At 37.5% G+C, this 72089-nt stretch overlaps 1 protein-coding gene across 1 annotated transcript; it reads right to left on the bottom strand.

Moving 5' to 3' along the window:
- Positions 1-31924: 31924 nt before the first annotated feature.
- Positions 31925-37378, bottom strand: PCDH20 (protocadherin 20). Its single transcript, XM_083833502.1, has 2 exons — positions 37033-37378; positions 31925-36040 (listed from the first exon to the last, which is right to left on the bottom strand). Exons 1-2 carry the CDS (start codon positions 37180-37182, stop codon positions 33329-33331), a joined length of 2862 nt encoding a protein of 953 aa, XP_083689628.1. The 5' UTR covers positions 37183-37378; the 3' UTR covers positions 31925-33328.
- Positions 37379-72089: the final 34711 nt, after the last annotated feature.

The following is a 72089-nucleotide window of genomic DNA, read 5'->3' as shown; positions in this document are numbered from 1 at the left end:
TAATAGTTCTCCAACGTCATTTTTATTCTCATTTCTTCCTTCTCTCCAGCCTTTGACATTTTTTTTTTCCCAGATGCACTTCTTTCCTAACTTATCTGCTGAGAGCAGAATTTTTGATTCTTTCTGTCAAATGAAGGAATCTCCCCAAGCATTTTCTTATGATTATTTATAAGTATTGCCATGTGAACTGCAAATCGCTAAAGCATGCATGGGTAATTAATGTCCATTTCATATGAAATACGAAGAGTAAACATCATTAATTTACTATGCAACAAGATTTTAAAAAGCAGGATGCTTATTTAGTATTTTTCCACACAAATAGCACTAATCTAAGCTTCTCACCTCTGCATTTAGTCCTTCTACTATTTTAAAGAATATGTCATTCAATACCACATATGCTGTGGATTATAAAATACATGTAGGGTTAATAATAATAAAACTCTGACATCTTTTTCTACACTTTTAACAATGGATTATTCCCCTGTAAACCTGCTAGGGTTTAGAAAAGCTTGGGTGTCTTTTGAAGCTTTCTGAGGAATCTTCTCCCAACAGACTTACTCTTTTTATTCACATTTAGAAACATATTAAAACATTACAAGTAGAATCAACTTCTGACATTCTTGAGGGATTTGTGGATAGGAACTATCTTTCCTTTCTCCCTGATTATTTCTTTTGGTGCTTCATCAATACAGCAACATTCTTAAAATGGAGAAGCAAACTGATCAGTTATTCAAAATGACAAGTATTTGTGCAAAATAAGAAAGCTGATGCATTTACTTGTTTTCTCTCAGATGTAAAATCCAAAGAGATTTTCTGAAGCCTAGCCAGCTTTTCTAACTCCAGTGAGAGATAAGAAAGTCAATTTTGCACATTTTGAAAACTGCAGATTCTTCATGACTCTTGGACACATTGTATCTCTTCTGTCTACCAGGTTGAGTAGGTATATCCTATCCTTGAAATGTTTGAACTTCAAGCCTTTTTAACATTTTTTTTTTTTAATGTGTGGTAAAGAAATGGCATAAGTCATCAATTGATAAGTCATTGAAAACTTGATTGGGTTTCAGCTAGGCAAGCAGAAGTCTGGATTAACTGTTAACATCTAGATAAGGCCTCTGAAGTTAAAAGATGGTGGAAACAAAATCAAAAACAAACATATTTTTTTTTAAATGGCTTGAAGACAGAGACTGTTTCCTAACAAAAATGAATAAAAATTATTTTTAGTGATAATAGGTACATTTTGAAGGAGTGTCTACTTTTGGCTGTTTCTCAGCTACAGGCAGTAGTTCACCAGAGCTGTACTGTACATTGGGATTCTTACAGCCATAGTTTATAAATGTGTTAACTTGAAACTTTAATTGCAACTCATAACTATTAATGTTAAAAAGTTATTACCATTCAGGGCTTTTGTTAGGTGTGATAACTTCAATCTAGTTTCCATCACAGCTAGACCTGTCTTACTCACTGATGATATCTGAAAAGGGACAAAGTATCGAGTAAATAAATAAACTATCATACATATGCAAATATATGCTCAGTTACCATGCTCTTATTCCAGCTCATTAATGGAGTTACATAGAAGAAGCCGTCAGTGTTATTACTTGCCTATGATATACTGTTCTTGGCAAAAGTGGGGTATGGCGATGTTTACTTTTGGAAAAACCTTATATGATCAGATAAATATTCAGAATATATTGTAAATAATAATAAATGGCTTTGCACTAGATGCCCAGCTATATTTCAGTCTCTGAGTTCTACAGCACTTCAAAAAAACAATCAACCTTTTGAATCCTAGTTTATGAAATCTGCTGAGTTCTTTCAGTGAATTACAGCCTTGTATTCATATGGTAGTCATTTATTATTCCAAACACTGCATTCCTGTATTTCAGGCCATTAAAAAATTACTGAAATAATCTGAAATTTTAGTCATTTTAGTATAAATTATGAGAAAGCAAAAAATATTACTTTTCAGTCATTTACAAAAAAATATGTTGATGAGTATACGTAAATGTATTTTTAATTCTGTAATATGCATTCTTTAAGTATAGATTTCATATCTGTCATTTTCATTGTTTTCAAGTATGTGTAACTCCATCTTTCTTCTGTTTTATTTTTGGTAAATATCTGCTTTGTGGATTCCACTGAACTGTGGAATTCAGTGCTGTTGAGTGTGCCTGGAGCATAAAATAGAGACACTAATGGAAGAAACCTCCCTATATGAAAGCATGGGTGGATAAGAGACTATTTAAAATATTTGCCATTTGCTTCCAAAGTATATCAAAGCAGATAGATTGGGGAAGGTCAGTGGTCATCTGAACAGTAGGCTTTTTGAATAACCTACTGCAGATGATGTTGTAAAGGTCATCAGCCCATCATGGTTGTGATATAAAAGAACCCAACCAAGCTCCACAAAGAGCACTCCCTGCTACACCTCTCCTATTCCAATTTCACACATTTAGCTAGTGAGTTATTTATTTATTTTATTCCTCTGAAACATCTGGTGTAAGGAGCTGTTGGAGGAAGTATCCTGGTTTTGATAGTGCTTTCATCTGTTCTGCTGTGAGTCATCTTATGCTCCACCTGCTCTGTCATACAGAATCACATTTAGAATCTCTTTGAAACACTGCTTTAAAAACATCTAAATGTTAAACAAAATGTGTACGATGAAGGTGTTCTCCCTACATAAAATCAAATCATTAAAAATGTTGTTATGCAAGGTCTAGAAGCTCTTTTCTTAGAACAGACAAGGGTACATTCTGCATTATTTGAGATATCCAATAGAGGTTGCATCTTTTTTTTTTTTTTTTTCCAAGCAAAGCTGTAGCCATTCTGGTTGATATGTGGTGACATATTAACATCCTAACTTTTTTACTTTACTTTTTATTCTAGAGTAAGTAGAAATCAGATGTTAGAAACAGATAAAGAAAAGAATCAGAATGAGGTTTCTCAATTAACTGGCAATTAATTATCAGATTGATGTTTCCATATATTCTGAAAAGTTACTAGATCCACAAGTTGTTCCAAGTCAGTGGATTTCTTGTCAAAGTAAACGTTTACTAAGTTGGAATAAGTATATCAGAATTCAGCTGTAAATGTTTTGATCATTTTTGAAATAGAAGGGCATTCATTGTTGCAGGGTTATATTGAGTCATGCACTGGAATAAAATGTCAGAGCTGTACATGTGTATTTATAGACATTTTTATCCAGGTTGACAGTATTTTTCATGTATCCTGTCTTCCTGTAAATTCTTTCTGGTACTATTAATGTAAATGCCTCTTGCCTCTTGCTAGATATGTTGTCATATGTCTCCATTGTTCATGTTCTAAACAGAGAAGGGAAGGAATGTAAAGAACATAAATCAAATCTGAAACAACAGGCACAGGGAAGAAAAAGTAAGAAAGAATCCTTCACTGTTTCTTATATTCAAATAACAAATTGTCACATTATTTTTCCCCCTCATTAGCTGGGATAAATAACAGTATTTTGTTGCCAATGGGTAAGTAAGACTTTAGTCTCACTTTTCCATGAAGATGAAAAGTAAAAACTCTTCACCATGACCCAGGAGTTGTGTCAGACTGAATAAAGGATGGGATAAATAATGCAAACCACCTAAACTAGGCATTTTTTATTAACCACATTTAAATAATCTTTGATCTTGCTCTCTGACTTCTGCTCTCAGAACAACATGAGAAACTGTCTGGGAGCAAAACTAAAGCCATCTCTCTGAGCAAACAGATTACTTCCTGTGATCATGGAATACATTAGCAAATGTTCTACCACTGTGAAAGCTTGCATGCCCTTCAGTCTCTGAATTGCTACTGGTTATATGAAGAGCAGAGTAAACTGTAGCAGTTATTGTATAAATGCTGGATGGAATGAAACAAAGATACAAATGATTTTGGTAAGAGTTTAGATTTCCTTAATCTAAACTAGTCAGGATATTCTCTTTGGTGGCATGGTTGAATGATTTCCATGTTTTCTCATTAGTATGCATTGACAATGGCTCAGTTTCTTATCTGTTTCTTAGCAGCTGGTTCTGTGGTTCTTACTGTTAGAAGATCTGTGCCATGGATCTGCTTACGAGTTGGGCATTCTCTTAGTTGCATATACAGGAATAATAGTAGCACATGATCCAACTCTTCCATGGCCTGGAAAATCTCATGTTTTCCTTTTTTTTTTTTTTTTTTTTCTTTTTCTGTGGGGGATGCATGTTGATTATCATTTATTTTTATTTTTTTCCTGATGATCTGGAGAATGTAGATCTAACACCATCTTACAGTAGCTGGAGGATGCTTCTTGCCTAGAGTGAGATCTTCTGTGGAACACCTGTTTCTTACTCATCCTTAGCCAGGTACCTTTTTTCAGAGTTTATCATGTTGAAGTGCAGTATAATGAAAATGACTTATGAAAGGTCAAGGTAAATGAAGCTGTCATGATACGAGATATTAGATCCCCACATGGATAGATAGGTAGTTAAGAGATGAGAAAAAAATGACCAGCCTCCAAAATGGAAGATTTTTCCTAGTCCTATTCAACTGATTTATAAATCATCTAGAAAAGGGAGTAGGTGGCAAACTGACAAAAACTAACAATGGTACAAAATCCTTCAGGATATATTTAGTTTTATCAGCTGTGAAATGTCTCTGGGGCATCTACAATATTGAATGACTGGACAATAAAATGGCAGATGAAATTCAGTGTTGACCACTACAAAATAATAAATATGTGGGTAAAAATAATCATTGACTATATATATTTAAACATATATATATATAAACACAAAGCTGAGACCCATTAGCTATTACCATTCAGGAAGAGATCTTGCTGTCTTGGTGAGTAGTTCTTTGAAAATTTTAGCTCAGTGTTCTCTGGAACTCAAAAAGGCATGTTAAAAATTATTATAAAAAGATTAACGAACACAAGAGAAAACAATATTTTACCAGTACCTAAACCCATGATGAGTCCACATCTGTAACTGTGAAAGTCTATTCAAGCTTATTCTTTTACAACTTCAAGATATAGGAAACCTGAAAAGGTACTTCAGCAAGGATGATCAGAGATATGGAAAGCTTCTTTAAAAAGTCAGGGACTGTGTAGCCTGGAGAAGACTGAACAGGGTTTCATGATGATTTTTAAAATCATGAATCATATGAAAGTGGTGAAGAGCACAAGAATTGGAGGCAATTATTATTTCATCAAAAGAAATTAACTGACTGTCTGTGAACAAAGATCAGGAATTACTTTTCCATATAATCAGTAACTACACTGTGGATGTCATTGTCACAAGATGTGGATGTCAAAACCTTGAATGGAGTCCAAAAGAAATATTGGAAAAAAATAATGGAAGAAAGTGTTATTAAACATGAACAGACAAAGACACATCCACTTCAGGAAATCCCCTTTCTTTTGCAGAATCTGACATTGTTAACAGAGATGATAAACCAGGAAAAATAAAATAAATAAAAAAAAATCCATACCTGTCCTATTCTTACGATTTTTCTCTAGGCATCTACTATGTTGCCACTGTGAGTCCAAACAATGGTGCATCTCTTCTTGGCTTAACAAACAGTATTTCATTTCTTATCTCTTGTACTACCTTGCACTTCTCCTCTGACATGACTTTGCAATAATCTGGGATAAATCTTCTCTAGCTCCCTATTTGTGGATACAGTGTCTGTGCCTCATCTTCTCCAGCTCTCAGGTATGCATTTCTAAGTCACAGACAGGTAGCACCTTCTTTTTGCATGGGGAGAAAAGTACTTACAATTCTGAGCTTTCCTAACACAATGACAAACCTAAAAATGCCTTTCAGAGAATCAGATGAAGATATGCCATAATATGTCACTTAAAATGACTATAGTTCTGGGGAAAAAAAAAAAAAAAAAAAGACAGAGGGAAATGCCACAAAATAAAGGCTATAAAATATCATAGAATCATAGAGCGGCTTGGGTTAGAAGCGACCTTTAAGGTCATCTAGTTCCATCCTCCCTGCCATCTGCAGGGACACCTCTCACTAGACCAGGTTGCTCAAAACCACATCCAACCTGGTCTTGAACACCTCCAGGGATGGGATGGGGAATCCACAACTTTTCTGGGCAACCTGTTCCAGTGCCTCACCACTCTCTGAGTGAAGAATTTCCTAGTAACTTCTAACCTTTCTTGTGCTGGGGCCCCCAGACCTGAACGCAGTACTCCACATAGGGTCTCACAAGAAGAGATTAGAGAGGGAGAATCGCCTCCCTCGACCTGGCCACTACTCTGTTGATGCACCCCAGGATGCAGTTGGCTTTCCAAGCTGCAAGCATGCACTGCTGTTTCATGTCAAACTTTTAGTCCAACAGAACCCCACCAGCACCAGTCCCAAAACAAACCCAAGACAAATATGCTAAATAATAGTTCAGGAAGCAAATGTGAATTGTGGTTACCTAGTAATTCAGATCTGAATCAGTTCCCATCTCTGATGTATATCTGTGGCTTTTTCTTTTTTTTTTTTTTAATAATAAAAAAATACATATTTAAAAAAGTACATATTTTCTACTGTGTCTAAACACTTTTCTTTAATGCACTTGGCAGATAAACAGTCAGTGGTAATATTGCTGAGTACAAAGTGGATAAACAGCAGTCTGTAGTCCCCATGACAACAGGAACCACCAGATAGTGTCCAGTCAAACTGCCTAGAGTTATAGTAGAGTTGGTTTTAAGACTGCTGTAACAGCTGAAAAAGGAACCAAGGAAACCCAGGAGGGGAGCTACCATTAAACAGAGTGGACAGTCAGTTCTATCCTTACTCTTTGCTCCAAGACAATTTTATCTAGCAGTAAAATGTATTTAACAGAACACTTGTAAAATATTTTTTTTAGATCTAATAATTATTGTCATGTGCTCATCCCCTAGAAATGCAGACTATAATACTTTGATGCCTGAATGTGTATGCAGAAGAATAGAGTCTGATCTTGACAGGACCTTTCAGATTATTTTACCATAAACTGTATCAGTGAGAGTATGCAACTTTCAGTGTATAAAAATGGTTTAGAAACTGGCAATAATCTGAAAAAATAAAGACTACAGGAAATAGCTTGATATGGATTAGAGTTAACTAACCAGACTCTGAAGATTAGAAGAAAAGGGCAATGAAGAAATCTGTAAAGGAAGGGATTGCATAAACTCAGTTTAGAGCAGAATGAAAATAACAGTGGTAATAAATTCCACCAAGGCTTTAATGTAACATGAAATCTATTTATACGCAAGAGAGATAGAAACCAGACAAGAAACTAAAAGTAGTGCAAAATGCATGGGGATAAGGATTATTTTTTTTCCTACACTAAAGAACATAATAACCCTTATATAATATGCTGCAGATAGCAACACACAGATCTATAATGTTTATTTACTTGAAATTTCTTGACATTTTTATATGAAAGTTACAATACGAGTAAAAATTCTTTTCTGTTCAAAGGAATTTCTCTCCCCTCAACACACACACCACCCTCTTCTCCATCTTTTCACCCTTTCCATCCCTTTTTGCCTCTTTCTTTCCTGTCTTCCTTCTCCCTTCTGCACCTCTTGCCATTATGATAGTTTCCTGCCATTTTCTATTTCTGGTATGTATTTGTTGGTTTTCATTGTGGAAAATATTTTCGTGAACTCTTGTGAATTCTAGTATTTTCTCAACAGAAAAGTAAAGAATTCAATAAACTGCATTTGCCCATTATCTAAACATGCATATTATGAAAGCCTAGAGGGTCACCAGAAAAAACAAACAAACAACAACAACAAAAACTGTTTTTTCAGTTTTAGAATATATTTGCCTAGATAATTTTATTTTGCATTGCAGGATATATTTGAACTACTGCTTGCAAGCTGTTTTTAATAGAGCTGCTAAATATTGTCAGAAAGAACATGTTAAGAATACCACTTAATCAAGAATATAAAGACTTCAAAGTCAGAACATGAGCAAGCAAATTTAGAGAAAGGTGGCCTGAATTATTAAAGAGAAAAGAAGCAAAAGGGAAAGTTAAATTGTATCATAACCAGGTCACTGTGATGATCATTATTTCAACCCCATGTAACACTACCTCTTACCTTATCGGCCTGGTAATTGTTTCTGTTCATGACATAGATAGAACAATAATGCCTATCTAGAAATTTGATCAGTCTAGAAGTGATACTAATTACTTGCTGTCTACACAATTAAATAATTCAATGTAATTTCAGATACTCTAGTTTCCAGAATGGTTTTGTCAGAGGTAAGACAATATTAACTGCTCTTCAAAATCAGGGCAAGAGAAGGAAATATCTGTTCCTCGTTGGAGCAATACTACTAGTCAAAGACGGTTTAATTCTTCACTTAGTGTGTCTTTAAAAACAAACAACAAACCAAACCAAAAAAAAAAAAAAACACTGTTCAATTATAAATGTGTCATATTTACTCTAAAAGTAATGGAGGGTTTTTTTATAAAAAGCCTCCTGAATTTTTACACATCCCACAAATATGCAACAAGTTAAATAAGCATACAGTTTGGTCCTGGCATAATCTGCAAGTGTTAAAAGAAAAGCTGAAGGGCTGTTGAGTGCTAGAATTACACAGTAAAATATAGTAAGTAATGTTTATCAGTCTCAAGTTGTACACTTTATTTTCTGTTAGTCATTACCATTACAAAAGTTGTTGATGTTGGGAGAAACAACAGCACTGTATTAATTTTCATTGCTATCTATAAAAATATAATACGATTATTGGAACTATGCTGATGTAAATTACAATAATTTGATTTGAAAAACACCTTTCTCAGTATGTTATAACTAGTTACATAATTCATTAATTGTGACTTCAGTGTCTTTTTGTGTTAAGGGACAAGATGACACTGTGTGTGATGTAGTATCTTCTGTAACAGCATTGCCTCCCATCTAAATCTAAGGTTTACTTTCACAGAAAAAAAAAATGGAGGTCAGTGTTACCTACATTCACACTATGCTCCTAAAATATCCTTTTAAAGACATAAGAAATGCCATATTAACACTATTAAATTCTTGGTGCAATTATTTTTGAAAATCACATTATAGTTCTACAGAATTGTACAGATGAATATTTTACTGCTCTGAGGCTTATCAGTAAATGAATCATCTCACTACCTTTCTGTGTTTAGTATTAATATGTTGTTCCCTCTGATAGGGAAGTAGGAGATCAGTAATTTACCCAGAACACTGCAAAAAAATCTTAGCAGAGCTAGGATTACAATTAAATTTCTTCATCTTCTGTTTTAAACATTAGGCTATGTTTGTTGCTGTTGTTGTTGTTGTTGTTTGATTTTTTTTGTTTGTTTTTTGTTTTCATTCTCATTTTTCTGAAGATCTAGTTAGGAACCTAAACTTAAAATGAATTTATCTGCATACCATGCCCAGTGTACAACTCAATATCAAGTGTAATGTTTTTAAAATGATAAAAACACAGAGCCATGCATTGCAAACCAGAGGCAAAATTTATTTCAGCAAGCTGTGTTCATGCGCAAAGTGTAATGCTGGCATCAGTGACATCCCAGTGGATTTTTCTTTCACTCTGTTTTTCCTTTTTTTTTTTTTTTATTTTTTTATTTTTTATCTCTCTCTGTGTTAAGCTAGTAAGAAATTTGTGCATATAATAATCTAAATAAGTCTCAGAGCTGGTGAGCAACAGCCAACCAGAAATATTTCAATAAGGTGAATTTGTCCCCTGAAAATGCCATTTTCTTCCAACTATGCCTTTTTGCTGCAATGAATTGGTTTCAATTAAATACTTTTGGAAAGGTTTCCCTGCTCTTGGATAGAATTTCTGGCAGGAAAAAGTGAACAAGTGAAATCCCAGAAGAACAAGTGACCTAGTAGAAAGGATATTTATCTGGGATGTAGAAGACCTGGATTAAATCCCTTAAACCAAGGATTTAATGCTTTCTTACTTCATGTTCCCAACAGCTAGTAATTCCAAGGCTGTAGTCACAGTATCATATATCATTGCCATCTAGGAATTTTGCTGAAATTCCAAATGCTTTAGTGAACTGGAAAAATTACCAAGTTCTCCCTGAGATGAATTGAGGTATTTTTTTTTACAGGATTCAGGGTGTCAGTAGAGAGTATTCTGATGGTTTTAATACTTATGTTAAAACATACATGAACTTTAAAATTAAATCCGATTAAATGAAACCTCTGCCAAAGAACTGATCATGCAGTGTTCATTGCAAATCAAATGCTTGTGTCACAGACTCAAAAAGAACAAGAACAATTCCATTTCATAATGTAAGTACAAGCTGAACTTTGGAATGAAAGCCATATATATGTTCCTGAAATCCTGTGACTTGGGTGAGATATGTTGTTTTCATAAACTGAAGTATATGCAATCAAAATAAAATTTGTTTTGGTTTCAGGTAGCTGCAGTACACTCCATCAATGTAATGAGGTCATGGCTGAACTTAATTAATTTTACATGGATATACTGTTTCCTTTTTAACTTCTGGTTGTACCACTGAGTGCAAATAACACTGATGGATGATGGATGCAAATTTTTGAAATGGGCCAGGCACTAAAGTTCACTTGTAAATTGAACCTTTAAAGAGCAACTTAATTTTTAATTTTCAGACTAGTAGCAAACATTACTAAAATAAAATAAAATAAAATAAAATATAAAGTAAAGTAAACAAAACAAAACTGCCATTAATAACCCTAGGGTAAAACCTGGAAAAGTGAAAAATTTACCTGAATTTCTGAGAAGTTTTGGACCATGTAGTAGACAATATAGTTTATCCTATATAAGATGAGTGTAGTGCGAATGGAAGGCATTCATGGTTCTTAGTCCAGTACAAGGATGTCAACTTTGTACTGATTTAATTAAAGTCAACAGAAACTTTGTTGTTAAAAACATCTTATATGTTATGCTCTTCTCTGTCATTGCATTTGCAGAACATTTAATAAAAAAAAAAAAAGGAATTACATGTTGAAAATTTTAGTCTAGCTTTCCAGATTCTCATTTTCACTTATAAAAGAATTATGATTTTCTTCTCTGCAAATTTCAACATTTTGTGGGAGGTAAATTTTTTTGTTTTGTCTACAAAAAGACCAACATACTGTTTAATATTCAAGTTCATGAAGGGCCGAGTTAATTTTCTGAGTCTGTTAATCCTGGCTGCATGGGCACTCAGCTTGAAACAAAGGAATAGAACTGAACAGGCTTCAAACTAAAGATTTTTGTGGCAATTGGAGATATGGACTCTAGAACCTTGAAGCAGATGAGGGAACTGAGTACAGCTTTCTCATTTCTGAGCAATTTCTTTAATTATTGCACTGAATTTTTCTTTTCTCCTCCCACCTCCTATCCCCCAACCTTCCCCCCAAATTGAAAACCCTTTTTGAACAGATTTATTTTATAGGAAGGAAACAATGGATACCTTATATTGTTGCACTCATCACACAGACAAGACTTTAAATATGAACTCACACAGAACTTATGTGAGGTTGAATAGACTGCAATTCATATCACAGTGTTTGTTATGTTCAAATATGGAGAAAAAATCAGTTCAAATAATTTTGACTGAATTCAGGCAACTTAAGGTACTATTGAAAAACAAATGCTCTTTGACTTACACAACCGTTTTTCACCAAAGATGTACTTCAGGTATGAAATGGAGCTTAATCTTTCCCTTAGCCTGAAGTAGAGCAGTGGGGTGCTATTGTAATTTCCTTTAATACAGGGGGAAATGTAAGAAAAGGAAAGAAAATCTAAAAAAAAATCTAAAAAAAGCCACACATATATTTGGGGTATTCATGCAGGAGAGGAATAGAACATTGGCCTATAGCTTCTAGAGCAAGAACCCTAACCGTTTCATTTTTACATAGGAGGTTTGTGCTAACTTCACCACCACATCAGAAAGCAATTATTGAGTTTTGTGAGGGTCTCATTCCTCCTTCCTGGTGTATTGAAGTCAAATTGAAAATGTCTTTTGGTTTATGGCTTCCACTGGGAATTTAAGAATTGCCTTCATTTGCAGATCCCACTGGGTCTTGCAAAAGACCTGGCATTTATCTTCTGGGACTTCAGAATTTGTAAACATGTAGAAAAAAACAAGGGGACTGGCAATATGATTCAGCCTCTCTAACTGTAGATATTTTGATCTGAGTTAGTGGCTCTGAGTTTCCTCTAAAAAAAGGAGAAATGCATGGACAACTTGATTTCTCACCTCTTTTATGCAGCTCCTTCAGCTGAACTGGACAGTATATGTGCCTCTTTCTCTTCATTTTGACCGTACTGTAATCTAGGTTGCTGGAGAAGTTGACCTGGTAAACTGTTTTTAGGAAGTCTTTGGGTAAGAAAGGAGCTACCTGGTTGTTTTTGGAAATGCTATGGGAACCGTCATCAAAGAACAATATTTTAAATAGCAAGATTGCATTTAGAAGTATAACGGTCAAATTACTGTCATGTCCAGGTGAATGTAATTCCTGCTGAGACCTGATTAATTCAGAAACTTTCAATGGCTTTTTTTTTTTTTTAAAGAACTATAGAGTATAATTATTCAGTTAATCAGGTTGTATTTTTCCATCACCCTAATTCCTGTCCAACTTTTTAGATCAATTCATGTCTAATTAGCTTTATATAGTGGTTAGAGAGAATGCACTAATTCTAAGCCATGTGACTGTTGATGGCTTATAGAAGAAATATACAACTAAGTGAAAGCTTAAAACTAATTTTCCTCTAAAACTGACTTTGTCAATATTTACCTCTTCATTGTAATGCCTTATCTTGCACTGTCATTTTTGTCCATTGGATACCTACTTCTGATGATTTACCAACTGCTAACATTGTTCTAACAATACATTGAGAAAAAAAAATATTATGACAAAATAATTAAACAGAGAAATTGATTTTGAATCATTTTTGCGTTCTTTTCAAGGCCTTAAGTTGAGAAAAAAATATTTTTCATTGTTTATTTCTGTTTAAAGATTAATATAATTCTTGTGAAAAATCTTAAGACTGACAAGACTAAATATTTTACCTAACCAAATTGCCTCAGAATTTACATTCCTCCTTTTCATATATATACATATATATATTTATGTTCCTCTGATACACTTTTAGATTATTAATAGGTAATTACATTTAACCAATATGAAATAAGTACAAAAATATCTGATACTTCAGCAGCTAAGAGTTATACTGCAAATATTGACTTGAACTATGATGAGATGAGATATTACGGTTCATTAAGTAAAATGGTCTATTTTCAATCCACAGAAAGGATGTATGTAAGCACTAGGGTAAAACCCCGATGATATACAGAGCCTCTGAATGAAGAGGACACTAATGTCACATGGGAGAGCTTAAGTAGGATCAAGTTTACGAGCTATAAATATAAGAAATAAATAATTTTTAAAAGATGCTTCGAAGAAGAAACCTCACAGTTCTTTTCTTTCTCATATGATTAACTGAAGATTATAGTCATGTCTGTAATGTCTGTCTTTGATAAAACAGCATGCCATGCTGCTTTTGACTAAAGTTCACTGCAGAAAAGGAGAGATGAAGTAATAATAAAAGGGATTTCCTCTGACTTAAAAACTGTATAACTGTAAAAAAAAGTAGGAAAACATCTATTTTTCATATATGTTTGACCTGTCTTCCAGTCTACAGAGCTTCATGAGAGAAAATGAACTAAATCCACAGAAAGACACATGAACTGACAGTTTTCATATGGAGGGACTCCTGTGCTATACCCCCTTCTGCTTAATCCTCAGGAACTGAAACATTGATCCAGGTATTTACAATGCATTGGAAAGCCAGTATCTCTTGAGCAGGATACACCAAAAAATATCCAAAATGTTCTGTTTAAAGTACTGTCTGCACTTTCTGATACTAGGCAGAATAGGTTTTTTTTTGTTTGTTTGTTTTTTAAATCTCGTCATCATTTATCTATGATATACAAGAAGGAGGATCACTTTCTGAAAAAATGTACTGGATAAACCCATTGAGATGAACTAGTTGCAACAGCCAGGTCCAGATGCTGGTGATCAGTGGAACAAAGTCTAGCTGGAGGCCAAAACCAAGCTGTGTACCCCAGAGGTCAATGCTTGGTCCAATCTGGTTAAAGAACTTCATTAATGATCTGGGTCAAACTGTACCCTCACAGGTTTGCAGATGACACAAAACTGGAAGGAGTGGCTGATATACCAGAGGGTCATGCTGTCATCCAGATGGATACTGACCATCTGAAGAAATGGGCCGACTGGAACGTCATAAAGTTCAACAAGGAGCAGTAGAAAGACCTGAGCCTGGGGAGGAACAACCCCAGGCACCACTACATGCTGGGGACTGCCCAACCCTCTTCTATCTCCTCCCCCAAAGCAATGCAGGGGAACGGAGAATGAGGGCTGTGGTCAGTCCCTAATGCTTTGTCTCTGCCACTCCTTCACGGTCACTCTCTGCCCCTGCTCCACGTGGGGTCCCTCCCACGGGATGCCGTCCTTCCGAAACTGAGCCTGTGGGGGGCTGCCCACGGGCAGCAGCTCTTCAAGAACTGCTCCCACATGGCTCCATACCACGGGGTCCATCCGTCAGGAGCAAACTGCTCCAGCATGGGTCCCCCACGGGTGGCAGCTTCCCCCAGACCCCCTGCTCCTGCGTGGGCTCCTCCCCACGGGCTGCAGCTCCGGCCCGGGGCCTGCTCCTGCGGGGGCTCTCCATGGGCCACAGCCTCCTCCAGGCCACATCCACCTGCTCCACCGGGGGCTCCTCCACGGGCTGCAGCGTGGAGATCTGCTCCGTGTGGGACCCATGGGCTGCAGGGGGACAGCCTGCTCCACCAGGGGCCTCTCCACAGGCTGCAGGGGAACTTTTGCTCAGACTCATGGAGTACCTCATGCCCTCCTGCTGCACTGACCTTGGGGTCTGGGGTTTCTCTTTCCTTGCTCTCCCAGCTGCTGCTGTGCAGCAGGTTTTTGTTGTTGTTGCTGTTTTTTTTTTTTTTTTTTTTTTCCCCTTTCTTAAAAATGGTCTCACAGAGGCAGAAACAGCATGGCTTAATGGCTTGGTTCAGGCCAGCAGCAGGTCCCTTTTGAAGCCAGCTGAAACTGGCCCTTATCTAACATGGGGCGGCTTCTGGATTCTTCTCACAGAGGCCACCCCTGCAGCCCCCCGCTGCCAAAATCTTGCTACGTAGACCCAATACAATTAGACAGTCTTTTTTCTCCCAAAATTATATGACAGATTATGGCTGCTCCCTTTTATTCTCTTACTCTCTGGTTCTGTATGTTACCTGAGATATAAAAGACTTGTTCCTGACACAACTTATTTATGTCCAAGTTTTTTAGAGAGCATTCATTCTTTTTTTTTTTTTTTTTTAGTGTGATCTCTCTAGCTAACTGCCATGAAGCTGTTAACTTTGTATGCCATACCTAAATACTCAGAGACAAAAAAAGCATATTTGAGAGAAGCTTGTTATAGTCCATTGGCCAGGTTACTTGCTAGCCATTCTGCTTATCAGAAATCATCAAAGATCTTTTGTTTGTTTGTTTGTTTGTTTTGTTTTAATCTAAAGGAAGAATCCAGAATGTCAAGAATTTTTAGGCAGTGAATTTGTTTACAAGTATTTGGGGAATATGCATTTTGGATTTTGGAAATTAGAAAGGAGAGTAAGGCAGTGAAAACTTTTAATAGGTCCATCTGTCAGCTGAAGAGTAAGTACTGAGTTCACCGAGTTAACCACATCAGAGGCAAATAATTACAGAACAGAGCTACGTTCTACCCAACACTGAAGTGGATGGTGAGGTTCAGAAACTATGGTCAGACCTTCAATGCTTCTCTATTTTTCTCTCACGTGATTATAGTGTCTCTTACGAATTGCTCTTAGATATGGAACAATCACTAAACTGCTTCACAATATCTGTAGATAGTCTGTGGGATTTCTTCTTTCTGCCTCTTCACTGTGTGTGGGATTTGCTTATTACACAAGATATTTTACTTGACGTAAAAGCTGGCTATTATTACGGAGGCTATTTGGTGTTTAATTACTCATTTCCTTTTATTCTTCTCTCTTAATCTTATCCTTTTCTCTAATGCTTTCATTATTTCTTCCTTTCGAAAAAATGCTTAGTACTCTGGTCTGTAATACAGCAACTGTAAATGTATTCCTTTGTTTATCCATCCACAAAGAAAGAACCTAATTAGATACAAAAATCAGCAGCAAATTAAGAACTTCTACTGTCGTCAAACAAAAGAACGCAGACAGATGAGCAGAGAAAGAGCCTGATGGTTACTTTTCTTTCCTGGCAGATAAGACACTTAAACTCTACTTAATATTTAATAGTTTATTCAAAGTACAACAGCAGTAAAAGAGATTAAGAACATCCAGCTACACCAAATAAAGTAATAGTATTAGTGTATTTTCTTTAGACAGAAGTCTAAATACCTTCTTGCAAAGAAGGAATATGAGTATAGGTCTCCCACAGAGGCTGAAAAAGAAGTAAATGAGATAAATAATAAACAAGAAAGTGGTAACATCTCCAATTCCATCAGCACTCCCTTGCTGACTCACTTTTTTTGAAAGAAACTAAAACTCAAATCTTTCATGTGCTCCGAAATAATTCTCATTGGGTTGGGATGTGTTTGTGTAAGGTTGTATTTTAAATTTAGGTCAATCCGAACCACTTTTTAAAGACAATTCCCTTGGCTGGGCTTTCAGGATTTCAAATCAGGCAGATGAATAGCTGTCATTATCGCAGACATAGGACTGACCGTCCTTTGGCCCCTCTCTCTAGATATATCCTTCCTGGTTTGCAGCATTTTTTCCTTAGCAAAGAGCCTTTGATTGCACTAATTTTTCCTCTGCAAGACCAGGACTTTTTCTATAACATCTTGTGGATTGAGTGAATGTACTTTAACAGTATGACTTTTTTTTCAGCAACTCTAAGTCTTTTTTTAGCAAACATATGACTATTGATAAACAGTGAGTGAATGTACTTTAACAGTATGACTTTTTTTTCAGCAACTCTAAGTCTTTTTTTAGCAAACATATGACTATTGATAAACAGTGTGACTAAATATCCTTCTCAAACCAATTTATTGTTTATTTTTCAATGAAAATAAAGCTTAAATTAATAGAAAAAATGTTATTAAAAACTGCTAAAACTCTATATTTACAAGCTTTTATTATTATAGAATCCAGGAATCATGGAATGGTTGAGGTTGAACAGGACCCCTGGAAGTCATCTGGTCCAACCCCTTTGGTCAAGCAGGGATACCTACATCCACTTGTATGGTCCAAGTGGCTTTTGAATATCTCCAAGGATGGAAACTCTGCAACCTCTCTAGGTAACCTCTTTAGTTGCATTGCTCTATTACCCTCACAGTAAAGAAATGCTTCCTGATTGTTGTGGTTTAACCCTTTTGCATTTGTCACAGTCCCTTCAGACACTTGCTGAGTCATGTTTTTATCCACAACCAGAACCACTTTGAGGTGTTATTCCATGACTTAATCCACAGATACTGCAAGGTGTACCTGCTATGGCATGAACTTCTGCAAGGCTACAGGTGCTTCGAGCTGTATTTGCTCTGGAGTGGACTTATCCATGGCCACAGACATTTTGAGGTCTACGTGCTCCCATACGGACTCATCCACAGGTCACAGTCACTCTGACTAGACTTCACTCTGGAGTTCCAGCCTGTCCATTACAGCAGCACAGGAACAACAGCAATGCCTTGGCCATCTGCCAGCCCTGGCACATGGCCATGGCTGTTATCAGAATATTCCCAGGCACAGCAAAGCAAGATGATAAGGAGCAAAGAGCAGAAGGGAAAGCAGCCACTAACAAGCACGGAATGCTACATACAGTAAGGTAAGCAATCCCTGTAACAAGCACGGAAGCCCACCAACTAACAGATAAACAGCTATAACATTTATAAATTTTGTCTGTACACTCCACACTCAATTAAATCTGTCATCATCTCAAACCCTTCAAGGCCCGTATTGGACAGCAAAAAGGACTGATGTGTTATAACCCAGCAGGCAGCTCAGCCTGTGGTGCTGAACACCACACAGCTGCTAGCTCAGTTTCCTCAGGTGGAATGGGGTAAAGAATCAAAGAGGTACAAGTGGGAGATAGTTTACTAGTTAAAGCAAAAGCTGTGAGTGCAAGCAAAGCAAAACAAGGAATTCATTCACTCCTTCCCATCGGCAGGCAGGTGTTCAGCCGCTTCCAGGAAAGCAGGGTTCATCACATGTAATGGTTTCCTGTGAAGACAAACACCATCACTCCAAATGGTGCACCGTCCCCGCCCCCCCCCCCCCCTTCCCCTTCTTTACCCCAAGGTTATTGTTTAGCATGACATGATATGGTATGTAATATCCCTTTGACCAGTTTGGGTGAGCTGTCCCGGTTCTGTCCCCTCACAGCATCTTGTGCACCCCTAGTACTCTTCACTGGCAAGGCAACGCAAGAAGCAGAAAAGTCCTTGGCTCTGTGTAAACACTGTTCTGCAACAACTGAAAGCATTGACATATTGTCACCACTATTTTCTTAAAAAATCCAAATCACAGCATTATGTGAGCCTCTATGAAGAAAATTAACTCTATCCCAGCCAAAACCACGACACTGATGTTCAGATGGAACTCCTATCTTTCAGTTTGTGCCCATTGCTTCTTGTTCTGTCATTGGGTACCACTGAAAAGAGCCTGGCTCCATTCTCTCTGCACCCTCTCTTCACGTATTTACATACATCAATATGTACCTGGGATAAGACCTGGGATTTTCTTTTATTATTTTTATTTTCTTATAGGGGGATACCAGCTTATTTGTGTGTGTGTGTGTACTCTCCTGTCTCATCCCTCCCTCAGATTTGCTTCTGACAGCTGCTCTCTTTCAGAATAGAAGAATACCTATTAAAGTTTAAGCATGCTTAATGAGACCGTTGATGATTTCAGTGGGTGAGGGTGTTTGGTTGTTTTTGTTTTGTTTTGTCTAGCTAAGCCAAAGTAAAAATGCATTGAGCAAACTACAATAATCAGACCATTTTCATATATTTTATATATATATATATATAGTATATATATCACAGAGCAGCCTGATGTCTTTCATAAACCTAAGATACATCAAGGTATGCATTTAAGAGTGATTAACTCTTACTTCCTTGGGTCCTTTCCTGCTAGGGAAATTAAAGCCCCACTGTTGACCTACAACACAAAATGAAGCAAATTGTCCGTTACAGAGAGCAGCTGAGAGGGTGGTACTGCCTGACATGAAAATAATTAAAAGCTGGACTTCTACAATGAGCTTATTAAATATTAAAAGTCATTGTTATAATAGCTTAATTGTAATAAAAAAGTCTTGGCTATGTTTGATGTCAATTTAAAACTGATTATCTGTGACAGATAATATGAGCTTGAGTATGATTTTATCATATAACTACAGCCACTTCTTTCATTTGAAACTCTTTGGGATTCAAAATGTTTCAGAGCTACTAAACTGACAATGATAAGGCCAGTATATAATCATTGACAGTACTGTTTTGGGGAGGAATGACAGTCTCACAAGAGTAATAGCTTGATATTGGACCTAACACTTCTGAGTTCAAACCATTCCAGGTCACAGTTATACAGTAATGCTTAAGTTCCTCTGTTTAATGTCCATCCCTCCCTATTCTCCTCCCCCTCCCACCTTTATTGCAGTCATCTGTCCAGTAATTACTGAGTATTAATATCCCACTGGACTTTTCGATACTATTACATGTCCAAATTGATAGCAGCTGAGTAGAAGCTTTATTTCCAACCTCACCTTCCTCAGTCATTTACGTAATACAGCAGTTTACCACACCTACAGAGTGAGCACTCCACAGGGTGCTGCAATCTGAATGATGGGCAAGAATCAGCGCTCTGATTCTCCTTTCTCTGTATGGGATTCTCAATATTCTCTGTTTCAAATGTCCAAGAGTGAATTACCTCAGTTTAACCAAGAGATGAAATTGTATGGCCAGATTGTTTAGGAAGAACAATGAAACTACTGGTCAGAAGGAGGAGGCTCAGTTGTGCAAGAGACAAGAGTAAGGTTGTACAGCCTAATACTTAAATGCAGAGTTGAAGTGCATGTCTCCCATTTAGGATTCATGTCGTATAGTTTTCACATGCATCACATATACACATGTATGCACATCTATGCATGCATAAATATTAGCATTCACTATACCCCACTGTATTGTATTTTCCATTGTCTAGCTGCTGAAAGAGAAGAGAGAGAAAAAGATTAATTTGCCAAAAGAAAGTAAATACTTAAGGAACCTTGAAAATGTGTAAAATGATATTAATACATTTGTGTTTGGTTTAGTATTATGCTTGATATTCATGTATATGAGGAACGATTACAGGCAAAATTCATTTTATATGTTTAGAACAAGCTATGCCCTTCATTCTTTCCTTGTCTCATCCCAAGGAGTGCTCTGGGGGAAGCTGTTTCTGCTGTAATAATGATCTATGTTTTTTGTCTGATGGAATCTGTTTATATTAATCTGTTTCTCAAATCTACCCTATGCCACTAAATGTACAAATATGCTTATGGAGAACAGTTTATTTACAGTGGTTAGAGAACCTCTCTGTTTGCTTTTATTTAAGTATCCAATAACTGCAGTGATAGAGAAATGTCTAGTTAGTAAATATATATATGAATAAATATATGAAAAAGCTGCCCATTAAAAAATGACCATAGACTTTTTACTCATTTATTTTTGTTACAATAGAAAATGTGCTGTGTTTAGCACTTATTTGCAAAGTAATCATTACTTTCTTTTAGATAAGTTAAAAATAAAAACCCACCAGTTTCTAAATGTAATTCATTTTCTCCGACATTCAAAAGTATTGTTCTAACAATAATATTGTGTACAGACTAGTATTACTTTTCTGTTTCTGCTTTTACTTTTGTCTTCAGAGAGAAAAAAAAAATAGAGTGTTTTTTATCTTTCTAACATTTTTTTCCCTTTGGTTTCTTTTTGGCATTACATTGTAGTTCAAGTGACATTGTTTTTATTTTATTTTATTTTATTTATTTATCTATTTATTTATTTTGTCATAGGAATTACTTCTGTTCAGGATACTGCCTTCTATCTCAGATATACAGCATAAATATTGTGCTATGAGATATATGATTTTAGATTTCACTGTACTAAATATAAGTAGGTTTAGTTTAACAAGTAATCTGTTAGTATTCTGACCAAATGTAGACATCTAGATATGACATCCTTAAAAGTCACAGAAAAACAGTAGCAAAAAAAAATCTAGTCAAACTCTGTACTTAATCTCTTTTTAATAGTTCATCTCTTCCTAATATAGTTTTAAATTAAATTTTTATTTAATAAAAAATAATAAAATTAAGGAAAAAATCTTATGGTTTGAATCCAGAAGTCAGACTTTATTCAGAAGTAAAGATTATTTCATACTTACTGTTTAAAAAGAGAATATACAGCTACTAACTCATATGTATATGCCCATATTTAAGCGTAAAAAGTAACATAAAATCTATATGAGATGACTTCATCATTCTTATTGTTTACCTTGCAGTTGCAATACTTGTAACATAAATGATGTTATAATAAGTAACAGTTCATCATCAAAAATACTGAATAAAGTTAAAACTCTTATCCATAAAGGCTCTGTAAAATCCTTCATTAAATCTCTGGTAAAAACTTTTTTACTGACATCTGTCATTAAGGAGTACTAAGTTCTAAAGCAATTACTAAAATTGCTTTATTGAAATCACATAGCGCTAACTTTTGAAGTATATAATCTGGTTCAAAGACAAATGTTTTACATCAGTGTGCTGTTACATCTTGAGGTTACAAAATTTAATCAGGGCATTAATTCAGGTTTGCTTCACAAGATGAGTTTTCCACGGGATCACTCTTACTGTCATTAATTGCTATCTATTCTTATCCTTTAATTCATTACCATCTTATTTCCAAATCAGCTTTTTCTTTATTTTGTCTAGGTTTAATAGATTATTGGATTTGCAGATGTTTTGGTGATCCCATTTAGCCTTACAGAATATTGGCATGGCATCCGTCTGTACTTGTGTAGTTCCTCTGCAATTTTAACAAACTAACCACCAGCATCACTTTTTGGGTTGTTTATTTCATCTTAGTACAGCAAGTTGTGTCATTTCTCCAATCTACATCTAATTCCTTGCCATTCTTTCATGTATTTATTTTCCCTCTCTTTAAAAAAAAAAAATTCCCCCTTTGTTTCTAATTTTTGATGGCTCTTAAAACCATCTCAGAAGGTAACTGTATCCAAACTCCAATGAAATTTAGCCTAACGCGTATCAGTATTTATGACAGGTTAAGTGACTTTGACCCTTCAAGGATGTACTCAAAAGGGCCTTACATTTTCCCTTATTGCCTTTAATACCTTTCAGATAGTTCAAAGTGCTTACTACGCTAGTGTTTTAGTTTTTTAAGTTGATGGAAAGTGAACAAAACCCCATAACACTGTGTGAAAGTTTTCAGTTTTACAGTAGCTTATTGTCGACCATTATCTGAAAAGAGTTTGTAAAAATTACATGTCTTGTGAAGATGGATTTCACATATCATTTTTTTATTTTATTTTTTTCATAGGGGTCATCTTGTAGAACACCCAATTTAAAAGTACCCTGAATTCAAGTCAATTATTTCTAAATAGCCTTTACCTTCAAAGTAAAAGGGATCATATGAATTTGCCTATGACCTTCTGATACTTGCTGAAGAGGTAATGATGCTATAAGCTGTTGTGTTCTATTTGACATTTGTAACAGTTCAAAATCTTACTAGGACTCTGCATTTTTATTAAGCTAGAAGGATTTTTGACTCCTGAATATTTTCACATACTGCTTTTGTTATTTCCATATAGTATTTCTTATCACATGTACAACTTCCATCATGAAAATATGTACTCAGTATATGCAATCTATTACCAGCAGACTAGTGAAGATAGAGTAGGAAGGAGACTCCTTTCATTGCCTCTATGTATGCTATATTTCATTCTTTTTAAGATTTGTTGGTTTTCATTTTTGTGAACAGCAAATGTCATAGCAAAAAGATCAGATCTGTCAAATGCAGGTATCCTAGTCACTTCAAAGAAATTTGCTTCCACACTTACTACCTTAAAGTAAAAGACAAATGTAGAAACAAACCTTCCATGCTCAGAAAAGAAAAGGAAATTGTCTCAATTTGTGTAGAAGCTTTATACTCCACAGCACTTTAGGAGTGTTTCCTGTGCACTGTAATTTGAGAAGGGCAAAATGATACTTGTTCTAATACACGGTCTAAAGTCATTCTATTTAATCTGAGGTATTTAAATGAGGTACCTCTGTGAGTGCCCTGTTGGTTTTTTTTTCTTTTTTTTTTTTTTTTCTGACAGACAGAAAAAAGTATTGCTTTTTAATTATATCACTTTTTATTTCAAAAGTTAATATTATGCAAAAAATGCATCTTGATGTTTCTATTCCAATATTTTATAAGTGATCAGAATGTTCTTCATTAAGATATTTTTTCCCTTGGAAAGGTTGTGGATGCCCAGATGCCCCATCCCTGGAAGTGTTCAAGGCCAAGTTGGATGGGGCTTTGAGCAAACTGGTCCAGTGGAACATGTCCCTGCCCAGGGAGTTTGGAACTACATAATCTTTAAGGTCCCTTCCAACCCAAGCCATTCTGTGATTCTGTGATTATATTTGTTTTATGAATTCTGTCAAATAAAATTATTGTGTAGATGTGGAAAGATTCAGATTCAATAAAAAGGTAATAGAAAATGTCATTTACTGTCAATAAAAATAACCTGATCCTTTAATGTTTCTTTTTTTATGCCCTCATACCAGCTGTAATGGGGATGGACAATAATGGCCCATCTGATTTTTGCATAAAAAATTACAGTTCAGTATGAACACTTGTACATTTTTAAACTGGATTTACATTAGTGAAAGGTAAGAATTAAAGAAAACCATTCTTGTTTATTTTATTTATTTCTTTTTCATTCAGCTGAAGTTAGCCTGGTAAACAGAAATAAATAAAAGAGAACACCAAGAGAACTGTGTGGCCTTTGCTCGTCTCTTATGATTTATAAAGAGGGAAAACAAACAAACAAACAAACCTCTAAACATGTAGATGACTTTTAGATAGACATGATAGACAATTTGAATAAATTTGAATAGAAAGCATCTATAGGACCTACAACCTATTAACACAGTGGTTTATTGGAACCCTCTTCTTACTCATGTAATGAAATGTTTATTCTCTTTATAAATGTGAAAAAGAAGGTTATGTTATCATTCTGTATTTTAGGGAAGTGAGCGCTGAAGTGTATCTGGTATTTGTGTATTGTCAGAAAAAAATCTCATTTCATTAGGAGCATTCTCTATTCCCAGGGAAACATTATGTCACAGTATCAGCTTTTATTTTAGCTGAGAAGATACAAATGTTTCTAATAAGATCTTTTTGTCCTTAGTTAGCAAAAATGAATGCACCCAACATAATAACATTACAGAAAATCACCATGGAAAGAGAATGCTGTTATCATAATGAAACAGACACTTCCATGATATTCTACTCAAAGCCTTTATTTCTCTATACAACTTTGACCTGTTGACAATAAGAATCAGTTTTTAATGTATTTTGTGCTAGCACTTTGTGTCAGGAAATCCCGATGCTTTGTGACCAGCTCTCATACTCATAGGTTAAGAAAAGGGATGAGATACTGCTGAAAGGGCATTGTTAACACTGCTGATAATATGTAGTAAATCCAGTAGACACAGAACAATTCTTTATACTGTTTCTGACCACTTCTTTTTGTTTCTCACTTGCAGTCTTCGTGAAGGGCCCTTTCATTTTCACTGCATTTATTTATACTTGGTCTGTTTTGCTCTTTTCTATTTCAGTCTGTCCTCAAGTAAAACACATTCCGAAAAGCAGTTCTGCTTTGTACTCTGATTGCCAGTCAGATGCTTTATAAATACATTCTTCATAAAACAGAGCCTTGGGCAGAGGAGACTGACTTCTACCACATAACTGTCTTGAGATTGCAATTTTAATGGGATTACAGTAGGCATAAAGAAAATGGGATTTAAATTAGTGCATCTATAAATCCTGAACTATGAAGAGACAAGTACCTCTGAAGAAGATCTGCAAGGTACAATGTAAGTATTTCAGAGGTTTTAATTTTATTTATTTATTTATTTATTTCATGCCAGAAATTGCTGGTCACGGAGGGAATAGCACAGGAATTGGTTTGAGTTCTCATTTCCATATCTAAAACCATATATGAGCTTGGTCAGATCACTTCACTTTTCAGCATAGTCTTGCATGGGCTTTATCTGATGCTCCAAGGTTTCTCATCGACATCTCTGTAAACGATGAAGCAGACTGGTCTGTGCTAGAGCAGTAGCTAATTAGCTCTCTGCTTAAGTTATCTTTGATCTTAAAAGTTTTTTTCTGTCTGTCTCTCTCCCCATCCTGAGTTGTGTAAAGACAAGCTTTGAAAGTGCTTGCAGCAGCACTTCAAGGCCAGGGGTCCCCACTCCCCAGTAGGCAATGTATGCTTGTGTCTCCTCAAAATAGGATTATTTTGACATTTGAGTCTTTGTTTTAAATATGATAGCTCAGTCTTGAAATGAAGGATGGACAGTGTCTTTACCCAAAAAATGCCTTCTGCATTCCCTTTCAACATACAGAAAACTCTGTGTAGGATAATGAAATTTCTCAGTTCCTCAGTGAGTGCTCTAACACACCTTTTTTTCATGTAAATAAGCAGTACATCTTTTATTGTATTCTGTAGGTGCAACTTGCATGCAATATTTTTGTAAGAAAAAAAAGAAAAAAAAAGGAAAAAAAAAAAGGATAAAGCCATGAGAACATTTTGGACAGTGAAACCCAAATGAATGGAATTTTTCAGACTATGAAAATGTGTTTGAAAGACAGGCTTTAAGTCACCTGAGCTCTAGGCACCTACACTGAAAGCAAGCAGCCTCCTCCTCAGCACACTAGCTGTTCTGGTGCTGTCTGAGACACCAACTTCTCTACAGGAATTAACAGTGCTAGAGGAAGGGCCTAGCACTGCAATCTGTACTTCACTTCAGAACCTAGATTTCTGTTCTTTGACTGAAACATAGAAGTTAAATCTTAGTCTGAGTAATCTGTAAAGTTAGTGGAAAGAAGTAGACAACTCCAGCATTTACCAAATACCTGAATTGCCTGTGGCAATAAATAAATAAATAAATATCAATCCTTTATCTCTTCACTCATAACAGAGGGCACACATAGCTCCATTAAAATCAACAAAATTAGATGGGATGAATTTAGAGCTTATCAGTTAGGTGTTTTTCTTTTTCTTTTCCTTTTTTTTTTTTTTTTTTTTTCCCTCTGTTTCTAAGGATCATATGTCTCTGTATGGTCTAGATTTTAAGTTCTTATTATGGTCTAGATTTTAAGTTCTTATTATGGTCTCTAAAGCTCTACTCATTGGAGATGAGAGGTTGATATACTTAATGTATCACCGCTAGTAGTATACACATACCTATCCATAGTTTTCTCATGTCTTTGTAGGTGCTATTTTGCATCTAGCACTTGGCATCTGTAACACTCTAGAAAGGCACAAGTTTTCCTGACAACCCTGTGCATAAGTTTGAGAATTTCAAGGGCATTCCAGATAGCACTTGACATTATTTTTCAGAGCAGTTAAATCTTGCCCTGAATGTCAACTTTAGAGCAAGTTGAAGCACCCTCTAGTTCTGCTGACTGTGTTGATGAGACTGTCAGAGGCAATATTTTGTTATTCACAGATTTTTCTAGGTTGGAAGAGACCTCAAGATCATCGAGTCCAACCTCCGACCTAACACTAAGTACTCCACTAAACCATATCCCCAAGCTCTACATCTAAACGTCTTTTAAAGACCTCCAGGGATGGTGACTCCACCACCTCCCTGGGCAGCCCGTTCCAATGCTTAATAACCCTTTCGGTAAAGAAGTACTTCCTAACATCCAACCTAAAACTCCCCTGTCGCAACTTTAGCCCATTCCCCCTCGTCCTGTCACCAGGCACGTGGGAGAATAGACCAACCCCCACCTCTCTACAGCCTCCTTTCAGGTAACTGTAGAGAGCGATGAGGTCGCCCCTGAGCCTCCTCTTCTCCAGGCTGAACAAGCCCAGCTCCCTCAGCCGCTCCTCGTAAGACTTGTTCTCCAGACCCCTCACCAGCTTGGTCGCCCTTCTCTGGACTCGCTCGAGCACGTCCATGTCCTTCCTGTAGCGAGGGGCCCAAAACTGAACACAGTACTCGAGGTGCGGCCTCACCAGAGCCGAGTACAGGGGCACAATCACTTCCCTCGACCTGCTGGCCACACTGCTTCTTATACAGGCCAGGATGCCGTTGGCCTTCTTGGCCACCTGGGCACACTGCTGGCTCATATTCAGCCGACTATCCACCAATACTCCCAGGTCCTTCTCGGCCAGGCAGCTTTCCAGCCACTCATCTCCCAGCCTGTAGCTCTGCTTGGGGTTGTTGCAGCCCAGGTGCAGGACCCGGCACTTGGCCTTGTTGAACTTCATGCAGTTGACCTCAGCCCATCGCTCCAGCCTATGCAGATCCTCCTGCAGAGCCTTCCTGCCCTCGAGCAGATCGACACACGCACTTAGCTTGGTGTCATCTGCAAACTTACTGAGGGTGCACTGGACGCCCTCATCCAGATCATCAATAAAGATATTAAAGAGGACCGGCCCCAGTACCGAGCCCTGGGGGACTCCACTAGTGACCGGCCTCCAGCCAGATTTGACTCCATTCACCACAACTCTCTGGGCCCGGCCATCCAGCCAGTTTCTAACCCAGCGAAGCGTACGCCAGTCCAAGCCCCGAGCAGCCAGTTTCTTGAGGAGAATGTTGTGGGGAACGGTGTCAAAAGCCTTAAATAATGGAAGCTTAGGCTCCTAGCTTAGAAGCTGATAACCACCTGTAGACATTTCAATGTAGTTGTGCAAATGTGGAGCTGAATCCCATCACAAAAACTCACTTCAGCACACAGAGGGGTTTAGTGAACCCCTCCTAAAATATCAGGAGCATCCACACTGGGCTGATAGTTATGACAGTCCATTGGTGGAAAACCTACATTTTTTGAGACTGGCAGATGGAGGCCAGGTGGGATACCTGAAGGCACCTCAAGTGGCACTAGATGCTGATACATAGGCAGTGGAATCAAGTTGTCACTGTCTTTGCTCCTGTTCTGCACAAAGAGGTAAGTGCTCTTATCTCATTGACTTGCTCTGAAGACTAGTATTTAGCTAAAACTTTGGAAATGGAAAATATGACAAAACAGAAGGATAGGAGACTAAATTTCCCTTGCTAGGACTGCAGCGAGGAGAACAATATCCAACTTGATTCTTAGAATGCAAATCATCTCCATCTGAACACGGTTTAAATGATTCCATATAATGTATTTGAGTTAAATACTTACTGCTTACCAGCAGCTTTAGGTAGCAACATTCAAATCTGCAACTCTAACACTAAGCATGTGTTTGTTTCCACAAGTAGTGGAATGAATGACTGAATGCATCATAAATGATTCAATATTTATTCATTCAGAAAAATGTTTTCTAAGTACCTGTTCAAAGAACTGTGTCTTCAGAAATATTTAGGAGTTGAAATTTGGCCTTTAAAATTCATTCCCTGATGAAACTGGAATGAGAACAGAGCAGAAAACACTGAAACATGAGTATGCAGCATGTTAGATGAGATACACAGCCTATCAATCTGTGCTGATTAAAATTAAAGTGTTTTACTTGTCCATAATACGAAAAACAGAACTGTTTAACTTCACATCTGTTTGAGGCAAATTCTTTGAATCCCTCTATATCAGAATGCAGAAGGCAGTTTTATCTTCTTATCTGCGCCTTCAGTCTGGTCCAGAGACTGAAAAGGAAATACCAATACTGCCTGTGCAGGTATTTTCACACATTCTTTAACTCATAAGACTGTACTATATGGCATGTTGTAAATCATTTGAAACTTCATCACTCTGAATGACCTGTTAAAAACTAATAAATTAGAAGCCTTCAAATGGTTCCCTCAAAACATTCCCCACACTATTAAAATAGAGCATATAGCTAATTCCTGCAACTTTTATCTGTCTCTGCAACTACTTCCCATAAGAAAAAGTGTATGATTGTACTCTGTAGGAAATGGAGGTGCTGAATACCTTTATTTCCATTTAAAATTTCACTAGACATCCCCTTTAAAATCAAATTATTTTGATAAGGAAGATGGATGTGCTTAGCTTCTCAAACTGCAGCTCTGTAGGAGAGTTATCTAAATCAAAGTTTTGTATTTCACCTAGCTGATATTTAACAATCGTTTTGCTTTGTTTTCAGAGTACATTACTTGAGTGAGAAGGGACATACATAGAACCTAATGGCTGCAAGCAGCTGGCGACAAGCACAGTACAAAGGTAGCAGTCAGTTTCCTGCATGACTCTGATAATACACCTGCACTGTGAAAGGAAACACAATGCGTGTTCAGGAACTCTGGAACAATGCGTGTGAAAGGAACTCTGTGTGTTCAGCTGCTGATTTCTTCGTAGCAGAGATGCTATTTGTCTACACTTATACCAAACTGTTTTTGTGATGCAGGCTGCTGCTGACAGTTCATTACTTTGAATCAAGGGATGAAATTCTACTCATGGATTATTCTCTTTACACAAGTATTTTAATGAAACCACCCCAAAATAGCAGCTGGGGCAGAAAATGTACAAGGAAATCCTAGTCAAATCAGGGGTCTGTCGTTGCTTTCATGGAAGACAAGTTTTGCACTACCACTGTGGCCTCCCATGAAATGTCCCATTAAGATCATTGGAAATTTTATATTGTCCTTAGTGGACTCTAGCACAGTTGTGTGTTTGAACCTTGGTACTGAAAAATGTACTTAAAAGGCCATGAGATTAATTGTTTTCTGAGTTTTGACACAGGAAAAAGCAAAGTGCTCTAATTCTCCTTCCACACTTTCAAGCCTCATCCTTTATTGATATTCAGCCAGGTGTTAGGTTAATTTTGCATCAAAACAGTAACTTCAGAGCATAATGGGACTCTGAGATCTTTCACAACGACTAAAATGAAACAGAAATCAAGAAGATTGAGCTGATTTTCTCTGTACATGACACTGGGCTCTCTGCTGATTTCTTGTTTATTTTTTAATTTGTTATTTCTAATGAATTTGCATGGCAAATTCATGAGGCTTTGGCAACACAAAGTTTAGGACACTCTCATTTTTTATTAAAGTGAACAAAGAGCTCCCACTCACTCAAAGATTGTTCAATGGATATTGTAAATGAATGAGACATTTATTTTTGTGCCAGCTCAACTACCAGTGTCGACCAGATTTGCATATATTTTGGCAAGTGCACTGCCACAAGTTGTAATAAAATAGGCCCTTTATACTTGAGTCTAATTTACTTCAGTTACATTCATTTTATTTACTTTCTTTCTTTTTATGTTAAAGGAATTTCTGTAAAGGATAACTTGGAAACAGCGAGGTCAAAGAAATGTCTGCTATATAGCTGTTATCAAGCATTTTTCCACTGAGAAAAAATAAGAACATTTTCCGGAGGAAAAAAAAAAATAATCCCAGGTGCTATGAATTTAAGATTTCTGTTTTTTTTTTTTTTTTTTAATCACTGTTAGGATTCACATTGCATACTTATATATCATGCTTATTACTTGCTGCTGCCAGCTGTATTTTTTTTTTTTTTAAGAACTCACTATGCATATTTTACCATCTTCAGTGACATTTCCTACCTAAAGGCTGCTCACAGGAAGGCAAAAATATGCTCTTACTCTATGAAGTATTATTCTGGATACAGACTTTTTTTACAAGTCGTGGTGCTGGTATGGCTGCAGGAGTGATTTCAAACTGATTTTCTTTAAATGTGTGGAAAATTGAGGGAGAGAAATGCTTCATGAGCGGTACTTTGGTTTTTACAGGCTCATACCATTTTATTTTATTACGCATTAAGAATGTGCTTGAATGAAACAAACCAAAGAAAAGAAACAATGAGAACAGCACATTTAAACTCAGTGAGTTTAATTAAAGAGGTGAAAGTCCATGTATTTGTGAAATCTGAATAAAAATAACTGTCTGGTGTCATACAAACATATTGCAGGATCAGGTTATTGGTTTTGTTGTATTTTTTTAAGTCTTGGGTTTGCTGCTGTTCATAGTATCTTGAGAAGATACTGGACTGCTAATTCAAATAATAAAAGAGCAATGAAAAGAATCCTGTCTTTCTAACAGTTACCTTGTCTCCCTACTGAAGAAAAAAATACAGAGGCTCTAGACCCAACCCGCCCCCCACCCCCCCACCCCCCCGATTACAGAGTATCTCTAATACAGAAACCAGATCCAATGAATTTCAGGAATATGTACCCTTTCCATATTTGAATAATAATTAAATAAATTAAAAAAAAATGATTAACCACAAACCTCTGAAAGGCTGAATTATTTTTTCATGAAACTCATCTAACAAACTATGCACAAACAGAAAATATTCTAAATGGAAAAAAAAAATCTGGAATTTATCTTAACACACTTAGGCTAAGCAGAATCAACATCTGTAAGAAGCTCCAATACTTTAATAGGCCCACGGTGAAGTAATGTGCCACTCACAGAAAGAAAATCAAAAACTGCCTCAAATTGCTCTCCCTACTTTTTAAAGCAGGTATCAGCTGCTGCCCAACTTACATCAGCTGAAATAAAATTGTCTTTACCAGCAATATCAAGGGGGATAACATAAATCCTCAATAATGATTCTGAAGTGTACTAATTTGAAGAAGTATCATGAGACATAACATAGTCAGCAGTCAGATATCTGTGAAGTATGTATTCCTTGTAACTAAAATAATATTCAGCATGATAAGATAGATAGAGAATAAGTTACTATGAAAATATATAGCTTTAATTTGCAGACATATAAACACTTTCGGTACATTACAGACATATGATGCCAGAAATCAAAATAATCCGTTTTAAGCATAACACTAATTTATCTTGTTCACACAGAGAAATCTGATGTAATCATCATACAAAATATAGTTTTCAGTTCTTAAAATGAAGTGAAAGTGAGACATCACTGATAAACCTGCTGCTTTATTGCAGAGGATACAGCGAAGAATAAATTATCAAGAAAATATGCTGCCAGTCTTACAAGTCAGATTTTGGATCTAATCCAAAATCAAAGCCAATGAAAAGGAGCCAGGAATGGTAGCCAGAAGTCAGAAATAAGATCTTTCACATGAAATACCAATCCAGAAAGGAGCAACAGTCAGTACAAACCAAGTCCTATAATTCCCTATAATATGAAGTCATTTTTGTTTTCATCTGGCAGATCAGATTCAGAAGTATCACATGAAAAATCTATTACACAACCAAACTGATGGAGTACTAACAACAGATTGCTAAAAGTACCAAAAATATTACCACTTCTGCGACAAATAAAGATTTAGCCATTCCCTTGCTTCCTTGTATCTGGCATGTTTACAACAATGAGCATGGGGTTTTGTCCTTATTTCCTGTAGGAAATATTAAATATAATTTTCCATAAAAATGACTAGCAGACTTCTGGAACAAATGATAGTGTGGGTGAAAGCTAGAGCAAATGAAAGATGGTATGCCACAGCAGTTCAGATTCTCATTATAATATCTTGCATTCTTTCTCAACAGGAATTGCACTTCTTGTTAATGCCTTTTCTATCCTACTGTAAAAGCTTTACTTGTGAGGTAATAAACATTTTTTTAAAAATTCTTTACTAGTGCATTTTAATGTCCTTATTCTTTTAATTATACACACATCGGGACAGACATTCCTCTTTTGTGTGTGTGTGTCTGTGTAAATCTCTGTAAGCCAAAGCATATTTTATAGTAAAATCAATATATTTAAAATATACTTTATCTTATGGACAGTACCTCAACCAGTTCCCTGCTCAGGAGCATCTGATGCCCTCTTGTGGTTAAAAATACTTTTAAAACTTGAGTTTAAAGAATTCTTACCTTCCTGTTTTTTTTTTTATGGTCACTGATCATATCAATTAATGAAAGCTGCAAATGATGTCCATGTTTTTATAGACAGGGTGCTAGCTGTTAGTACTAAGTTTTCATAAAAAAAGCTGTACACTGAATTTGAATTTAAAAAATTGTAAACAGCTATTTACAATTATAATATTATTAAGTTATAAATTAGAGGTCCTTCACTGCAATCTCTGTCAATACGAACCACAGCTAGGTGTTTCAGAGTTGTCTAAGGTTTTCCAGATATTGATTTGAATTATCCACAAGGAAACATCATATGTTGGATATCTCCATTGGTTTCTTCTCCAACATGTGCAGGTTAATTCTTCCATTTAATGGGATTTGTACTTCCATGTTTTCATCTGCTCTGTGATGCTTTTTCCCTTTTCTCAGACAGATGTAAATGCCCATCCCAGTTACTAAAGCAATTGAACCCAAGCTTATTATTGACAGAGCTACTAAAGTAGGCATGCAGGATGCTGACTCCATTTTTTGATGTGTAGGTTCTATGGATATTTGCGGCTGCTTTTCTTCTATATTGATATCAGGCTCCTTTCTTAATAAACTTTCAATGTAGCTCTCATTGCTAACTGTGTCATTGACGAAGAGATTCACCATGACAGTGGAATGGAGAGGTTCTGGATAGCCGTGATCACTAACTTTTACAAGCAGCCGATACAGGCCATAGTCATTTTGCATGAGCGACTCTTCCAAGGTGATATTACCAGTTTTAGGGTCAATTCTAAATGACTCTGGCCGGGGGCCTCTTCTTCCTATGATGCTGTATGCTATGACTGCGTTCATGCCAGTGTCTTTATCGACAGCATAGACCTCAGTGATGGGAGAGCCAGGAAGGGTAGAAGGAAGAACCAACAAATAAGACATATTAGACTGTGGAAACAAGACCAAAGGGGGGTTGTCATTTATGTCCAGAAGAAGGATAGTAATTTTTGCAGTAGAAGACAGGGCGGGATCACCACCATCAACTGCTTCGATCCACAGCACATAGGAGCTTTGCTGTTCCCTGTCCAGGGAGACTTTAGCTCTCAAAACTCCTTTTCCAGTATCTATGACAAAAATATCACTTCCATTCAGGACTGAAAGGGCAACCCATCCATTTTGCCCTGCATCAGCATCTGTGACACTGATAACTCCAATTTCACCAAAACCTGGAAAGTTTTCTGGCACAAAAAAGCTGAAATCCTTATTGATAAATCTTGGACTATTATCATTTTTATCCAACACAGTGATGGTGACAGTTGCTATTGACTCTCTTGGAGGGAACCCAGAATCTACTGCTTTCACAGTATACCTGTATTTCTCCTTTTCTTCTCTGTCCAGCTGAGTGGCAACTGTGAGAACTCCTGTGGTTTTATCCAAAGAAAAATAGGAAGGTGCATCAGGCCCTAAAAAATAGGACACTTCCCCTCTTTCTCCACTGTCAGCATCTGTAGCATGTAGTTTGGTCAAGAAAGCATTGGGAACATTGTTTTCCTCAATGGATAATTCTATCAGCTGTTGAGAGAAAACTGGTGAGTTGTCATTGTCATCCAAAACTTGTATTTTGATTATTTTGTTTACGTTAAATCCTTCTGAGTTCCATGCAACTACAGAGATTTCATACAGCTGCTGTGTCTCATAGTCCAAAGGTTTTGTGGTCTCTAAGAGGTATTCATTGTTGTATGGCTTGTATGGTGAAAGTCTGAATGGCCCATCACCATCCAAATAGCAATTAACTTTGTATTTTTCATCAGGGTCTTTGATGGTAAAAAATGCTATTGGTGTGTTAATAGGCTCCAATTCCTTTAAGTACACCACTCCTTCCACTTCATTAGCTATGAAACGAGGGACAACTTCAGGTGGCCTCATCATGACTTTGATGATGGTCACTAGCACTGTGATCACAGCAGGGATACAACCAGGACCATTGCCCAATATGATCAGCCTGTGGAGCCTTGGGGCGTCCCCATCAATCTTACTGGAGAGAGTGATGGCTCCTGTGCTTTCATCCAGGTGGAACAAGTCTCTGGATGGCTGAGGGACCTTCTGGCTGTAGGAGTAGGTGATCTCCGCATTGGACCCAAGGTCCAGGTCTTCTGCGTGGACAGTGGCCACATGTGTCCCTAGGCTGGAATTCCCATAAAGGGTGACGTTGAGCTGTGAGTCGCTGAACTGGGGGCAGTTGTCATTGATGTCGCTGATGCCAATAGTAAGCGTAGCACTGCCCACGAGCGGAGGAGCGCCCCCATCCTCAGCAATGATGACCGTGACATACTCCTCCCGTGCCTCTCTGTCCAGAGCCCCCATGACAATCAGGTAGGGGGTCCTCTCTCCGCTTTCATTCTCCTCCACGTCCAGGGTGAAGACACCGTAGTTATCTCGCAGACGGTAAGTCTGGACGCCATTGGTGCCCACGTCGGGGTCAAGGGCAGGGTGCTCGATAGCCAGGCGGGTGTTCACAGGTGCGTTCTCAGGCACCGAGAGGTGGATGTGGGGCACAGGGAAGTGGGGAGCGTTGTCGTTGACATCTCGGATAGCAATTTTCACCTTCACCAGGCGGAAGTACTCCTGCGGCAGCACCAGCACGTCCAGCAGCAGCAGGCATGACTCGGATGAGAGTGAGGAGGAGGAGGAGGAGGAGAAGGACATGCTATCTGCCTCCCCAAAGACAGCGGCCCCACCACTCTCCACGCACAGAGCCTCCCGGTCGATCTCCAGGGCCGAGGTGTGCAGCTCTCCGGAGCGGTTGTCCAGATGCACGTACTGTCCCCCCAAGCCACGGGAGGCCAGGGTGAAGGAGAGGGGTGGCTGGGGGGCTGTGGGGCGCTGCCCGCCAGCTGTTGGCAGCCGCAGGTCACGGGCCAGGCTGCCAATGAGCACCCCAGCGGGCAGCCCCTCGTTGAGGCTGTAGAAGAGCTCAGTGGCGCGGCTGTAACTGGCGAAGCAGTTGAAAGGTCCAACGAAGAGGAGGAAGAGGAGCAAGTGCTAGGGAGAGAGAGGCACAGGGGCGTGGGGATAGGGTGGTGTTAGAGGAGGAGGAGAGGCAGGAGGCAGCCACCCCCTTGCCCATCGCCTCCCCTACAGACACAGTGAGCAGAGTGCAGCATCTGCAACCTGAAACCATTCTCCCTCTAATAGGGGAGAGATATCTCCCATCTTGTCCCCCTCCTTCACCCCCCGCCCCGGTACAGCAGCTACTCCCAGGGCATCACCATCTGTACCCTCTAGCCAGCACCAGCTGCACTCCCCCTAGCACACGCTCCCTTGCCAGGGCTGACCCAGGGGCACCAATACCCCCCATACCCCCCTTCCTGACCTTCTCCCCCTTCTCATCAGCGCTGCACCCACTCTCCCACCCCAAGAGACCCCCAAACATTTCCTCCCCCACTCCCCATCCCACACCAGCAAGGTAAAACACGACCCTGCCTCCTCGCCCCCATAACCCACCCCCCGGCCCCAAAGCCCCGTTATTCCCGCATGCCCCTGATCACCACGGCCCCCCAGCTGTCCCCACACCACCTCGCAGCTCCGCTGGGCTGCCCCAGCTTAAAAAACCGTTAAATACGAGTTGAGCAGAGGGGCCGCGGAGAGGTAGCGCCAAGGAAGTTGCCGGCGTTGGCTGACAAGTGCATCCCCAGCGCCCCGCGGAGGGATGGGGGCTCCCCGAAGTAACTTCGGGTGTCGTCGCCCCGGGGGATCTTCCCCCCCCCCTTCTTTTTTTAACCGCTCTTTCCTTTTTTTTTTTTTTTCGCCGCTCTCCGCTACAACCCGAGCCGGCAGCAACAGCGAAAAAAACTTTTCGCGGCTGCTGCGATCGGGGAAAAAAATACATAGGAACAACAACAAAAAAAGCACACAGAACCCAACACATATATAGGCATGCATATATATATATATATATATAATTTTGCTCCTGCGTGCGAAGTCGGGCTGGGGAAGCAGGAGCCTCCCCTGCCCTCCCGCCTCCCCACCCTCACCTGGAGGCTGCCGCGGGCGCTGCTGGTGCTGCCGCGGCTGCCCGGGGGCCCCATGCCCGGCCTCCGCCGCCGGCTGCGCCCCAGCAGCGCGCCCGCTCCGCCGCCCGCCCGGCGCCTCTCCTCCCCGCGGCAGCCCGAGACCGTGCCCATGCCCCCGCCGTCGCCTCCGCCTCCGCCGTGCCGGGCTGGGCCGAGCCGGGCTGAGCACCGTGCACCGCCCACGACACTCCCCCGACCGTCCGGGGGGAGAGGGGGGACGGAGGAGAGGGGGGTGCGCGATCGCGGAGGCTGCGGTGGAGGATGCGGAGAGGGAGGGCGGGCAAGGGGAGAGGGATTAGGCGGCTTGGAGGGAGGCGCTGGGACCACCAGAGGAAGGAGATGCTCCCGTCTGGAAACTGCAAGGAGAAAAACAAGATATGTCCTTTATTTATTTATTTATTTATTTATTTATTTATGTATTTATTTTTAAAATATTTTTTTAAAATAAAATGACATAAAAAATATTTTTTTAAAATAAAAAAATAATTAAAAAAGACACGAGATGTCCTTCTGTGGATCTAATAAATAAAAAAATAAATACATAAATAAATTTATTAATAAAAATCACGAGATGTCCTGTGGATTTAATAATTAATTAATTAATTAATAAAAAAATCTAGATTTGTCCTTCCGTAGATTTAATAAATAAATAAATAGATAGATAAAAACCACAAGTTGTCCTTCCGTGGATGTAATAAATAATAAATACTTCAATAAATAAATAAAAAACCACGAGTTGTCCTTCTGTGGATTAAATAATAATATTAAAAAAAATAAATAAATGCCACGGGTTATCTTTCTGTGGATTTAATAAATAAAAAACGAATTAATAAATAAAACCCACGAGTTGTCCTTCTGTGGATTTAATAAATAAATAAATAAGAAACTCGAGTTGTCCTTCCATGGATCTAATAAATAAAAAATTAAATTAACGAATTAAAACCACGAGTTGTCCTTCTGTGGAAAGATGCTGTGGTGTGGCTGCCATCAGGCAGAGCAGGAATTAAAAGCTGGCTCAGTTTTAAGTAGCGTTGCCAAGCCCTTGTGTCTGCACGAAATGAAAGTACTGTTTTGAGGAGTCTGTGACTATTTGCTTGGTGCAAGGTGCACGTCCTGCCGAATTAGAGCAGCGACTGCAATTTCCTGCTGCTTGGAACCCGGAGGTCTCTTGTGGCAGAAAATTATGCGCTCTCATTTTATAGTCTCCAGTCACATTTGGCTAGACTGTGAAACTGCCATAGAACTAGTCATGAAATTAACATCTCTTGGGAAACTTCAGAGAGTGCAAGCCCAATTACACGTTTCCTTAACATCTCGGACTATCGAAAGGGTAGCTACCCTGCCTTGTGTTCCTTGCACTGGCTCTCTGCAAGCTCTAGGTATTTAGCGTTAAAGCGTTCAGTGGTCTGGATCCAGGCTACTGATGAGAGTACAAGGATTAAGATTCTGGAAGGCAATCACATTTGTCAAGTAGAGTGGAGCTGCCCCTCACATAGGTAAAGTTTGTACAAGAGATCAAACTGTCTAAATAGCATGGTCTGAGGACCACCTTGAACATCTCCACACTCCGTGGCAACCAGATTGTGCAAGCATTTGACATCAGCATGGATAATAAAGACACATAGGACAGCAAAAGTATTGCTGCCAGTCCAAAAGAAACAAACAAACAAACAAAAAATACTGTTCCCTTTTTCTCCCACAACTCCAATTAGAATCACAGTCCAAAAGCAGCCTTATGTCCAAGTCCTTCATAATTCTACAACTTTCAAGAGCATACAATATGTGGAAAATACAAATCATAATGTTTAACAGCTCTTGGGATGCTCTTGGATATTTTGGGGATGAAGGCAGCAGCACAAACAGAACAGAACAGAACAAGAACAGAACAAGAACAGAACAGAACAGAACAGAACAGAACAGAACAGAATAGAATAGAACAGAATAGAATAGAAGCGAATAGAATAGAATAGAATAGAATAGAATAGAATAGAATAGAATAGAATAGAATAGAATAGAATAGAATAGAATAGAATAGAATAGAATAGAATAGAATAGAATAGAATAGAATAGAATAAACAGAACAGAATGGAATCATAAACATCCAACACTGACTTCCTCCAAGGCCATAAACAAATTGCATTAATTCCTTTGCCTAATATCCTCCAGCCATGATATGTAAATACTACGATACAGTTTGTCTGAATTAGAGCCTCTCCCTATTCTTTGCAAAGTCAGTGGCAGCAGAATCAGGCTCTGTTTTATTCACTGGATCCCTTTGAAATATACTACCATTTAAATATCCATTTCAATCCAGAAATGACATTAGCACAAAAATCATAAGTAACTTAAACATTAGAACACTAGAGTACTAATAAGAGGGCCAGCTATATTTATTATTCACTAATCTCTAGGGTTTGGAAACCACTCAATGTGTACTGCCCTTATAAATAGTTTATATCTTTACCATTCAATTTTAGCACAAATAGAACAGGCAGTACAGTATATACAGTTCACAGCAAACATGTATAATTTAAGAAAGGAATCGAAGTATCCAAGTCCTTTACTAAATTCTCATCCATGTGAACTGTTCTGCAGATCATTCAGTTTGAAAAACTCACATAAACTCAATCCCATTCCAGTTAGTTTTAGCTGGACATGACAGATGCTTTTAGCTGACTCACATCTGCTCTAATTTTATTCATTTCAGTGGAGAAATACTGACTCATTTGGATTTCAGTTAGATTTTGACACTGATTTATGTGGAGTTTGAATTTCATAGACTGATTATAATCTTAGTTTTAGTGAATCAGTAGTCTTTTTGTGAATGAATCTGAAGTCCCTATAAAATTATATCTTAAACTTTTATTTTCCACTGATATCTCAGTTTATCTCTCTTTCACCTTATCCTCTTAAAATTACTGACCTATTACTGTACACTTTTTCTTAACCATGAGAGCCACTGCATTTCCCTGAGGCTTCTGATAGAGTAGGCTATGCCTCTGCTATTACAGTAGTCAGTTTTTCCTTACACCTGATACATTTTCTTTTATTAAACCACAAGTGTAGCAGCAGAATGTAAAGTTTTCTGGAGCAGCTGGTACCTCTATAATACTTTATCTCGTTAGACACCAACAACATCTAATAAGTCTTAAAGGCTCCTTGAAGACTAATGTGTCCAATAAATCCGGTTTAAGGAGAAATACTCCAGCTGTGTATGGGATATGGTATGAGGGCTGGGAAAGAAGCAGTGAAGAGATATAAAATTTGCACTTTTGCACTTTTTTTTTTTTTTTGTCTTTTCATGAGCCACTTCCAAAGTCCCAGGAAAATATTCATTGCTTCTATTATGTTTCTATATTCAGGTATATTCCACCCACAGGAGTATTGCATCCAAGATTCTGTTTGTAATTAGTGAATAAGAAGGAACAAGTAGGAGCATTGCTGTGGGATTCCTGAAATGCCACAGATCCAAGTAAATTGCAAAACACGAGTGAAGTCAAGTAACAAGCCATCCAGGAAGTGCCATAGTTATTTATAAATACATGGGAAGAAGTATATTATTACTATGGTAAAATAGAGTATTACTTTGACTTAACTAAAGAGGGTATAGGAGGTATTGATACTCAATTGAAATGGCTTGTTTCTGTGGGCAGTGTTCCAGTGGCAAATAGAAACATTTCCAGATGAATCAATCTGGATCATCACTTCTGAAAGGAAATCTCAAATGTAATTTTTTATTTTGTTTTATTTTGTTTAAGTTTGGCAACTCTGACCAACATTTACAAGAGATGCAGACAGTCCTCTCAACCTACCAAAAAACTTATCTGTTGGAGTCTGAGCAAGGTTGTGGTGTGAAAGAACCATCAGTGAGATTCTACTGATTCAGCTGACAAAAAAAATTGTTAGTGCAGTAGTCAGTGTGACCCTTTTGGCTAGGTGCCTTTCAGTGGGGAAACTCAGTCAAACAGAATGAAAGCGCTGGTGTTAGTATTGTTTCCCAGTCCCAGGAAAACTGGGTAAGGTATAAGACCTTACTGACAGGCTGTCACTTCTCTGAAGAGTTTGAACTGCAAGAGATACAGGACAAGTCAAGGAGGTCCTTTTAACTCTTAGTGATACAAACTTTTTATTGCTTTGCTGCTCAGTAAGGAAATGGCTTATATCCTAAACTTCCTGTGCAGGATTGTGGATTACAATGTGAAAGACTCTATGAATATTAAATAGTGACCTTGCTTGCAGAGGTGCTGAGCATCTGGTGCTCACATTTATACTGAAAGCTGTGATCATTCCATGTAGATCAGACCAAGCATGATCATCCTGTTTTCAAGCACATAGTGGGAGAGGTATCTTGGCATTGCTTTCCCTCGTGACATTGAAAGATGGTCAAAAACTTGGAGTCCAGATTAGATACAGAAGAATTGGATCTGGAAGATTGACATCTCTTTGGATATGCATTGCTCAGATCTCCAGTAATGTTTTCAAGGACTGGTTCTTTGCACACTCTTGCATGTGTTTGACAGGAAGGTTGAAAGATGTGCATGAGATTTTCTTTTCTAGCCATCTCAGCTGTTGGGAACTACTGTGTAACACACATATCAGTTGTTAAACACTGGAGGAGAAAATACATTTGACAAAAAGCATCCTGCAGTCTTTGAACCAACTGCATTTGACCAACTTTTCCCTCAAATTCTTTTGAGGTTTCATAAAAATACAAAAAAAATTGAGGTTTCATAAAAATACAAGTCCTTTGGTTATGATGTTTTGCATATGGTCCCAGCTGTTTTGCGTATGTCTCTTTGTCTAGAAAAAAGCCAAAATATTCTAACAGTGAGAAATATTACCTTCAATATATTTCTAGTCTGATCACAACATTATTTTTTTAAAGAAAAACTAAAGTTTATCAACTATGCATAAGTTTTTTGAAGTAATTAGGAAGTAAGGATTTAACTCATTTTTAACTCATAACTCTTTCCTCTTTTTAACCAGTACTTTTTACACTGTGTACTTTTTACACAGTGTAATAACATTCACTTTCACTGACTTTTTTGTAAGGCTTAAAATAATAATGATACAACTTTTGTTTCATACAAGCCAAAGCACAGACTGAGGTACAGAACTAATATGATACAGCTAGAAATAATTAATACCTTAAGTCTTTGTGATGGTCCTTATCACATTAGTTCAGGGACAGTAATCCAGCTTCTTCCAGCTAGTCTTCTACATACTGCTTGCAAATTATGAGAGTGTCATGAATATGTCTTTTAATTGACTTCACATTCACATTAAGAGATGGCTTCTGAGCTGAAGTTACAGCCTCCTAATATTGACTAGCATACTTCTCCCAGTACTGGAGAACATTGAAGAAGTCCCGTGGTATGCCAAGTAGTTATCAGATACAGAGGTGTGTGCCTCTGTATCTTTATTCTGGTCTCCATGTAGGCTGCCATGTGTCAGGTTGCTCCTACAATCACAGACTGCAATTCCATTTTGTTTTCTGAGATGGAAATTGGAAGATGGTAACTGGTAGATAGTGGGTACAATGCAGTAATACAGATTTTTTTTTTTTTAATTATTATTTTTTCCCCATGATTGTTGCAGCTCCAGTGCCCACTGTATCCCAGCTTCTCTTCTCTTAGTTCCTTTGGAACAGTCAGCTGTACATATTTTACTTTATCAGATGAACTATCTAGCTTTGCTCTGAAATACATACTTTATGTTGTAGTTTCACCTGAGGTCTTTGGCCACTCAGAAAGTACAGTTGCTTCCTTGACAATTAAGTATTTTGAATTTTTCAAGGGACCAGAGTCCATCATCTTCCCTTGGACTGTATTCAGGTAAAAATTCTTAATGGATTTGATAACTCAAATTCCCTAGTACTAACTTACTCCTTGCTCACCAAAAAGACCCCAAAAAACTTTTCACCAGACTGGGATAATTATATTGTGTTCTCGGTTTTGTGATAAATTGCTTCTGTTATTTAGACAAGAGAATTGACCAACTCCTAGTGGGTTTTAGTACATTTTTATGTCCTTGATGAAATGAAGATAGTGAAACTAAATAACTTAGGGCATAAGGGCATAGTAAACTTTTTATGTAAAGAAAAAAACAAACAAACATATTTGCTTTATGCCTCAGAAGTCTTGTAGCTGTTTTTTCTTTTTTTTTTCTTTTTTCTTCTTTTTTTTTTTCATATTGTTGCTTTGATCACTCAACTTGCTACTCAGATGAGTTAACAGCACTTTTTTTTTTTTTTTTTTTTTTTCTGCAAATGGACAGGGTTCTCTTGGCAGACATTAATAAACTGTGAGAGCCAAGATTACCTGAAGTTCATGAATAAACAGGTTTTCCTGAGTTTTCAAAAGCCTTTAGTCACATCAAAATCTTACTTCCTTGTTGTTCAGCTTTCATGTGTTTTGGAAAGAGAGGGTTACTCACTAGAATGGGAAGTATTTGCTTGATCTAACTTAGATATCTAAAAAGATGATTTATGGAATTGAAAGAGAGAAGTGTCTCAAACAGATGAGATAAAATGTCCTCTGGACATGTCTGTATCTCTTCTGACTAAAAATGCAGGCTAGAGGGAATAGCTCTGATATAGTTGTTTAAATTTTATCTGTTTAAAAGTAGATTATTAAGAAAGAGAATGCTGAGTGTGTAGTCACAATAGTTACACTGCAGATACGGCTTTAAATCATAATCTTAGAATAATTAACAATTGGAGACCCCTGTTGAATCTGAAGAGACTAAATACTGGACTATAGCAGCACACTTATCATGAATTACCAATCAAGAAATATTTTCTGATGTTACTTCACAACCATATTAGACAATAACTACATATGATAGGAAAGGAAAAAAAAATCATAGTTTCAGAAACTCAATATTCATGATATGCATTGTTACGATCTAGTAGCTCTATTCAACCGAAACCAATTTTTTCATATGTGTATTATTGCACTCAGATTAAGTCAGATTTAACTCAGAATAAGTTAATAATAAGAAGAATACATTTGAAATTTTTACCTCCAATTCAATAGCACTTTCATTTGGCAAAAACAAAATATTTTAAGCAATGCTGAAAAAGTCAAGTTTACTGTTTGACTTCTTCCTTTTCTTCAGTGCTGCGCATCTCTAGGGCTCCACATAATAACCATTTAATTCAAGACATCAGAAACGCAGCAAGCAGTTTAATAAAATTCAAAAGGCATTTCCAGCATTTCCTGGTGGTTTTCACTCCATTTATCTCTACTCTCTGGGCCCGGCTGTCCAAACAGTTTTTAGCCCAGCTAAGCACATACCTGTCTAAGCCATGGCCTGCTAGTTTCTCCAGGAGAATACTGTGGGAGATCGTGTCAAAGGCCTTGCTGAATTCTAGGCAGACTACATCAACAGGGTTTCCCTCATCCACCAGGCAGGTCACCTTATCAGAGAAGGAGATGAGGTTGGTCAGGCAGCACTTGTTTTTCATGAACCCATGCTGACTGGGCCTGGTGGTCCCGCGTACATTGTGTGATTGTATTCAAGATGACCTGTTCCATCACCTTTCCTGGCACCGAGGTCAGGCTGACAGACCTGTAGTTCACCAGATCCTCCTTATGACCCTTCTTATGGATGAAATAACAATTAATGCAACGTTCACATTTTATTTTAGTAATGTACTCTCTCATATGGCAGTTTTAACACCTCAACCATGATGTTTGTTAGTAATTTCCCATTCTTTAGGGATATAAATATCTTGATTCCATTTGTCTAGCCAATGAAGAAGAGCATGGAACTGCCAGCTGGAACAACTTTTACATAGTAGATTGCCCTTTTGGTACATCTCTTCAAAATTGATATCTGCCTACATAGCACTTCTATGTAGAGAATCACAGAATCAGAGAATTGTAGGGGTTGGAAGGGACCTCAGGAGATCATCAGGTCCAACCCCCCTGCCAAAGCAGGTTCCCTAGAGCAGGTTGCTCAGGTAGGCATCCAGACAGGCCTTGAATATCTCCAGAGAAGGAGACTCCACAGCCTCCCTGGGCAGCCTGTTCCAATGCTCCATCACCCTCACTGTGAAGAAGTTCTTTCGCATGTTGGTGCGGAACTTCCTGTGATCCATTTTGTGGCCATTGCCCCTTGTCCTGTCCCCACAAACCACTGAAAAGAGGTTGGCCAAATCCCTCTGTCTCCCACACTTAAGGTATTTATAAACATTGATAAGATCCCCTCTCAGTCTTCTTTTCAATAGAATATGTACTATAATATTTTCAATAGAATACATACTATAGGTAAATTGACTGAGGAGATCTTGAAGCAGAACACAAAGAAACAATCCAGAGAGCTTTAATGTAACAGAAACTTAATATATTCGCATTTGGATTACGTGTATCATGCTACAAAGATAAAATCAAACAAACAACCAAAAATAAACAAAAAATTACAAAAGACAAACCCAAAATATCACTCCCATGTGTTCTGCATATTATGCAAGGTATTTTTCCACATATGGTCATTGACATTAAAATGTTTTTCCTGAAAGAATGTTTCATCTGATAATGAGTAATTTGTTTAAGTTTTAAAAACACTCAGAAATTGGAAGATCAAGACAGGGGAAGAGATACTAAGTGAACCATGGCAAAAATATATATATATATTTTTTTTCATATTGCATCTACTGTTAACTCAGATCTGTCTGATGAGTCTGAAACTTTAAGGATTATCTCTACTCTTTTACTGAATAAAAATAGGAAGATTAACCTCTGAAAGAAGTAGCTGGCACTGTGTAAGCTAGAAATCTTCTTGATAGTGAAACCATTTTGTGGATGTCTAAAGATCATAAAACAGAAATATCTGTGATATGTATGCTATATGTATATGCAGTGCATAAATTACTAATTGTTAGTGAGAGGCTTTCATTCCCCTCACACTTGGATTGCCATGCTTAACCTTTGGAAACAGAAACATCCTACTTAAAGGTAGGAAGGCTCTGGAAAAAAAAAAAAAAAAGGCCAGATTGATGGACCAGGTCCAATTTCATGACATTCAACAAGGTGGTCATAACAACCCAATGCAGGGGTATAGGCTTGGGGAAGAGTGTCTGGAAAGTTGCCAGCAAAAAAGGACACGAAGGTGCTGTCAACAGCCAGAAAAACATGAGCCAACAGTGTGCCCAGGTGGCCAAGAAGGCCAATAGCAGCGTGGCCTGCATCAGACATGGTGCGACCAGCAGGACTAGAGAAGCAGTTGTCCCTCTTTACTCAGCACTGGTGAGATGAAATCTTGAATACTGTGTTCAGTGTTGGGCCTCTCACTACAAGAAGAATATTGAGTTGCTCTAGCATGTGAAGAGAAGAGCAACAAAACTGTTGAAGGGACTAGAAAACAACATATATGAGGAGTGACTGAAGGAACTGGGGCGGTTTGATGTGGAGAAAATGAGGCTGGGGGGAGACCTCATCACTCTATAAATACCTGAAAGGAGGTTGCAGCCAGGAGGGTATCAGTCTCTTTTCTCAGGTGACAAGTGATAAGGTGTGAGGCAACAGTCTCAGATTGTACCAAGGAAGATTTAGACTGGATATCAGGAAAAATTTCTTTATAGCAAGATTGGTTAGGCATTGGAACAGGCTGCCCATGGAGGTGGTGGAATAGCCGTTCCTGGGTGTATTTAAGAGATGTGTGGAAGGGGCACTTAGGGATATGGTTTAGGTGTGGACTTGTAGTATTAGGTGGATGATCTTGAAGGTCTTTTCTAACTAAAATGATTCTATAACTCTATGATTCTATAATCCTTCTCTTGTCTTTCAATTTTGCACATCCTGATATTAGCTTTTATAAACAAAAATACAGTTGTTTCTGTATATTGTAACATGATGAATATTGATATTTTTATTGTTTTTTTGAAGACAAAATTATCTTTGATGCTCTATACAGCCGTCTATTGATTTGTATTTAATTATTTGATATTAAATTCATTACCTTCTAGTTTTATGGTTATATTTCTATTGTTACCAAAAGCATAACCAGACTAAAAGCTAGGTAATATAAACTTTGTGTCTGTGTGTGTGTCTGTGTGTGTGTGGACCATTCAGAAAACTGGGAATGTGCTATTGAGTGTTGCTAGTTCCACAAACAAACAAAATGCCCTTGCCTCGTCTCACCTCTCCTCCCCTCCTGTCCTCTCCCTCTTATAAGGGACAGAGGAACTCACAACAACCTAAGATGGATGCTTGTTCTCCCTTTACAATACTTGAGAATAATTATATGCCACAGAGTAGAACTCAGAACAGCTTATAGATTGATCAGGGAACCATTTAAAATTATGGTCTCTGTAAGGTGTCTAAAGCTCACTCAGGGGAAATATCACACATTTGTACTCACCAAATATATTTTGCATCTTGCTTAAAGTTACAGACTGATGTGACCATCCACTAGAAAAAATTGAAGGCTAGGTAGAGCCTTTGTCTCAGTGAAGAGGTCTCAACTTTCCACAAGGGATGGAGGAAGAGGAAACACCTTGTTTTAGGACACAGGTAAATGCACATGAGCTGCTACTCCATTTTTGTAAAATGGGCTGATGGTAGAAGCTTCGCCACGGAAGATACTTTCAGTAGATACATCTGAGTCATGCCTGAGGAAGAGTGTTTAGGAGTTAGCAAGATCTTCCACATTATTTTTTAGTTAGCTTTTGCCAGTTCCACATGATATGCCAAACTCATGTGTTTTTCTCTGTGCACTTTAGGTGCACTTTGGATTCCATACCGAATATGGTAACTTTCCACAGGCAACATGTGTATTCCTCACACACAGTATGGGTAGGCATCTGATCATTATAATGTTCAAATCCTTTTCTTGATCAAGATCCAAATGCCTCACATGACTGTGTATTTTTACTCAACGCTGAGACTTACTGGGTTCCCAGGAAGACCAGTGAGTGATCTTAACACTTCACCTGCTAATCACACACTCAACTTAATTGTTGGTAGAAATTCCTGGCTCTGCATGGTCATTGGTACTGCATGAAGGGGGATATGATATAGATTGTTCTGTGGTACTTTTATATTTGTTGCTGCAGATGGAGGCATTCAGTTCACTTCCTCTTAAGAAAACTGTGGGGATGTGGAAGGTGGAATGGTTCCAGACTGACTCAAGACTGCATATGTGCTGTTCCATAGGTTGCTGTATATAGAAATTAAAATTTTGTATGTTGGGAAACAGGCAGAGAAACTTCCCTCATTAGAAGTAACAAGAGGCCAATTAACTTCACTTGCTACACATAACTAAAAGGCTTCCATCTTTGCAGTTTTGCTTTACTGTTTTACAAAGTGGTCTTTCATGAGAACAGTTTCAGAAGCATTCCTGAGAAAGAAAGTCTTTTGGAATCAGGTGAGCCAAAAAAAATGCTAGTGTTAAAATTCCTAATCTGGAAAGAGAAAACTCAATACCTTGTTGTGGGATGGTTTGTCTTTAACTTACATCTGACTTTACCCAACAGCCCTACAGTGTTAAAGAAAAACAAACTACAGTAGATGACCAACTGTAACAGTATGTCATTCATAAATAGAATTGTCAGTATCAAATAATCATACTTTATAACTGGCACTGGAGTCAGACAGAGACAGGCAACTAATGACATTTTTATAAATCTACTTTCTCACTTAACATGTGGTACTCCCACTTTTTTAAAAAAATAAATCCCTTCCCTTCACCCCCACCCAAACTAAGCAACCAAAACCAAACCAAAACAATAGCAACAAAACCCTCAGCTTTCCCAAGCTGTTATCTTGCTTTCTGAAGAGATATCACCTTTCTTTGGCTTCCTGCCGTTTTAGTTAATCTTTAGTGCTTTAAAAATAACCTCATTGTGTTTGCAAATAATATTTGTTAGGGAGAAATCGGAAGTATTTTCTTCCCAGGGGTAATAGGAAAAAACCCAAAACAAAGAAACTTTAGAAAAACAAGATTATTTTTGATCACAATATATGAAGGCAGAAGAGGCAGAGTGGACACTAGAAATAGGCTGAGGGCTGTGCCATACTGTCACATGCATAATTCATTTTCTATATAACCTAAAGCCTCATATATAATGTTTCTTGAAAATAAGTATGAAGATAAGAAACATGCTTAGGTAGTCCACTCATGTTGTACACCAGAAGGAAGAAAGAATTCTATTCCTCTTGGCACTGAGGGAAAAACCTCTAGTAGATAAACTTGTATTACCTTCATATGTGAAAAAATTAAACTTTTTTGATAACCTTGAGTTAAATGTAGGGAAATATTGTGACTTTCAGAGGAAGATCCAGACTTCTCATAACACTGCTGTATTTATCTATATGTACCCAGGACCAAAATGTCTTTGGAGATTGATATTCAAAAATGAGTTGACTGCTAGCACTTTTCTCTGAGAGCTTGAAGCACTGGATCTGCTCATTTTGAAACATCACTAAGCTGAACTGGTCAGAAAAGTTATAGTACCCAGTTTCACTCATGAATGACTTTGTGTGTGTGTGTGTGTGTGTGTGTGTGTGTGCGTCTTTCTAGGGTTTACCTTATCTTGCCCAAAAACTTACAGAAATTGATCGTGTGTGTACTGAACCTGGGATTTCACTTGGAAAAAAATCTACCAAATATGACATATAACATGACTTTGCACTGTCTTATTCATCCAAAGTAATAGGGTGAGAGATTTTTTAAATACACAGTATTTTATGTAATCCCTTATCTGAACATGCTTATTTTTTTTTCTTCTGTGTGTTCATCAAAATGAGTACATTTACTGTCTCACTAATCACTGTAAGTCATGACAGAAATCCAACAGACGAGTTTATTTTAACTTATGTTACTGACATGCAACATAAGACTTTAACCATGTTATCCATATTGACTAACTATGAGATGATGAACTCATGGCTGAATGCTGATCTTTTGACTCACCTAGCATCCCTGTCTTTTTGAATGCATTGCATTATTTTATTTTATTTTATTTTATTTTATTTTATTTTATTTTATTTTTATTTTTATTTTTATTTTTATTTTTATTTTTATTATTTTTTACTGTACATACGCAGTATCTATAATGCAACTAAAAGGCTAAGAGTTTGATAGGTTAAAGATAAATATGCATTTGTTAATCTTTATAAAGACAATTAATAGTATACCGCAGTTTACATCATCTTCACTCTAGAAGAGTATTAGTTTGTGAATTACTCCATCAGTGACATACTATCTTGTTTTAAATAAAGAGAATTTGTGGCACAACACTGTTCCAACATTCTAACAAAACAACTAACCTCCAGGGGATGGATTCTTCTCTTGCAAATTCTCACTTCTTAAGCATGACCCATTTGACTTGTTTTTGAAATCATCTAGAAAAAAACATACATACCTGGGTTTCTCTCTTTTAACCATATAGATGGCTCGCCCGACTCTATACATTTACCCTGTGGGTGTTTGGACATAAGTTGGGCAGATAAGCTAGTGACTAAACCTTTTCATTATCAATCAGCATATTTTTCTCCACCTTTTCACTGGGTAAATTGTTATGCTGCCCTTGACACTGTGGTTGTCTTGCAAGTGGCAGATCCATGTTTATAAAGGAATTCCGTAAGCTATCCTCATTTTGTGCCTGGTTTATCAGGTTACCGTGCTTATGATTACTTACTGCTTTTTTAAGGTTTGATTTTTTTTTTCCACCTGCGTAGGGTTCCTTTTGACATATTACAGCACCAATGGATTTCACTGGCAGAGAAGAGTTTGTTCAAAATAAAGGAGTAGTATTTATTCAAGGGACTGCAGTAGCAATCAATCAAACAAACAAACAAAAAACATCTAAATAATAACCTCCTTTATATTCATGTTACATTACTTATAACCTAAAATTACCTCATATTCCATACAGCCAAATTATTCTTTCTTCCCCTCCTGCACTTTAGATCTTGGCTGACACAGTGTGAATTCTAGCAGGCTTTGCTTCTCAGTTTTCCCTTTAAGCAGTATTGCCAGTGGCTTAGATATCAGCCGTTTTCAAACTCTGTGAAATATTTGATCTGAAAAACTATGGAGGTTTCAAGATTAAGACACTTTTTCCAATTTTAGATTTTTCTAAATCTCATCATATTCATGATTCCATATTGATAGAATAAGTGATAAAAGAATTAATGCCTGTGCCATCCATTTGAACGTTGAAGATTTGAAGGCATTACTAGCAATGTACTGACTATTAAATTAGAATATATACATACATAAAATTACTGTTTTATTTCCAACATTAAATTTGAGTTTAAAGAATGAAATATTATCCCATTATGCCACTTTTCTCTTCATTAGAGTTATTTATTTGTTATTTTCATTAATAATGATCAACGTGAACTTTTGGGACTATTTTTATAGTAAGAAGACTATGAAAACATAATTACCTTGTTGGAAACAGTTACACATCCATTAAAGACGCACTGGTACAACTAATTTTGAAATGCTTTAAATTACTGAAATAAGGTTTGTCTGTGTTCTAGCTAAATTTCTAGAAAACACAAAGAATATGTTAGAACTCTATTTAAAAACTAGACTAAGGGATAAACCTGTCAAATGTGAAACCAGATATATGTGACATATTTAAATATACAGAAGTATGATTTTATACTTTGTATGCCATCAAATCCAGTATATCAGTCATTCCTTCTACCAAACCCTCAAAACAATAAAAAGCAAGAATAAAAATAATGACCTCATTCCAATTTACTACACTTAACAGTGATAAGTTATAGTAGGGTGGTTTTCATTTGGAATAGACTTTTATTTCTTCTTTTCCCAAATCCCTGTTCATGTTTCAACACAGAGATAGAAACACATCCTTCCATTTTACATTCCTAATTTTGTTTCATATTGGTTTTAAAAGGTCCAGAAATGCATTGTGCAATATTTTCCTTATAAAACTTCAGTCTAATTCATCAGATTTTATATTGCTAGCTGATCCTAGCAGTGGTAAGGTAGTCTGGATATTAAAATTTTTTCTTTCTGTAGTGTTGGTTATATTGACAAATATAGTCATAAATACTCTCATTGAACTGTTCTAGTAAAATGTCAGTTGGATGTTTGTATTAACTTATATAGAATTGGAAGATCAGGCTCTTTCCTGAACACACCCTACACAAATCTTCTGGTATCAAGTTGTACCTTAGGTGTAGTTAAAGGATGCAAATACTTGGCTTCAGTGAGGCACTGGTACCATGTTTATTTTTCAGGATTAGGAGTATTGGATTATTTAATGATCATATAGAGATAAAACTTATTTATATTGGTGTAAGTTATTTTTGCTGTCAAAGACGCTTTTGCTATCTAGCCTATTTTTTCCTGTTTCTTTTAATTCCATTTTGTTTACCCTGTCGACACCCCGTCCCCTCCCAGCCTGGCATTGCTTTTCACTCTACCAGCTTCTAAGGTGAGCAATTTTTTTCATTAATACACTTTGATACCTTGACTGATATTTCTATTTTCACTAGTCTGAATGTAGTACTTCACTTTTTTGTTTGTTTTTACATTATTTATTGCAAATTTGCTACTTCTGTTCTTGTATTTGTTCTTGTTTTATCTTGTTATTCTAGTTTGTGTTCTTTTCCTACCCTGAATAGTTGCATTAATGAATGGTACCATGCTACCTAAGTTATTATTTTTCATGTCAGGGAAAGTTTAATTACAGCTGTGGTAAAAAAGGATTTTGCAAATTTGTGTACATTTTGGGAATAAGCAAAACATCTACACTTTCTGATTATTTTGATTTTACTATTTTGCAAAAGTGTTTCTGACACATGAAATATTTTTATCCCAATTGTTATGTGAACTATTTTTTTTTTAATTCTTGAGGAATTTCCTTGACTAACCATCCATTTACAGTATCAACATGACAGAATGGAGAGATCTACATGTAGATATTCTTAAAATTGTATCTTCCATGGCAGATGCTGTTTGCAAATCCACATAAATTCATGTTCAATATAGTGTAATATATAATTTATTGTGCCACAAAGGACTCAAGGAACTTTTAATAGGATCAGTAAGTAGCAAAGGCCAATACATAGAATGCTTTGGCGATCTTCTGAGCTCTTGACAAAGAGCCATGGCATTAGAAAAATGTGAGTGCCAGGTATATATGTTGACAAAATTTTATTATATTTGTATATTTTGTTTTGGAGGATGTTACCTCTTACTTTATTCAGTGTAAAACACCTGGTACTGTGCTCAGAGTACTGTATTGACCTACATTTAACATTTTCCAATCTCTTTGTTGCTTGCAGAACTCAATCTTTATCTTGATATCGTAGTGATTTAATAATAATTGCCCTTGGCCTTTTGTGACAAGCCTCTTCCAGTGACAAGGGCCTTGTCTTTATGCATCTCTTCCATTTCAATGTACTGCAGAGTAGGCTATCTCCTGCAGTTTGCATTAAATAGTTCTTGAGCGCAAGCAATCAAGCACAGCTTCTCTTTTTGCTCTGGAAAACCCATGATTTGCAGGCTGAAGACCACTCTCTCAGTTAAGTGCTGAATCTCAATCAGCATGATTTTCCGTTTTCTTTAAATAGATCATGTATTGTCTTTATTCTATGATTTCACTATCTGCTTCTCCTATTAGGTCTGATACAAAAGAAAAATAAAGCAACTTTGGCAACAAAGTATTGGATCTATAAATGGGACTTCAGCTCTGTGTTAGATGCTATGTTAACATTTAAAAGATGGGTCTCATGCATTTAGTGACTAGCTGGGTTCTACAGTTTGAGCTCTGTAATATCTAGGCATTACAAGGGGACAATAGACTCTTAAGTGTACCACTCCCATTATCCATTGAGAAGTTCTAGAAAGATTTTTAAACTTACCTCTCTAGGCTACCCCTAAAGGTCTCATTACACCTTTTCACTGCTTTCTAATTTAGCATAACTGAGATAGTGGCTTAAAATGTTGTTTGATATTAAGATACATTCAGTTTTTCCTCTTACAGCTGACCCTTACTGGCTGGTATAATGAAAGAGAGAAAGAAAGAAAAAAAGAAAAAAAAAGGAAAAAAGCGGAGAAAACTTATTCTGAAGCTGAGAAGTATGATATAGAAAAGGTAATGAACTCCCCATTTACTCAGCTCAGTGCCCAGACCGTAAGACTGCAGATCATTTTCTGTCTGATTCTGCAGCCATTTGATTAAATTGTGAAAACAGAACAGCTTTAAAGTGAGCAAGCTCAACCTTAACCTGAATAGCTATTGCCTTCTGGTTATAGTAGTACCCAAATTGCTAGCAGCAGGAGGAGGAATTTAATACATGTATGCTCCATTGCAGGCAAGTACTTAAACCAGAGATTCTTGAATAAAATGAGATTTCCTTTTCATCTGTATTTTATTTGTAGGTACTGATCTTGTAGGGTACCAGACCAGGTCCACTAGAATAAAGACTAAGGCATTTCTAGCTTGCAAATCCCAACAGGACTTAGAAGTGAGGTATCAACTGAAGATGCATATCACTTCTTTTAAAACAGAATTTCTGGTACCTTGAGATCTTCTTATCACAAATATGACTTGCTCTGCTTCCAAAGATCAATAAAAGTGACAAGTGACTGAGTAAATGAGAAGGATGAATAATCCCTTCCCTCAACCTGCTGGCCACTCCTCTGTTAATGCAGCCCAGGATGCAGTTGGCCTTCTGGGCTGCAAGCACACACTGCTGGCTCATGTTGAGCTTTTCATCCACCAGAACGCCCAAGTCCTTTTCTGCAGGGTTGTTCTCAATATATTCTTCACCCAGTCTGTACTCATGTCTGGGATTGTTCTGATACAGGTGCAGCATTTTGTACTTGGATAACTTAACATTTATCTACAGTTGCAAATGATTTAAATTTTTCTTAATTTACAAATCTGCCTTCTGGATTTTCAGAAGTCTGTATCATACCTGGAGCAATGTGTATAGATAAATAAGAGATAAAAGTACAATCTAAAGTATCTGTAAACTGCTGTCCAGGAACTGACTCTTTAACACACAACTACTTTTGCTATTACTGTATGTCAAACCTTACACTAAGACCACAGATAATTCATCTACAACACAGTGTAAAAATATGTAAAAGCTAATCTGTTGTATTTTGATCCAAGAAAGATTTCCATTTCTCCTGGTGTGACTGATTCCTTGTTCTGTTCTCTGATGGCTGCTTCTTTCACCAAGCTCTCCATGATCTTAAATCCTCACTCTTGACAGATATGTTTTTCACCTCACATTTTTTTTGTCTATATCTTTCATTTTCCACTTCCCACATAATTCCTTTTATCAGTCCCCTTGAGTTTCTAAGTGAACATTCACTGTATTTAACACTTTGAGTTAGAATAAAAAAATTAAAAAAGTACAGACTTGAACTGCTTGTGTGCTTAAAACAAAACCGACTATGAAAAATAGTTAAATAGTTAAATGTTTCAAGAGAATTAGGGTTAGCACACTTAGAGTAGTGATCATATCTTCTGAGAATGGAAAAAAAATGTGGTATGTCTCCCCAGGCCCATAATGGAGTGGATACAAGGTGAAAAACTATTCTTTTAGGTGTTTTCTACAAAGAATCATCTGGTACTGGCTATGTTTGCACAATGTGGTGAGATTCCTCAGTTCTGTATAACATCTGGACATTGCAAGCACTGCAGTGGGATTTTGGAGACTCAAATTCCACCCCCAGCAGATCCTCCACGCTGTGTAATCGTTAAGCAAGATGCATTGCCTTTCAGTGGTTTTGCTTCCCTTTGCTGTGTCTTCCTACATATCTGAATGTGATAAAAATTTCAAAACAAATTAAGTGGAAACCATCTGCCCTACTCTTAGATCATTAACAATGCCCTCTGTCTTCTGTCCTATGATCCACGTCTTTTGCTGCTGCATACTTTTTCATATCTTACTCATGGATATCTTGTATAACCCTGAACATCTAGGTTTAGGTGACTAATTATTACAACCCCTCCTGTCTTTTTCTGAACACTTTCTTTGTATATCACCACTGAGAGTAGCAGCAACTCCCAAACACACATTCAGGCAAAGAATTCAGCTCTCAGACATGTTAGCAAGTGATAGAAGCATTTCTCTATCACCTCGCCAAGGCAAGAGTGCAGGTAGTGGTATGGTTATCCCAGAAATATCCCTGACTTAGTAAAAAGAAGGAATACAGCATGAGTTGAGCTTCCACAGTACCATTATAATATCATTTATAATAGCACAGCCTTCTCTTTCCCCATAGTTAATGCTAGCTATATTCTGACCTAGTTGGCTTTGTCTCTTCTACTTTGCTGTTCAGCTCAGTGATGAAGGGAATGTTAATCTGTATTCAACCTGACTTTTGCTAGTAGAGTCACAATGAAAAGTCTTCCTCTGTTCCCTTTAGAATATCCTTGATGAAGTTACTGCAATACAAGACTCAAAGGCTTGTGGAGAAAGGAATATTTAAATGATTCAGTCAGTTGGAGGAGTGAAAAACAGATGTTGTCTTGTCATGAAAATGGTATAAATTCTGTGGGCATCAAAACACCTGTTTTCTGATCTTTATCTTTTAAATAAAATGGCACATTTAGCTTTGTCTCTGGCTTCACTGAAGACTGCACACCGTTTATGGCAGAGAGGAACAGAGTGCCTGAAGCAGAGTTTGGAACACTATGTCACATGTAGCTTCCACCCCTAAATTTATCTAAAATGTGAGAATATATTTGAGATCTACTTCATAAACCTTGAAAACAGCACAGTTTATATGACAACTCAAATAGCCTCAACAATCAATAATAGTAATAGTAATAATATTAATAATAATAACTAATGATGTGTAATTCTGTAGTCCCTTTTACGTGAGACCTCAAATAATTTTACAAGTAACTCTAAGTAAATGTCACCAGCTCCCTGTACAGTAGACTACATTTTACTAATCCCATACATCCTTACTTAAAAAGGTGAGCATCACTTTTGGAATTTTAAAGCATTTTGATACCTCAAGAAAAACATAAATAGACTATTTGGTTATAAAGAATACAGAATCATTATTTTAAAATTGCAGAGAATGGATATTTATTGCTCATCACAATTTAAGGCTATATTATTAATGTTTTCAAAAGTGTCTCATTGATAAAGAATTATAGGTATTATGTGAAAATAAAATCTAATTCTTTGGTATTACAGTGAATTCCTAGTCTCTTATACCTCTTATTCTTTTAGAACTCTCACTAATCAATCAGCTGTAATTGGAGATATTTGAATAGCTTCAAAATTGTCCCTTTGGAACCTAAGCATAATTACAACTCAGTTCAATCTGGACCTCTAATTGGTTAAATTACTTTTGAAAATTAAATGTCTAAGTCATTAATGCCCAGATGCGTACAATTATATAAACCTTTAACTCCCTCTGAAGTGACAGTTAAAAGACCAGACACCTTTCAGGCTCTGATGTTATGTATATTTGGCCAATGTTACCTTGGACATACTACTATGTAGGTTGTAACTAGGCAGTTTTACAATACATGACTCGGAAATAATTTTCTTCTTTATTGCTGTATTTTGTGAACACTTAGTCCACATCAAAATGTATCCATAAGCAATTTTCAAGCAGAAAAGTGAAAGATAGATTCTACACCATCCATTTTGTCCTATTTTTAAAAATATCTAGGCCTGCTTCAAGCCTACAAGTTGTGTGGAAGACCGTATTATGTCTTTCAGATTTAGCAAAAAGTTTGATGAGGAACACTTATGTATTTAACCATACATGCAAAGAGTTAACTGGGGCCATCTGTTTCTTCAGGACAGAATTCAGTCTTCTTGTGAATCGGCTAGTAGGTATCTCTCTTTCCCTGTCTGCTTTCCTGAAGTAACTTTTCATATAATATCAGAAACAGGAAGAGAGTTCTATTTTATATTTGATTCAGATGTTTTGAAACATTCAGAAGCTAATACAGTTGCATTCATGTTTGGAAGAGGAAAACATGGCAAGGAAAGGAACAGAACATATGGGATTTGTTTTAGAAGTTGTTTAGAAAAGATTGTTAATTCTGCATGACTTTCAGCATCATTGTTTTATGAAAAGATGGTTAATTCTTCATGACTTTCAACATTATTCTTCTATGCACCAATGCAAAGAAGGAAAATTTGTCTTTGTTTCTAAGAAGATATATCACTGTTCTATTTAAGTATCTTCATATGGCAAATAGCACAGTAGTAAAAGGCTTAAGGAAACATACCTGAATTTCACAAATGCACACTCACATATAGAGACCTAGCTGTCATATATTATTTTACTGTTGACAGAATAAAAAACCTTTCCTGTAATCAGTGAACTGACCGAAACAATATTGGAAGATTTTTTCATTGTCTTCTGTAGGGAATTCTGAGCCCATCGCTATTGCAGTTGTGGAATGTCTGATAAAGATTATTTGTAAGCACACACAAATATATAAAATCATAGTATGGCTTGGGTTGGAAGGGACCATAAATATAATCTAATTTCAACATACCTGCCATGGGCAAGGATACCACCCACTAGATCAGGTTGCTATAAGCCCCATCCAACCTGGCCTTGAACACCTCTAGGAATGGGGAATCCACAACTTCTCTGTGCAACATGTTCCACTGCTTCACCACCCTCTGAGTGAAGAATTTCCTCTTAACTTCTAATCTAAATCTCCCCTCTTTTAGTTTATAACCATTTTCCCTTGGCTTATCACTATCTGCCTGAGCAAAAAGTCTCTCTCCATTTTTTCTATAAGCCCCCTTTAAGTATTGAAAAGTGCAATGAATTTTTCCTGGAGCCTTCTCTTATTTAGACTGAACATCCACAGATCTCTCAGCATTTCTTCAAAGGATAGGTGCTCCAGCCCTCTGATCATCTTCATGGCCCTCCTCTGGACCAATTCTGAAAGATCAATATCTTTCTTGTTCAGAAGGACTCAGAGCTGAAAGCAGTACTCAAAGTGGGGCCTCATAAGGGCAGAGTAGAGGGGGACAATCCCCTCCCTTGACCTGCTGGCCACTCATCTGTTAATACAGCCCAGGATGCAGTTTGCCTTCTGGGCTGCAAGTGTGCACTGCTGGCTCGTGTTGAGCTTTTCATCTGCCAGAACCCCCAAGTCCTTCTCTGCAGGGCTTCTCTCAATGAGTTCTTCTCCCTGACTGTTCTCATGTCTGGGATTGCCCCGACCCAACTGCAGCACCTTGCACTTGGCCTTGTTGAACCTTATTAGGTTCATATGGGCCCACCTATTTATCTTGTCCAGATTCCTTTGGATAGCACCCCTTCCTTCTGTTGTATCAACTGGACCACTCAGTTTGCTGAGGGTGCACTCAATCCCATTGTCTATTACAATAAAGATATTAAACAATACTGGTCCCAAGACATATATGTATATTTTTATATTTGTATAATCAGGATTTTGATGACTACCTAGTCCTGTATGGTGTTTCTCTCTACTAATAAATTTCATGTTACTAGGGGTTTAATATTAAAATATTTGATGTAGATTGGGAAATTATTATGATTCTATGTGTCCTGAAACAAATAGACCTGTTTCCTCTCAAGTGAAAGCAGTCAGGTTGTCATATTCTATGGAGAAACAGAATTTTACTATTTCATATATATATATACGTATATATATTCATATATATGTATATATATATATATATTCATATATATATATATAAAAAACGTGTTCTGCAGCGGAGCGGGGGATTGAGGTGGGCAGGGCTTTTTTTCCGGCATCGAGGCCACTCGAGGGAGCCGCCAGGGCCCGGCAGCCCTCACGAGGAAGGCTGACGAGGCATAGGAGGAGCCAGCAGCGCCCCCTGGAGGGCTGACTTTGAGCTGTTCAGGACACTAGTTGGCAGACTCCCTTGGGAGGTAGTTCTGAAGGGCAGAGGAGTGCAGAAAGGCTGGGCACTCCTCAGGAAAGAAATCTTAATGGCTCAAGAGCGGTCTGTCCCCACGTGCCCAAAGACAAGCCAGCGTGGAAGAAGAACGGCCTGGCTGAACAGAGAGTTGTGGCTAGAGCTTAGGAAAAAAAAGAGGGTTTATGATCTTTGGAAAAGAGGGCGGGCCACTCAGGAGAATGTTGTAAGGATGTACAGGGACAAAACTAGAAAGGCCAAAGCTCATCTGGAGCTCAATCTGGATACTGCTGTTAAAGATAACAGAAAACGTTTTTATACTTTAACATGAAAAGGAGGACTAAGGAGAATCTCCATCCTTTACTGGATGCGGGGGGAAACTTAGTGACGAGAGATGAGGAAATGGCTGAGGTACTTAATGCCTTCTTTGCCTCAGTCTTTAGCAGCCAAACCAGTTGTTCTCTAGATAGCCAGTACCCTGAGCTGGTGGAAGGGGATGGGGAGCAGAATGTGGCCCTCATAATCCACGAGGAAATGGTTGGCAACCTGCTACAGCACTTAGATATGCGCAAGTCGATGGGGCCGGATGGGACCCACCTGAGGGTACTGACAGAACTGGCGGAAGAGCTGGGCAAGCCGCTTTCCATCATTTCTCGGCAGTCCTGGCTATCGGGGGAGGTCCCAGTTGACTGGCAGCTAGCAAACATGATGTCCATCTACAAGAAGGGCCGGAGGGTAGACCTGGGAAACTATAGGCCTGTTCGTTTGACCTCAGTGCCAGGGAAGCTCATGGAGCAGATTCTCTTGAGTGTCATCACGCGGCACTTACAGGGCAACCAGGCGATCAGGCCCAATCAGCATGGGTTTATGAAAGGCAAGTCCTGCTTGATGAACCTGATCTCCTTCTGTGACCAAGTGACGCGCTTGGTGGATGAGGGAAAGGCTGTGGATGTGGTCTACCTTGACTTCAGTAAGGCTTTTGACACCGTTTCCCACAGCATTCTCCTCAAAAAACTGGCTGCTCATGGCTTGGACTGGTGTACGCTTCATTGGGTTAAAAACTGGCTGGATGGCCTGGCCCAAAGAGTTGTGATGAATGCAGTTAAATCCAGTTGGAGGCCAGTCACTAGTGGAGTCCCCCAGGGCTCAGTACTGGGGCCAGTCCTCTTTAGTATCTTTATCGATGACCTGGATGAGGGGATCGAGTGCACCCTCAGTAAGTCTGCAGACGACACCAAGTTAGGTGTGTGTGTCGATCTGCTCAAGGGTAGGAAGGCTCTGCAGGAGGATCTGGATAGGCTGGACCGATGGGCTGAGGTCAACTGCATGAAGTTCAACAAGGCCAAGTGCCGGGTCCTGCATCTGGGGCACAACAACCCCAAGCAGCGCTACAGGCTGGGAGATGAGTGGTTGGAAAGCTGCCTGGCAGAGAAGGACCTGGGAGTATTGGTTGATAGTCGGCTGAATATGAGCCAGCAGTGTGCTCAAGTGGCCAAGAAGGCCAACAGCATCCTGGCTTGCATAAGAAACAGTGTGGCCAGCAGGTCTAGGGAAGTGATTGTCCCCCTCTACTCGGCTCTGGTGAGGCCGCACCTCGAGTATTGTGTTCAGTGTTGGGCCCCTCGCTACAAGATGGACATCGAGGTGCTCGAGAGAGTCCAGAGAAGGGCGACGAAGCTGGTGAGGGGTCTGGAGAACAAGTCTTATGAAGAGTGGCTGAGGGAGCTGGGATTGTTCAGTCTGGAAAAGAAGAGGCTCAGGGGTGACCTTATTGTTCTCTATAGGTACCTTAAAGGAGGCTGTAGCGAGGTGGGGGTTGGTCTATTCTCCCACGTGCCTGGTGACAGGACGAGGGGTAATGGGCTAAAGTTGTGCCAGGGGAGTTATAGGTTGGATATTAGGAAGAATGTCTTTACTGAAAGGGTTGTTAGGCATTGGAATAGGCTGCCCAGGAAAGTGGTTGAGTCACCATCCCTGGAGGTCTTTAAGAGATATTTAGATGTTGAGCTTAGTGATATGGTTTAGTGGAGGACTTGTTAGTGTTAGGTCAAAGGTTGGACTAGGTGATCTTGGAGGTCTCTTCCAACCTAGATGATTCTGTGATTCTGTGATTCTATATATAGAGCAGGCCACATCTCTCAGTATCTGAGAAACATAATTACTAAATTGAGTATTCTAAAATAAGTGGTATACATTAATGTTAAATGAAGGTTTTGTCTGAAGACAAGAGGACTGCAGATGTCTTCAGAGTTTGTACTGCTTATGTGGGCTTTAATCCAAAGCATTAACCTATTGCATATGACGAAACTGAAATGATTCACAGCAACAGCAGAAAGTGTTAATGGCAACTTCTATATATGACATCTCAAAATATTTCAGGAGACAGAAAATAATTGAAGCATCTGGATCTCATGTATCTGTGACAAAAGTGAGCTAATTAGTCTTTATAACTTGAGATCTCATTTTTGCAGGCAGGAGAATTCACTTAGCTTTCATAATGACTAAAAAAAATGCAAATTTGTTTTTCATCCAATTAAAGAAGAGATCTATTTTTAAAAAATATTTGTTAAACATAAAGAAGAAAGGTATGTAAGTTTAGCAGCTGAAACCCGGAGAGTACAGAATAAATAACTAATGAATGAGTTTATAAGATACTCAAAAAGAAATGTTTGCAGTGGCTTCACAGACATGATGAAGGCAATCCTGAAAAAGCTACCAAACTCTCTGATCTTACTTACACACAGCAAAATAAAAGTCAGAGGCGGAGACATTTTTTTCCTTGTGCGAGTAAACATCCCATCTGTTTTTCACTCCTCCAGCAAATGAAATTTTGAGTTTATTTGTGAGGAAAAAATAATGTTTGTTTCTGAATTTATTTAACGTTAAGCAAGTTCCCTTACAAACATAATGTTGATTGGATTAGCTCCATTTTTTCCCTTAAGAAGACAGATTATATATCATAGTGTTATCTGAGCATGCCATTGTTTGTAAGGATGCTCCTGGGATTTTCTCATATTTGAACCATTTTCACAGATTCAAAGAACAAGCAAGAAAAAAGATATTCATTAAAAGCACATGTAATATAAAGTTCTGCTCTGAATAGTGGGCATGACTGTGGCTTACCCCCCCCCCCCCCTTTTTTTTTAATTTTTTATTTTTCCGATAGAGTGGTGAAAAAAATGAATATGACTAGGGAAACCTGGTATGGCCAGGTAATGGCAGCATTCTGGGACATATTTAGGTTTGGGACCTTGTGTTCTAGCAAAGAGATTCCCAGGTACATGGGACTTCAACAGACCTGAGGGACTGTTGATTCCAATCTCCAGCTACCTCAGGTATATACCTGGTATATTATGTCTTATAATACTCATCATAAACAGCTAGATCCCTCATATTAATTCCCTCTCCCCCCACCCCTTCCTGAAATTTTTCATTTTCATGATCAAAAATCATTCAATTTTTAGTTTACAGGTATAAGTGACCAGTAGAAATGCATTTAGTCTTACAACATTGTTGTCTATAACTTCATTACCTACTTTGTTGTTTCCCTCAACAGATGTTTGAATCAGGAAGAGGTATTTCTTCTCAACATTTGGTTTTGCTAAGTTAAAAACACGTTCCTTTGTTTGTTTTTAAATGAATACACGTTGATATGCAAGACATTTCACTGAAGGCTAGAAATGTTTTCTGTTATAAAATTCACTTAAATGGATGATGTTGGGCTGATAATGTTGTCTTTCTCCATTGTGACATCAGTTAGGTTTTTTTTTTTTTTTAAAAAAAATAACAACCCAAATCACCAGTTTATTTGTTTAGTGACAAGAAGGCTAAATACATGTCTGTCAGTGTTCTAAAGCAACTTTGGAGTTGGCAAAAGACGATTCGAAATAATCATTTTACCTAAAAGATCAGCCCCTTCCGTTAAGTGCCTGCAGATGATCTTCAAACCTGGACCCCTCTTTCCTAAGTTAGTTACCCAAGGTACATTTACATAGTTCTTAAAAAGAACTGCCTGCTGCTTAGCAACAGGTCACTTCCCAAAGACCAAACAGAAAACAATCCTTTACACATGAAGGACCACATTTGGATGAGTTGATGATCTGCCTGAATGTTGGCTTTTAACTTAACTAGTCTGACAAAATGCTATCATGTCATTCATGCTGTAGATTCCTGTTCTTTTTGTCTTTATCTTTTTTGTGTAAAATGTTCTGTTTACTCCTGTCTCTACTTAGAATCACAGAATCATAGATTGGCCTGGGCTGAAAGGGACCTCAAAGATGATCTAGTTCCAGCCCCCCTGCCATAGACAGGGACCTGTAAGCTTTAGTTTATTTATTTAGAAGTTATTTACTTATCTGACCTAGTGTGTTTTTCTTTACTCTGCTTTAGTCAGAAAATTCTTTGAATCTGCTTTTCTGTTTTATTTCTTCCTCACTGCTATGATGTCTTTTGTGACTATAGAAATTCAAATTGAACAAGCACAATCTAAAGACATTAAGGAGGATTATTCTAATGGAAATAACCATATAAATGATATGGGCTAAGTTCACTGTGCTTTCTTAGATGATGATACTGAGGCTTTGAATTTGACTTGGGGTTCTGTGAGAATGCAGAGAAACAGAAGACTAACATAGATTTTTGGTATAGACAGCACTTATGTTGAAGAAAGTCATTTCACCCTACTTAGATGGGAATGCTTGTTCCTAGGTAATAGTGAATCCCATTCATCTAGCCTGGAGGTCATTTAAATATGAATCATTAACATCTTTTTTTCCCACAGTCTTTTCTTGTTACTGAAAGTTACAAAAATATTGTATGTAAAGAACATAGACAATTGAAATATTATTAAAGTTCTTTTAAGACTGTTTCTGGATTACATATATGTCAAATAAAAAAGATGATCAACTTTTCCACTGCTGTTAGGAGTGATATATTAAAAACAGTCATTTGATTAATGACAGCCATAAGATACCTTATTGGAGACAATATTTTCACAGATGTTTTGAAATTATACTAGGTTACACGAAGATAAGAGGAAAGACTGTTGATGTTTAACATACCAGTTAAAAGAACACTTGGACTGATTATCATGTATAGAATGATATGCACTTCACTTGTAAGAGAGAAGAAGCATTTTATTTTATTGATACAATGTAGTGATCTAACAAAGCTTATTCATAAATAAGACAGTTACTTAATAAGATTCAAGACGGCAAGGCACACTTGGATATCTACTGCATAAACTACAGGGTTGGGCAAACTGTCAGGAGACCCTCCAGTTGAGTCACAAGGTTGAGAATGGACCCCCTTGTGTTCCAAACTCCTTCTCAGACAGTAGTCCAGGAGTGGCTGGATCCAAACTTAGTCCCAGACTTGGTCAATGGTTTATGTCTAAAGGTTGAGGAGACCCTCCCATTGAGTCATGAGGTTCAGAATGGACCCCTTTGCTTTCCAAATTCCTTGAACTGAAGAGGTAAGGAGCCTAGGTGCAGCTGGACCCAAACTTATTTCCAGACTTGGTGAATGGTTTATGCCTAAATGTTGAAGAGACCCTCCCATTGAGTCATGAGGTTCAAAAGTCCCTGGTGAAGGAGAGGTCCTGTTGTTAAGCCTGCTGCTGCTGCACAAGAGAGCTCAACAGGCTCTTGGGTTGCTCACTATTTATGGGGTAAGATGGTTGACTCATAATCATATTTGCATACTGTGGTGGTTTTACTCAGGCGGGTGGCCGAGCTCCACCACAACCACTCTCTCACTCCCCCCTCCTCAAAGAGGAAGGGGGAGAAAATACAATGAAAATTGACCAAGGGTTGAGATAAGGGCAGGGAGATTGCGCAGTAATTATTGTGATGGGCAAAACAGACTCAGCATAGGGAGATACTAAGATTTATTACCTATTACTAACAAGCTAAAGAAGTGAGAAACAAAGGAAAGAAACCAAAAGCACCTTCCCCCCCATCCACCCTCTTCCAACTCCTCCCCCCGAGTGGTGCAGGGGAATGGGAGAATGGGAGTTATGGTCAGCCTATAGCGCTTCTTCGCCGCCGCTCCTTCTCAATCACTCTCGTCCCCTGTGCTGTGAGGTCCCTCCCATGGGATGCAGTCCTTGCTGAACTGATCCGGCGTGGACTGCCCATAGGCAGCAGCTCTTCAAGAACTGCTCCAGATATGGGTCCATACCACGGGGTCCATCCCTCAGGAGCAAACTGCTCCAACATGGGTCCCCCATGGGCAGCAGCTCCTGCCAGGTCACCTGCTCCTGCATGGTCTCCTCTCCACGGGCTACAGGTCCGGCCCGGAATCTGCTCTGGCAGGGGTCTTCCGCAGGCTGCAGCCTTCATCACTGCAGGTCCACCTGCTCCACCGTGGTCTCCTCCACGGGCTGCAGCGTGGAATCCTGCTCCACCGTGGTACTCCATGGACTGCAGGGGGACAGCCTGCTTCACCATGGTCCTCACCACAGGCCACAGGGGACTTCTGCTCCGGCGCCTGGAGCACCTCTCCCCCTCCTTCTTCACTGACCTTGGCGCCTTCAAGGCTGTTCCTCACTCCTCTCCCTCTCCCAGCTGCTGTGTGGCGCAGCATTTTTTTTTTTTTTTTTTTTTCCCCTGTCTTAAATATGCTCTCACAGAGGTGAAAAACAACATCACTTATTGGCTCAGCTCTGGTCAGCAGTGGGGCTCTTACCAAACATAGGGCAGCTTCTAGATCCTTCTCATAGAAATCACCCCTATGGCCCCCTGCTACCAAAACCTTGCCAGGTAAACCCACTACACATACTAGCTGCAGATTTTAGTTATTTCCAAATTTGGCTTGAGTTGGATATTGACCAGCACTGTGATCAGGTAAGTGCATTGCTAAACTAACTCCTTGGCTAATGTGTGTTATCTGCCTAATACAAATTGGATACAGCTGTCACAACCAGACACATATAGCATGACACCCATTTGTGGTTATCAATTGAGCAGGGTTTTGTGTGAAAGGCCAAGCTGGTGGGTAGGGAGAGGCACGCTATCACAATGATGAAACTGGATAATTACCAGTTGCCACTTATTCTTAAATAGTGGTTGAAGTTTAGGAAAGACTTGAGGATAAGAGTTTATGAACACTTCATTTCACATGTATTCTGCAGGGTCTTACTAAATTCTTTTAGTTATTAATTTATTTTCCTTTGGAAAATAAGCAAAGGTTCATCACACAAACATATTGAAAGTACAAAGGAGATTCTGATTTTGTTAAAGAATATGTCTTTCAGTGCTGCCACAGCAAGATATTATTAAGATACTGGAACTTTGGAGTCAATCGGGTATTTACTTAACAAATTGTTACAGTTTACAGAGGATCGTTTCCTACAAGTATCCATGTTTGTTTGTTTTTGTGTTTTTTTTTTTTTTAAGAAAAGAATAGTAAAAATCATTAAGTGATTACTTCGTTCTGCTGTTCTGACTATAAAGATGTATATAAACACCCACCTTTTCTTATTTCAAATGATGCATACTAGTTTCAACATAAGAATTATTCATGAAAAAAAGCAATTGGTTATGCATGTACATTGCCATACTTGACTGCCTGATTTTGCACTGGGCTAAGCACAGGCTTGGGTGTGATACTAATTGTGTAGACATTGCAAATTCCTTTGTCTGTATAATACAACTGCATGCAATCTCCTCCAATGATCAGAATTATAAATATAATAATATTTTTTCATCCATTTTAATGCCTTTGTGAAACACTAGGAAGGAAGGGATATTGTTGGCTTCAAATCCAACGAAGCAGATTGCTATCTTTGAATAACTAACTGATTACTTGAAGTAACTGACAGACAACTTTGAAATTTAAAATATTTCAGCAGAGATGTCTCACAGTCAGGTTCACATAAAGCCAAAAAAAGGAAAAGGAATATAATAGAGCTTGTGTTAATGTTGAGCATTTCATAAACTTTCTGACATCATGCACTGGCAGTGAAGAAAATAAACTGCCTAAACTTTAGTGTTATAAAAGAACAACAGAAATATAAGAAGGAAAATAAATGTAAACATAAACAAGTATACATAAATACAAAATACAATACAAATATATAATAAATAGAAAATGTAAATAGAAATTTAGCAAATTTTTAAATGTCTATAAAGAAAATAGAATCAAATATACAAACTTCCCCATCCAAAAATATAAAAGTTGATATATTAAAAATCCAAAGGGTATGTTTAATATTTCTTTAAAACTTAAGGATTTCTTTAAAGAAAATATATAAATTACTTAATTGAAGCATCTTTTTTTACTCTCAAAACTTAATGATATCATTTATAAGATGAATAAGCACTTTTGTTTTAAAAGCTATAAAAAGTTTAACATCACCATCACTGACTACTCAAGATACAGATTAGTTAAAAAATACTAGAGTTTGTAGATTAACAGAACTGCATTGCAGTACTATGACAGGATAGAAACTACTTTAAAATGTATGACCTATATAGATCACTTATGACTGCAGTAGGATAATTGTCAATATCCTTATTAGTAATTTTTGTCATCATAGTAACTGTGATTCAATTGGTTTATATTTCTTCTTTGAAACTGAAGACAAAGCTAGCGTTGAATTAGCTGTCACAATCAAATATTTGTTAAATGATAAAAGCACATGTTTTTAATTTCAGATAATGAATGCCGATTAGCATAGATCAAAAAGCTTCACTGTGAAGCATTACAGACTCACTGAATAGTCACAGTGAAGTCATCTCAGGCTCAATAAAGTGGTCATCTTGTAGCAAGACTGAAAAATAAACTTGATTATTCTTTGAGATATTTTTTATTTGAGATGGTTTTGTTACAGCCTTCGCTGATATCAAGAGAACAAGTCAAACCCAAATATTTCTTGGAGTGTGTTGTAATGTTAGAAAATAGAAACTTGGTGGGGGACAAATTTAAAATGGGCAATTTTTCAGAACTACTTTGCAGTGTGAATATTTAACATCCATGCAATTACTTTTTCTATAAAAGGCACACTGGAACTTTTTAAATTATAATATTTAATGTTTTCTGTCTTCCCCATCTGGTTATCAATGAATTAACTAAGCCTTTCCATTACTGAGGCACTTATATTTGGTTTCTTGTCATATAAATTATTTGATGTACTAAACATAGTATGAACAAATGCATCATTTGCCACAGAAAGGAAAAAAAAATGCACACACATAAAACAGAGCTTTATATTGTATCTATAGCATCTGTCCAAGCTGCTTATAGCAAAATTTTATATTTTAAGCATAGAGACAAAATCAAATATGAATCAACGTCTCCTTTTTTTTTTCATGTTTCTTTCTGAACTCTGATTATTTTGATTTTATATTTATATAGGCTTTTTTTTTTTTTAGTTACCTTTACTGATTTTTATTTTTTTTTAGTTACCTTTACTGAAATCAGTGAGAGTTAAGAATATATATGTATATATTTATTTTTATAACAAATAAAATAATCTTACAAGACTTGGCATATGTGAATCACAAACACCAACAATGGTGCAGTTCCTGCTCTGAAGAGTGGATGGAAAAAGTAAGAGTGACTATAACCAAAAATAAAATAAATACATAAATAAATTAAGGGAAAGAAAGAAGAAGTTAGTGTCAATTAGATCATTTAGCTAGCATGTTAACTGTACAGCACATTGATTCCATGGACTGTCCCCTAAGATAAAGAGCGATTAAACAAATTGCAGGGAATTGAAATCCTTTCCAGCTGAATGATAAAATCAACTCAAATTTATAGTAAAAGTTCTTTTATATTTACAAGTTATTTGTTTGTTTGTTTTTTTAGTCCCATCTTTTAGTGGAGAACTGTTACTGACTTTTACAAGATCAATATAAAACAAATAAACCTAGTATTCTTTTACAGATATGAGAAACAATAGTGAAATTAGAGTGTACAACTATGAGAAAAAAACTGAAAGATTTTTGCGAGAGAAACTTCTTCTGGTCTCACATACACAATGTTTCAGGAAAACCATTTAGATTTGCTCAAATTTATTTGTTGTTCACAGTTAATATGAGTAACAGCTGACCTGGTTCTTGTTCATAAGCAACCATTTGTAGCTGTAATGTAGATAAATGCTTCTACTTTTATGAGCTGCAAATGTCATGTGGTATATTTATTTCATCTGAGCAGCTCCACATAATTCAGGAAAGGCACTTCCAGACTGATCATAAGATTCACATCCATGTGAGCATCTAGAATAATCATTCCTGGTTGGCCTTTTTGGGAATAATTTTCAAAAAATGCATAATTTACTACTCTAAGTAGCTGAAGCCAAAATGAAATAACAGTAATCAATCAAACAAACAAATAAATGTTTAAGACAAATATGTGTAAAATGATTTCTCTTGTCCCAATCTTATATTACCAACAGTTAGGACCAAAATCTACCTTACAGAAAAGAACTGCTTATTTTACTATTATTTTTCTTGACTTAGACTTAAAATTCATCAGGATAACAAAATTACAAGATTAGTATTCTTACTTATCTTCCTAGTGAGTGCTGTCTACAGTACACTTGAAAACTTGGCATAATGAGATTCTGAATGCACAGTAATTTGAAAGATACATGGAAATAGTATCTAATAGGATTTACAAATAACATTTCCAGTCTTTGTTTAACAGCAACGAAACAGAAATATCAACAGTAAAGACTGTCAATCTACAAACCATGTGGGAGAATGAGAAGATGTTTCAGGAGTGGAAGATCTTTTCCAATAATGTTTATGTTCTATTGCTATGGGTTTTAAGCACTTTCAGCATTTTCTCTTTGATTTACTGACCATGTTATTGATATTTTTCAAAGGTCTTTTTCATATTGCCTCTTATTTTCAGAATCAGAAAACAATTTATTTGTGATAATGTTGTTTATAAACCTCTGAAAGATTTGCTATGTGCACAGAATATTCGTAATGTGTCTGCACTTAGCTTTTAAATCATGAGTGAAGAAGAAAGTGTTTTGCTGTCGTGTGTAGGAAATGTACTTTTTTTTTTTCTTGATGACCATGAGTAAGATTAAGTTTTCCTAACTTTCCAAACAATAAGCTCTTTTTTTTCCAGTTGTGAAAAAAGGAGGAAATAACTATATATGTGCATGTAAATAAATTATATCATATATGCAAATACATGTGCAGGGATATGGAGAAGGTTAATTTTGAGGAAATACAAAAGAAAAATGTTCAGAGAAGTTACAGTTAATAGCAAAATTGATTGTAAACTTCAACATGATCATCAATATTACTCCTTCATTAATGGAAAATTTACTTAATTATTCACATTTATACAACAATTCTTAAAGCACTGACAAAAGTCTTATAACTATTGTTTATCTAGATGAAGAACTTTTTCTAAATGACCATCATTTTCTAATACACATTTCCAAATCTTTAGGGAGGTACCTGCTCTTTTACTCTTTTAAATGGCATAACTCATACCACGGAGTCATTTAACAACAGCTTTGAGTTGGTGTAACTCCTGAAAGAGTCAAAAAGCCCCTCTGAGGGTTTCTACCAATCTATTTTTATATTCAGATAGAGAATATGAAGTCTTCTTTAAGCTCCTAGACTTGTATGCTATTTGGATGTCCGAGACCAGGTTGCTTGCAGCCTCTTTAGATGTGTACAGTATATATATATATATTTAAGCTGTTTTTCTTTACTCCTTGTACAGTCAATAGAGAGAAACAAGGACTTCCATGACAGAAATTTTCTAAAGTAGAAGTCTGCATTAGGTCAGGTAAATCCCATTCCAGATTTCTGGACAACCTTTTCCCCATTATTTCCTGCTCAGATGTGCAGTAGGTGCTATCAACTTTCTTGGTCTAAGCAGAGGATTAAGGACTTAATATTCAAGTAAACCATCTGAATTTAATATCTTCTCTGTCCATCACTGACTGATCTTTGCCTTCACAGGTATTTCTATGGAGAATTATATCAATGGATATTTCTTCAGGAGTTATTCTGCCCATCACTGGCCTGATTACACAATTTTTTTGCTTATAAAAACTGGATGGGAAAATGGATTTGAAGGTGTCTTTTCAGCTTTATTGTATTACTAATGTGAGGCTGTACAGTTAGTACATACAGTAATGGATCAAAGCTACTAGGAATTGCTAACCAAATAGAATTTATTCTGCACATC

Source organism: Anser anser (assembly GCF_964211835.1).
Source record: "Anser anser genome assembly, chromosome: 1".
Taxonomy (NCBI): domain Eukaryota; kingdom Metazoa; phylum Chordata; class Aves; order Anseriformes; family Anatidae; genus Anser; species Anser anser.
Note: the sequence above shows the minus strand (reverse complement) of the source record. Positions and strands in the feature narration are given on the sequence as shown.

Coding starts and splice junctions, on each gene's coding strand:
- PCDH20 (XM_083833502.1), bottom strand. CDS start 37,182: ATGGGCACGGTCTCGGGCTGCCGCGGGGAGGAGAGGCGCCGGGCGGGC. Junction 36,041..37,032: donor GCGCCCGCGGCAGCCTCCAG/GTGAGGGTGGGG, acceptor CTCTCTCCCTAG/CACTTGCTCCTCTTCCTCCT.